Here is a 72089-nt window from a genome sequence, read left to right as displayed (position 1 = left end):
GATTCTAGAGGGACTCGTGTGAGATTACGCAGACAATGCCAGATGTAATCATCAGGAGTTCCACATCAAGATCGACGGTGTAGAATGGATGTATCTCTCCAAGAAGCTGTGTCTTATAGTATTGATGGTGCAATAAGAGAGTGCTTCATGAGAGCAAACAGTGCTATATATGTTCCCTTGAGTGAGTGAGTGAGCGAATAGAGAAGATAGATGGGGATGGGGAAGAAGAGACAAGAGAAAGAGAGGTCGGTGCCGAAGGGGTGTCTGGCGATAAAGGTGGGTCAGGAGGGAGAGAAGCAAGAGAGGTTTGTGGTGCCACTCATTTACTTCAACCACCCTCTCTTCATGCAGCTTCTCAAGCACGCCGAGGATGAGTACGGTTTTCACCACAACGGCGGCACCATCACCATCCCCTGCCATGTCCAACACTTCAGGCATGTTCAAGGCATCATTCATAGGGACTCTCTCTCCAACCACCGCAACTCTCCTCGCTGCTTTGGCTTCTCATGATGTAATTTACCAATTAGCGAGCTAGGTTTAACTTTTCTTTACTACTTTCTTAGTTTCAGTTCAAATTAGGAACCGTCAACAGTAAAAAGGGGCCCTTAGAAAATAACTTCTGGCTGTTTCTTTTTTTTTTTTTTTTTAAGTATCATCTGTAGAAAATATATATGCTTCTCTTCTTTTCCTTATTTTGGTGAAGAATTTGTGGCCATTTAATGGCATTGGAATAACAATAGGCGGGTTCACTCCTTTTTGCTGGGAAAGAAGGGAAAAATGGACGGTAAGTACGGACAAAAAAACAGTGTCGTTATTTTCATGCGAGTCTCCGATATTAATGGGTCTTATTCAGTTCTGTAATAACGTTTGTCATCAAATGAGAACATCGCAACAAACTGCATGCATAAGTCTCCTCCCATATCTAGCTCTGCCTCTGTAACTCAAGTTTCTAATGGCAATTAACCATAGGGATTCGGATCTCTCTCTCTCTCTCGACGACTTTTTTTTTTTTTTAAAAAACAATATTCATGCGGTACTAAAGCTGCAGATAATAGAATGGCCTTCCCCCGGTTCCCATCATCAAGCGCGACGAACTGGAGTATAGTAACACGCCAATAAATATGTTTGAAATGTACGTGTCCCTAACTAAACTGTATAATTTATTCGAAATTATGTAAAAAAGAAAAGACCAGCTATAGGTTACCCTCCACGAGTTTTTGCGGTAACTGAGGGAGTAGTTCCTGGGTACATTATACAATCATATATTCTTCTTCTCCTCATATTTGTGTCCTTGGAAGATTATATTTATTTATTTATATCAATGGTTATATAAGTCAACTAGGCTGCACAGAACACTAAAAAGAGGAATATAGAAATACAAATTTATATTTAACAGATAAGATATAGATATAGATATATATTTTTAAATTTTTTGTATAAAAAAATTAATTTTTTATAATTAATTTTTTTATACTTAATTTTTTTTTTTTTTTACAATTAGGAATGAGATTTGAACCATCATCTTTAAATGAGTATAGAAAGATTATGCCCTTTAAATTATAGTTAGTTGTTTTTTTAATACTTAATTTATCATCAAACAAGATATAAAAATAATTTGTCTCCTTTTTAAATTTTATTCATAGTGTTGTGTCGTAACCTGTTGTTGCAACCAAATAAATGTAGCACCAGTTCCAAGCGTAGGGGGTGAGCACGGATCGGTAAATGTAGCACCAGTTCCAAGCGTAGGGGGTGAGTACGGATCGGTTTGATTCAGGTTCAAGGTAAAATAAGAATCGAACCGATCAAAATGTAATTGATTCAGTTTGGTTTGAATTTGTATTTTTTTGTGTATGTAGCCGAATTAAACCAAACCAATTAAGAACGGATTGGTTTGGTTCGAATAATTGGGTATCCGATAACTTTGAAATTCATAATAAAATCAAATTTTTATCTTAAAAATTTGACAAATACAATAAACATATAACATTAATATAAATAATCTAAACATGTTAAACACCAAATACATTAAAAACTAAACTCATTAAAATTCAAATATATTAATAGTGAATAATCTCATTAAAAGCCACTAAAAATTATATATATATATATTATTTAATTAATATATGATCGAATTCACAGGTTGGTTCGAACCGATATCCAAACCAATCACTAACAAAGATCATTGATTTAATTCGAATTAGACTCAATAAACCGTTGATTCCAACACCAATTTAATTAGTTCGGTTCAAATTTAGACAGGTAATCGGATACCCGCTGCTCACCCTAAGCGCCTAGTCCTAGGAAAGAGACGTATATACATCTCTTCTTCGATATCTGGTTGGTTTAAGTAATTTACTTTGTTGACTTAAGTTTCAATATCTTTTTTTACAAAATAATTTTGTGACCACTTCAACACTGATAAACGTTGGGCCCATTATTGAGCATGTTAGGAATATAGTTGAGTTCATTCTCTGAGAAAAGCAGTAGTGATCGAAGTCTTGAGCAGGCTGCATGGTGGTCTGCAAAAGAGTCAAAGGAGAAATAATTTGATTTTACTTTTTGTTTTCACTAAGGAGCAATGAGTGGACTTATTGACGTTGACTGCAACACTAATAATGTATGTGAGGGAAGATATGGGGGCGCCTTTAATTAGAGTGCAGTAGAACAGAGCTATGATCTCCTCGTAGTGCATATTGGACGATAAAACTTGCTTGGAATTTGGAATTTGATAGATGAGAGTCGTTAGATGAAAATTTAGTCAAATTAGTCAAATCATCTAACCAAATCATCTAACCACTCCCAGCTATTAACTTCACGTGAAGTCGATTGCACTTAAATTTTCACCTTTGATCCTTTGATTTTTTGTACTGGCTGGAAACGTTCGGAAACAAATGAATAAGCGCTCTACGGGCTCAAACCCGTAGAAACATAGTATCTGCAAACTGCAAAATAGGGCGAGAGCAGAGAGCAGAATATTGACTCAACCTTTCCTCATACCATATCAGCTATCACACTCATTTATACACACTGTCCAGAAACAAAAAATGAAGAAAATAAATTCCTATAAACCTATAAGATCTTTTCTCCCTACCTTTATATGCCAAAGGTCTAAGGTCATCGGTGTCTTGGGTTTGACCGGAGAGTCACGCCATGTAAGAATTTTGTATATCCAAGTAAATTGAGCTTCCCATCAGTATTTCGTATCCAATCTTTGAGAATGCCATAAGCTGAAGGACCAAGATTCAACTCCTGAAGCCACAACATAGACAAGCATAAATGATAATAACCGAGGTAAAAGAAATAGAATAATATGACGAAAAGAAACTGCTACCACTTACTCTTGCTAACTCTTCAACTGATATCACACGGTTGCCTTCTCTCTCAAAATGCTCAAAAGCAGTATTGGCAATATCTTCCCACCTATCATGTGCCTCCAGTTGATAAGTGCTAATAGCAGCGGCACAAAATTCTTCGAAATCCATCTTCCTATGGGCAAGTGGTTCCATCTACATACAGTATTATTATGGGATTAGGGTAGCAGGAACACTCTTGCTGTTTGGGCAAAACGTTTAAAAATGAATAGCATGGCTTGGAACTTGTGTGCTCAATAATTCCAAAGCAACGGGAATAGCTCACCGCATGTATGATTTCGAGAACCCTTGACTCCCTCATGGCATCAGTGGCATGACGAGCAAGAGCCTGTATAAATTTCAAATTTAAAAACTTAATCATAACGACAGAAAAAGTCCTAAAGAAATGATGGAGGAATGCATGACCAATTGACCACGACCTTTCGAAGTACATGTTCATGTTGATATCTATGGAATAAATAAAAATATGCAGAAGCTAGCAAGATTACTGAATCATATGATCATCACACACACACAACACACAAATATAACTCCACATTATCAATCAAAACGAGACTCGCAGAGTTAATAGCAGTAGATAACCATTTTGAAATTGTCAAGGGAGACATGCCCATCTCTATTTGGTTCCAACAATCTGAATTGTACTCTAAGATAAACTAACTCATCCTCTGTCAAGGCTTTTGAAAGGGCCTGTATAAACAACGTGAAGGGGAAAAGAATTAGTTAGTATCCTGTGCAGGAAAGAATGCAATAAAATCTTCATTTTGATATTTATAAAATGAAATAAGCATGTGCTATATCTGTTTAGAAAGTAGTATAAATTATTAACAGCACATTGGAAAATATATATATATATATATATATATATATATATATATATATTCGGTAAAAAGTGCACATGAATTCACTGCAGACATGTTTTACTTTTCCATTTTCATTTTTAATTGAAAAAGTTAACAAAATTTTGTCAAGGTTATATAATAATAAAAACAACATTTCCTTTTCAATTTTATCTTTAAAAAATTTGCCAACTGAAACTGAACAAAAAGATTATCTAAGCATATGCTTATTCACGGGAGGAAATGAACAATACCTTCACTGCTGCACGCTTGAATGGAGTCGCATGAAGATATGACTTCACTAATTTATAAATTAATATATCTAATGGAATAGGACGACTGTCATCCCTTAACCAAGGGTGAGCTGCAGTTACAGAAGTGCTCATTGATTAGTTTCCTGAGTCGATTTGCAATGAACAGGTCTCTAGATCTACCATTATGAACGAATCAACTGAGATACAAAAATGCTATTCGTACACCAAAATTAGCCACTAAAATCAGCCACCAATGTATTTGTGTATAAATACATGTGTGGGTTTAATTTATTTTCAATATATATTTGTATTCTAATGTGTATTTTATACTGGTGTCTAACTTTGGTGTACATGTAGTATAGTCGATTGAGTTATCTTGTGGTAGTCTACCATAACATAAAATGCACTTCTATAATGTAGAAATACCAGAAAAACAAAAAGTTATCTAAAATTGTATCTTTTTTCCCACTTCCCGAGGAAGAATATAATTGGATGTGAAATTCCACAACCGTCAACATTGAAGTATATATTCAAATCGTAGTAATAATATCAAATTCTTATTCTTTACATACAAAAACATGCATATTTCTTTTGGTGCAATGTACCAAAAAATATCCTATTCCTGGTTTGCCAATTTCCACAAATTATAATCTCATGATAACAAGAAAGGAACATTACACAGCATCTAAAACCAACCATAAATGATCTAAAGTGTATCAAAACTTACTCAGTGCTTGGACAGCGGTCATTCTTTTCCTGTAATCCTTGTTTAAGAGCCTTTTGACAAAGTCCTTAGCCTCTGAAGACACAGTTGGCCAGGGCAGATCATCGAAGTTCGGATCAGCTCTGAGCACTGCACGAAAAATTCCAGATTCTGTTCGAGCCCAGAAAGGGCGACTTCCACATAGTAAGATGTAGGTGATAACACCAATACTCCATATATCTGCTTCTAGACTATATGACCTGTGAAGGACCTCAGGTGCAACATAATATGCACTCCCAACAATGTCATTCAACCGTTCATCTGTATATGAATATCAACATGTATGAAAGGAAAACTTAGGAGAATTGGCTTTGTATCAACATCTAAAGATGCATGAACGAAAGGCCGCAGTAGTCTTATAGATAATGACAACGTGGGACAATACTAAAGTTAAGAATCAATCTAATGATTACCTGGCCTGATGAAATCAGATAGACCAAAATCTATAAGCTTCATATCAGCATCTACGCTCCTTGAAGTGAAGAGAAAATTCTATAAAAGTTAAGGCAGACAAGTTATCAGCAACATTATTTAGTTTTATCCTTATATAACTGAGTCCAAGAAGACTCTAAAACTTGATGTTAACATTACAAATAATAGGAACAAATATTAAATGCACAAACCTCAGGCTTTAGGTCACGGTGGACAACACCTTGAAGATGACAAAAAGCAACTACACTTAGAATCTGCAAAACTATAACCTTTGCGTCCTCCTCTGTATATCTTCCCCCTCTAGAATACAGGATAACATTCCTCAATCAAATTAAAAGGTCATACCAAGTTGAAAACCGCAAATATCAAGGAAGGTCAACTTAGTACATGAGGCTCCTAAAGTTATGGATTGCAGTGTGGGGATTGTAAAAATAACCCATACCCCCACAAGTAAAGACTATTTTCACAACATGGACCTGTGACCACTAGGTCACAAGGCAGCAATCCTACCATTTTCCCAAGACTCAACCTCCTAGAAAATCAAAAGTTACAAAGATAATGAAACACTAACCTTGACAAAATCCGGTCAAGAAGCTCCCCACCTTCACACAATCTGATAAAAAAATGAAATAAAATCAATAAGCATCACAATATGGTGATGCAAATTTAGAAGATGCATGCTACTACATTATCATCTTTTACTAAGCCTACCATGTCCACCATCAAAATATTAGTTGAGTAGAAGCAGAAAAACCAGAAATTAACTACAGATATTGACAGTAAAATAATGGGTATAAGAGCACCAATTTCCTATCTATAGTTCAATCTAGCCCACTAATCAAGGATATGTACAAAGAAAACATAAGAAAGATTGTACAAGATATAATACATACTCCATAACTATGTACACGTTGTTGGCATCCTCGTAAGCATCATAAAATTTGACAAGATGCTTATGGCCAGATAGAGCTTTTAATAGCTTCACCTCTCTTCGAACATCTTCAATTGCTATTGCTGTGGTCATCTGCCATAAGTAACACGTTGATTCAACTAATTGTGGTCATAAGTCATAACTTTTATGACTGGATGAAGCAAAAATAGCATAGTTGCATAAAAATCCAAATTATTCAACCCAAATAACAAATGTATTTTGAGACATATTCTCTAAAGATATTTCAAAAGTATGGGACGGAAGTCTGTTGTTGTAAATTGCAAAAGCAACAAATGCAAGTCCAACAAGAACAGAAGTTTTAATAAATCTAAGTAACGACAACAGTTTCAATCGCAACAAGGAAAACAGCATAGCTTTCTTATCAAGGGATACACAATTAAAATTTTCAGAAAACCATTGTGGCAGGAAGTTCTAGACTTCATTCCATTCCATGTAACTTTATAACCAGTTCCTATAGTTCGATATCCAATAGGAACGAAAGGGGACAAAGACAATGCCTGGAATGTCATAGATTCCCGGCAATGGATCAACCAAAGACTGACCAAATTCAACCTGAATTGTCCAAATGCCATCATAAGAGTCCAAAGTAATCACAATCAACCATCCAAGACAAACAAAGAAACAAATAAATAATCAACTAGGACAAGAAGTAAGTAGAAGACTCAAAATAAGAGAAGATATAAAGAGAAGGATGATACATAAAAGGGGCAGGAATTGGAGTACCTTGGCCTTGGAAATGATTTTGACAGCAACAAGCTGGTCTTTGAGCTCACCCTTCTTCACCCTGGCGGAGCAGGTATGACCAAAATGCCCTCGCCCCACTTCGTTTCCCAGCTCATACTTAGCTCCAAAGTTCTTTCCATAACCGAAGCTCTTGTCAAGAGACTGCTCCGCCACCGCCTCCGCCTCCGCCCCTCGATCCTCCGGTATCGGCCCCTCCTTCGGCTTACCCTGCCCCAGCCTCTTCGCCAGCGACGCCCTTATGTGCTTCGCCGGAGACGGAGGAGGAAACGGCCGTCTAAAGAACCTCCTCGGCGTAGTCCCTCTGGCCGGCGACGGCGACACCCCGTCCCCCGGCAACGGGCTGGCGTTCACGCCGTGAGGGTACGGGCTTGGCCATGGGCTCGCATGCGAGGACGAGCGAGCCGGCGTGTTCTTCACCGACGGGAAGCCGTTGGTGGCGGCGGAGGAGGGGAGCGGCGAGCGAAATGCTTCCCCGGAGGCCTCAATTGAGGCGGCTGGGTCGACGTCATGGTGGTTACCGGCGGTGGGATTGGGCTTGCCGTAGCACTGGCCCATGGGAAGAGGGATGCAGCGGGTTGGGCCAAGTCAAAGGGCGGACATGGGCCGGTCCAGAAACGACGGCCCGGATCCGACTAGGCACCGGAGCGGAGAGATCTAACTGCGGGAAAACGATAAAATAAGAGAATTTGAGTCAGGTAGGGTTGTAGAGAGAGAAAGAGACAGAGAGTGAGACAAAGACAGAAACAGTGAAAAGCAAATACATGGTGTGCTGTTGAAGTGTGTGTGTGTTTATAGCAAAGAAACAAACAAAGCCGCTACACCGAGTCTCAGTGTGAAGAGAATTCAATTGCCCCCAGCTTCGCAGTGCAGATCTGCGCCTGATCAGGGCCGTTGCTATTTTGTCTTTTGCTAGTATTTAGCTAAGCTACCCTTTTGATTTGCCCTTTATGAACTCTGACACGTGGCGGCTTTGGGAACTGGGAAGGAAGGTAGATGTAGGGTACGGGATGATATTAAGAATGCGTCCGATTCCACGATGGCTGTCATTTCAATGGTAGGATTTCATTTGAGATAGCTATACTCCCTTTATTTGATGGCGCATAATAAAAGAAACCCGTCTTTCTTCATCTACCTGCTGCTGCTACGTACGGCCATTTCAATCCAACTCTCAGTAGTCACCGTCGGTACCAGTACGACTAACTTAAAATTCTCATCCAACTTTACGATAATCTCGGACACTCACAGGCCTCCAATTTCTTTAAGATTACTACCAACAAAACGAATTAAACTAAAGGAAATATGCTAGAAATTGAAATCCTTGATACACATGCATAACTAGAAAAGGAATTAAGGAAATATAATGGAATAGATTTATCCGCAAAATTTGACAAAAAAGGACATATATAAATACAGTGGGTGGGTATGGATGATGCCAATTGTATGCAACAATGAGGAGTAGTTGTTTTTTGTTAATGCCTTAATGGTCATTCACTCCCACGCTAGCTAACGCTATTCGTGGAATCTGAATATATGACCTCACTAACTTATGTACTAACTATTAAATCCTCCTACAAATCATAATGTTTCGTTGCTCAATATCTGACCTTGCAATAAAAGATTAAAAAAGGAAACAAAAAAAAATATCAACTGTTACTAAGTCCACATATAATATATATGAACGTTTGTGTCTATCTATCAGTTTCATAAATTGTGATTAAAAAAAGAACACGGTATATATGATTGTAGTATGATTGGGCAACTCGTTATGCTCAACATTTCCTTAGTGACATGCATGGTTATTTAACTGATTATGTAGTGTCATTTTCACCATTACTTGTTCTTAATTTTCTGTCATCAAATATATTGACTACTACTCTTATGCATTGCACCTAATAAATTCTATATTGTACTACTAGTGATATAATATACTACGGCTATACCCTTTCTAGCTAGTGAGTTAAGTAATGATAATCGTATAAAAAATACGCCACAAATTATTTTATTTTAAACATGTACGTATGCATGTACGTCATAGCTAGAATACTGTTTTATTAGTGAACCTACCTAAAAATAACCACCTTCATTACTTTTTCTGCATGTTAGGTCCGTCTAATATTTTCTGCATATCATTTTAATTAACCAGTTTGTTTATAAAGAGAAACGAAGAGAAAAGAGGGGGGGGGGGGGGGGATAATATGCATTGGTATAAATATTCTAATACATACTATCTGATCTACACATAAAAAAGGTCGTATGTCTATGTTATTATCAATATTAAACCAACTCCAATATGATTTTAAGAAAATAACTATTATGAATGATGTGTCAAAATTCTGTTCATTGTGACCAGAAAAACATATTGTTAAATTTTAATAGCTTACACTTTTAAAGATGAATTAATTATGATACGATGATATTATAACTTATTTTCTATTTGTTAGTTGAGTCATCAATAAGTGTTTAATTCGGTAAATTTACAAATGAAATATCCGGTTTTAAATCTAAAACTGTTATATTTAAAATTTTAAATTACTTGAAGATATGATTAATAAAATCAATATATTATTTTTAGATGATCTTCTTTTTCTTTTTCCCTAAATTTAGGGTTATTGGATTCCTCGGAAGAGAAACATATACATGATATGATGATAAGTTAAAGGAAATCACAGCAAAAATAATTACATCCAAAAACTTTTTTGAAACTTTTTCTCTGGCAATACCATTAAGGATTGTGAAGAGATCTAAAAAAATGGAACAAATACACCTGCATGATATTGTTTACTCTTTATAACCAAAATATAAACTCTTCTATCATGTATGAATTCGTTTATCATTAGCCAATGATTTCAATTTTATTTTTGGTAAAAGAAGGGGCCAGAGGCCCAAAAGAAACAAAAAAGTATTAAAAAAAAACACAAAGCGGGGAGAACAAAAAGGTATTTAACAACTAGTAGTTGGGCCTTTATCTCTAATATTTGACCAATTTATTTACCCTCAATTATAGCTAGGCCATGAATCATTTAAGCCTTCGTACGATGTTTTTGTCATAGCTAGTGTACACGAATAATAAATTATTACAAGATGTAAATTATTAAATTAAAATAGCAAAATTGATACAAGATGTAAATTATTACAAGATTGATTATTAAACTTTTATATTTTTTATTCTACCATTTTCTTTACAGATCTTCTTTTTTAAGATGATTATTTACATTAAAATATTTTTATATAAAAATAATAATTAAAATAATTAAATAATTTAATATATTTGATAAACTTATATAATATAATACATATTTTAATTAGAATAAATTGACAAATAAATTCCTAAAAAATTATACTTCAAACAAATTAATTTCTAAAAATAATATCAATAAAATCTTATAAAATAATAAATATGAATATATTATCTCTAAATTAATTCCTATAATTAGGATAAAAAATTTTAGTTTAAACTATCTTGTCAATATCTAATATCACAAAAAAATTTATTAATATTTTTTAAAAAAAAATTAATCTATTTAAAATATAAATTTTTAAAAAATTATTTATCATTTTATTTATATTATTTTCATATAAAAAATATCTTAGTTAACTTTCCTTAACAATAATAATCCTTCTTTTCCTTTTAGGCTTTTACTTTTGACTTTTTAATTTCAACGAAACCGAAAAGATGGGACAGCTTGGTTAACTGATCAATTTACATTAACTAAAAAGAAGGGGAAAAATCAACTTTTCCCGTAAACTGAGGGGGGATATTAGGATTAGAATTAGAATATAATAATTATTTTTTTTTTCACAAAAATTTTAAATATTGGTAAATTTATTTATGAAAAAAAATTACAATTATACTCATAAAATATAGATTTTGTATAATAAAATTATCTAAATATTAAAAAATCACTTAAAAATTTTAAATTATCTTTTTTTTTTCACCATTACTATCATCATTCTTTATCTTTGTCTCTAAATATTCAATATCAATCTATCCCCTTTCTAGTCACCAAAAAAAAAAATCTATCCCCTTTCTCAACAACCATCAGATCATTACTCTATCTCATTTTTGTCGGCGCTGCTAATCCCAACCGCCACTCACTACTCACGGACTATTCTGAAGTATCACTACCACATCACAACCTCCTTCTCTTTACCACCATCATTATTGCATTATCTCATCTTTCTTGAATCATCTCCAACGAGTTCATCCTTTGCCTCATCCTCAAGATGAAGAATTATCACCGCTTCGTCTCAGTCAGCCTCAGCTCCAGCATCGAGGCGTCAAGATCCGGGTATAGGTCGTAAATTCGGCAAGCGAGGGCTTCGACAAAGTAAGTGGCTACTTTGCGCATGGCTCTAACCTGAAATATCGTCAATAACTCGATCTGGTTTATAAGTGCCTCTGCAAGAAACAGGTTATTTTGGTGGACTGTCACCGTGCACGCTATGAGTGTGTGGACGAGTCAGATTCCATTCTCCTACAAGTCAACTAGGACAAGTAGCTGAGTCAAAGAAGACGAGGCGTTCTGGCGGGCGAGCGTTTCACGCGCTTGATAGAGAATCGGTGGTAGCGACAGCGGTAGTGTATATTGCCTTGGCTGCAATGGAATTGCGGTTGTAGTTGGAGGAGGAGCTGTCCTCAAAGGCCTTATCCACAGAAGTTGTAATGATGGAGAATTCAGTTTGGGGGAGGAAGGCGGCGGAAAAGGGGTGGTGCGATGACAACGGCGGTGGAGATGGGGAAACTAACCGAACTTGAGAGCCTCTTCGCCGTAGAGATCGTAAATCTGACGTTTATAAGAGTTGCTGAGAACATTTAGAGAGAGGGAGAGAGGATTATAATAATAGTGGTGGAGAGAAAAGTAAGAGTTAATAGTCAAAATCGTCTTTAAAAGATACCTCGATCTCCATTTTCATCCCCGAAAGATAAATTTAATCAAAATCGTTCTCGAAAGATGTAAAATTAATCACGTTAGTCCCTCCGTCTATTATGTCACTAACGACATTAAGTTTGCTGACGTGGTAGTTAGCTTGATAACCCAACCCAAAGCAGATCCGGATCATACCCGCTTCCAATCCAACCCAAACCCAAACCCAGCAAGAAACAGCGTTCCTTCTTCCCACATTCAACAGCGTCTTCATCTTCTACCTGAAACTCCGCCACACCGCCACCCTACAAGGTGTTCCATGTCGCCGTCAGTCCCTGTACGTTCCTCTACCACGATGCTGCCGGTCCTTACACGCAGTTCTTCTCTTTGTTCCAATCCCAAAATTCATTTTTTCCTCCTTTTTCCTCCCTTTCTATTGTTCTTTTTGCCACCAACACTGAAACCCTTCTTCTCTATAGATTCCTAATTTAGATGAACATACACACTTGCTACTATATACCCAGTTCTTGTTTTTGGGATTTCAAAGAACCCAGTTTCTCAAAGATTGAAACTTTGATATAATATATGGGGTCTTTGTTTTAAGTCTCCCAAGGGTGGTGACAGGGTGGTTGCCACCACAAATGGAACCAAAGAAAGCTATAAGAGCTACAAGACCACCGTACCTTCTGATTTGGCACCTGCGCCTCACACAAAGGAGGACATTAACAAGTAGAAACGTAGTTCTGAGAATGCTGTAGGGACTAGTATTGTTGGTAATTAAAATATTGGTTAGTTTTATGTTAAGCATTTGATTCCGATTGAGATGTTGGCATTTTGGAAATAGGTAGCTGCTGCTTTGCGGAACACCCTCCACTCAATGATGCAGAGATCGCAGTCGCTGCGCCCTCTAACTCCTGTCTGTTCTCTTCCTCAATTATCACTGCTGGCTTCTGGTGGAACGTGGTCTCTTCCTCCACTGCAACTTGCACCAATATGCTCTACTTGTGTCGGTCTTCTTCTGTGCTCTTCCATGGACACCGCCAAATTAGAACAAAGACCATTACTTAAATAACGGCATCGATGAAGAGGCAGCAGCTGTTGGAACTGGCATGGAGGCTGAGACGCGTAGAGGAGAAGAAAAGCTGTTGGATTGTTGGGTTGTGGCTCTAATTTAACGCCGTTAGTGATAGAATGGACGGAGGAATTAACATGATTAATTTTAAATCTTTCAAGGACGATTTTGATTAAATTTATCTTTCAGAAATGAAAATAGAAATTGGGGTATTTTTCAGGGACGATTTTGATTATTAACTCAGAAAAATAATTTAAGATCTTTAGGTGATTTTTTAGTATTTAAATAATTTTTTATACAGAATCCAAATTTTATGAGTACAATTACAATTTTTTTTCTTTTAATGAATAGATTTATCAGTTTTAAAATTTTTATAGGTAAAAAAAAAAAATAATTTAGTCTTAAAATATATGTTCCAGATAAAGCTACATGTTAGAAAGATTGCAAAAGGTCGTAAGGAATTGATATATATTCTATACAGGGACAGGGAAAAAAAAGAAAGAGAGAGAAAGCATCTATCTTGAGTTGGATATAGCAAGGTATACACGTCTTGTGAATTGTGATATTCAATACCTTAGAGCTCACACTTTATGTTCGTTAAGAAGTTCTATTCCCGTTGGTATAGTGGTTTAGTTAAATCAGGTAGGCACGTCACCTTCACCTATATATTTTCTTCATTCATTCTCATCATCACTCCCCATATAGATGGATATATATAGAACTTTGAAGAACGCGTCATGGAGTAGCTTAAAAGTAACTCATATAGCCAAATACTAGTAATATGTGCATGAAATTAGTAGTAGACATTGTTCAATGTTTTGAAGGCAACCACATGATAATGATTTAATAAATGGTGGTTGGTGTGTTAGGAAAGTGGATGACGATCCAACATAATTAATCAATCACCAATCATTCGAAGGGAATGTCTGAAGAGCCAGGCAACCTCCCATCTCCATATATATGTAGCCTATAATTGAATAACATAATTTTAATGAAGTGATGAAGAGGTGGAGTCAAATCTGTATAATCATATATAGTCATAACTCACGAGTATATGCTGCCAAATAATGCTCATATAGTTTGTACAAAAACATTCGCTTTATTTAGACATAGAAAATAGAAACTTATATAGGATAAAATTAAGACTTATGTCTTTTTCATTTTATGTCCATTACACTATACATATATACATATTCGTTATAAAACAAGTTACCACATAATCTATTCTTTTGCCCCCACAAATATTCTAGATTGCTTTTCCCATAGTAAACGCCACACACTTTGTGTCAAACTGTCAATGCAGTGTGCATATAGTATGCAACACCTATCTACCAACTTATTAGTTGTAATTACTTGAAACATCGTCATACTTCATTCAGTTCATTGTGAATGTGACTATTTCTTTACCTTGGTAGTTCAAAACTTGGGAATCGTTGTTTTGTAGCTTTCTAATCCTTGTATTCTTTATCTCTCTTTCACATTTAATATTCTTTTTACGGTAATACTTAAAAATTAATTACTTAAAATTATTTTAATTAACTTAACATCCATCATTTTATATACATATATAACATTTATAATTACACACTTATTATATATAATATTATTCAATCTTTTAACAATAATTAAAAAATATAAAATAAAATAATGTTAGACTTTTTCCTTTTTTATTATCTCTTAAATGTTTTTATGCCCACATACATAAGGTTGCATTTATTTATTATAAACATAGGACACTGAGACATAGATTTAAAGATACAAAATCATGATTGTCAGATAAAATATGAACAAAAATATTAAATTAGTATATTTTATATACATCTTAATAGAAAAGAGAGAGACACAACTTATTTTTTATTTTATTTTTTATTATTCTTATCAAATTTTATATTATATTTTTTTATCGTTATATTTTTCTTCTTAAATTTTTGTATAGAAAAAAGAGAGTAAATTAATCTTTTATAATTTGTTCTAGTTTATCGATCACCAAACAAATATAAAAACTCTAATTTTTGTGTCTTTGTCATTTATGTCTTATTTTCAATGCCTTGTCTTGTTCTTAAAACCGAACGCAGCCTAAGTGACTTTATACATTATTTTAAGAATAAAATATACTTTTAGTCTTAACGTTTTCAAAAAATTTTAAAACTATCCCTAAAATTTAAGTCGATTCAATTTTCATCTTCAATGTTTAAAATCAATTTCAATTTTATTCCTACCATTAATTTTTTGATAGTCAAACTATTGATCAATTATATATATATTTTTTTAATTTTACCTCTATTATCATCATCATCATCAATCCACTACTACCATCATCATTATCACTCGCCAACCTCTCATCTACTTTACTCCATCATAGAATTACACCTTTCATAGCAACTTCTCCCCCTTCCCCCCCCCCCCCCCCCCACCACCCCACCACCACCTCATACACACCACCCCGGTCACACGTCAAATCCACCTTCAAGAAACAATAACCTCCCACAACTCACAATTCAATCCAACCTCATCACTACTGTAACCCTTATTCTTTATCCCAACCTGCAATCCTCTTTCTCTTTCAACCACAACTCTTCTACTCTTAACTCCATTATCTGCAATCCTTTTCCAACCAATCATTTCAACAACAAAATACCACAAGCATTTTAATTAGATTATTATCTTTCAAAAAAAAAAAATAAAGAGAAAGAAAAGAGAAAGAGAGTGGCCTGGGAGGTTATAAGTGTGAGAAGAGGGTAGCTTTGTGATGGTGGTAAGGGTGGGGTGAGAAGGTTCAAATGGGGTTGGGGGTTTAGGTTGGGGCTGTAACATCCTATCAGCCTAAGTGTTATCTCTAATCATAAAATAAAGGATAATAATGTATCACGCCAGTTTTAAAACTCAAATTATACATATATATTTAAGGTAATATTATAACTAAAAGTCCGATGAAAGAATAAAAGATTAAAGATAGATAAAACAGAAATACAAAACACGAAGCATTCACACGCAGTAACTAAAGCATGTTGGTACAAATGAAAATAAAACAATATATATTTAAAATCTTATAAATAGTTTCAAGATACATAAGGTAGTTAAATATAAGAAAAATAAGTGATATATATATATATATATATATATATATATATATATATATATATATATATATATTCAAAAGGTAACTAGCCGTAATTCGCGAAGTTTCGGCTGATTAGAAAAACAAGATACAACAGAAATTTTGATAAAAATAGATATATTTCATCTCTCAAAGTTTAAGTTCCATCGATTTTTTAGTTATAATATTACCTTAGATATATATGTATAGTTTGAATTTTAGAACTGTCCTAATATGTTATTGTCCTTTGCTTTATTGCTATAGATAAGATTTAGGGTAATAGGATATTATAGGGGTTGTGAAAGAGAGAGAGAGTAAAAGAAAGAGGAGAAAGAAGACAAGATTATGAATTTGAGAAGAGGCCAAAAGTGACTTTGTGATAGTGGAAAAAATGAGGTGAGGGTTCAAATAGAATTGAGATTGTGAAGAGAGATAATGATAAAGAAAAAAAGTGAAGACGATGATGATGAGAATTAAGTGTAGAATTGAGAAAAAAATATTTGATTGATTATTGATGATTAAAAAATTAATAGTAGAGATAAAATTGAAACTTATCAAAAACGTTAAAAATAAAATTAAATCAAATTAAATGTTAGAAATATTTTTAAAGACATTGGAAAATATTAAAAATAAAAAAAAACATACTTTATCCCATAAATATCTTAAATTGTAGTTAAAGTCGCAAATGCCACATTTTATTTTGTTCCGCGCGTAAATATTTACTGAAACTTCCAACCGTAAAAAAACCATTTTGACATGGATTTAACAACTGACCATCAAGTCATCAACATACACGTGATATCTATTATTCTTTCAAAAAGAAAAGAAAAAAAAGTTCATGTCTACAGCTAGAAAGCTTACCAAATTAAAGTGCTATAATAAAACATTTCTAATTGATATAGCAATTTTGGTTCAGTAGTGACAATGATTCCCGCAGTTAGTCAATGAATTATTGCACAAAATAAAATTTAAATTTTCAATCCTTACTTAAACAGATGAATAAATTGATCATTCCACTTACCTAAGTTGGTTACTTACACTTGTAGTAATTTAGTTATAGTATAGCTAATAAACACTACTTGTCTAATAATTAATAATTAAGGTTATTTAAACATGCAATGTAACATACAGTTAATACGATGAAATTAAACATTGTTCAAGAGAAAATTAAAGTTGTAGTTTTGTCAACATTTAGTGAAGAAGAGGAAAGTCAAGGAATTGAGATGAGAAGATGATGTGGTAATAGCAAACAGTGCATGTGTATAGGTGGGGACCAAAAAGATACATAACATATATCACGAGAATGAAGACAGGTATGTGTGATGTGTGCATGGCAAATGGCAATGAAGTCGAGCCCCCACACTTGGTACCATCCCATCCACCCTACCCTAATATTTAATTTAAGGACACCAACGCCATCTCCATGTCCTACGGGTCGGGCCACCCCGCAAGATGCCAATTACTTTCATAACATTTACCTCCACAAATTCCTTTCTTTAATCTCTCAAACTCTTCTTCTAAAGCCTTTCCTTTTCACCTTCCAACAAGGAACGAACAAAATAACATGTACCCATGTGATCTCACCTCGCCAACACGGGGATTGGAATTGGAATTGGAATTGATACTACACCCTTATAGTAGCTCTAGAAAAGTAGAATATAATGAAAGGAATCCATTCTGCTTCACTTTCTATACACCTAATCATGTTCAAATAATTCACAACACTTTGTTACATTTATACTTTAAATCATTGTAATTGAAAGACAGCGCAGGTATACAATAATTCGTTATTCCAACTTTGATATATATGTTCCCTTCAACTTTTTCTATTGACACACCTTGTTTAAATATTTCCCCCCTGTTTCAGATTTGAGGATCTTTGATGAGCGGGACAAAGATATAGAATGCATATAAAACTGGCTATGATTGTTCCAAAATGATTTATCAGACAGTGAGACACTACTGAGTGTGTGTGGCAGTACACACAAGTACTTACTTATTTTTATTGCGTCTATATTTGACACTTTTTCTATTTGTCTGTGATGTCACGAGTCCCTTGAGTTCTTCTCTAAATTACTAGCTAGCTCACATTTTGTTGTATATATATATATATATATATATATATATATATATATAAAATTTGAATCGCGCTAGTGAGCCAATGAAGTATCTATACAATGTGTATAATGAACTATTTATTTGGTCCAATATGAATTAAAAAATGAATATCCAAAGTAAAATACTACTAATTTATCAAACACAATACACTCATATTATCCAGAATAACCATCCAGATACCAAGCATAATAAATATCTGATATCTTACTAAATCGAACATCCAATTGAAATACTTGAAACTGATCACACAAATTAACCCCATTACATGCATTGTACAGCACATGTATTGGCTCCATGTACTTCTTCATATGATTTACACAAATTCAAAAAAAAAAATATATATATATATATATATATATATATATAATTAAAATTAACGATTAGAATTACTAAAAAATCAATAATTTTAAAATACCTAAAATTCGTCTTATAAAATTTGAAAAATTTTAATTATCAATGATTTCTGTATTTTCTCTATGATAATACATGTTACTGTAGTGTGTCATGAATAGTGCAACGACCATGATAGATATAACATAATAATAATAATAATAATTATGAGAGAAAAATTGCACTTTCAATTATATTTTTTATATAGAAATAGAATATAATATTTAGTATTTTAACAAATTATTATTAATATCATTGTACATATTAAATTTTAGAAAAAGGCAAGTTAATAAAGGCATTAGCAATAATAACTACAAAGATTTAGAGAATCGACAATTTTTAGTTGACTAATATAGTAAATATTTTATATTTGATCAAATTACACAAATAAATCAGTATAATTTATTTCCAATTTTTTTTAAATAACGTATATATATAATAAATCTTATATGGTTTGTAGTTTTTCCTAAGAAGTAAGGCTATAATATACATAATAGATAATAGGAAGGAGGAGGAATACTAAGAAACAAAAAGAAGAGCAAGTTGTCTCCATCAGACATTACCAGCGCAACCACGAACCTTTGGAGTTTGGACTCAAAAAATTCCAATCTAAAAAAAAGCCTTCACCTTTAGTTTTTCCATCCCCACCAATTTTTAATTTTAATACTACTCTGTTTCTCTCTCTTTCTCTCTCTTACTCTGCATTGGTGATCCCTTTTAACACCGTTCCATTATTCCCTAAACTAACCATAATAATGACAAGGCTCTTTCGATCCAAATCTTGCAGACTCGTAGATTCCAAGCCTTCTCCGCCAACTCCCTTCTTCCGCAATGAACAAGAAGAAGAAGAAGAAGAAGAAGAAGAAGAAGAAGAATTGGAGAGTGATGATGATGAGGAGGAGAGCAGTCCTGTTTGTACGGCGTTCATGAATGGAGGAGGAGGGTCAAGTAGATGCCAATCGGAGAGCCATCAAAACCAGTTTGCAATAGTGGACATTCTGGTGGCTGCTCTCAAGAGGTCTCTGGTCACTTGCAGTGTGGAGACGGAAGAAGATCATGTTTCTTCCTTGGATATTAGCTGGCCAACGGAAGTCCGCCATGTTTCTCATGTCACCTTCGATAGGTTCAATGGCTTCCTCGGTTTGCCCTCTGAGCTTGAGCCTCATGTCCCCAAGAGGGTTCCTAGTGCCAGGTTTATTCATCTCTCTTTAATTCTTATGCTTCAATTATTAGCCACATGGTGCTTAATTGAATCATTGAATGATGATGATGCAGCGCAAAGGTGTTTGGTGTTTCTGCAAAGTCAATGCAGTGCTCTTATGATGAAAGAGGGAATAGTGTCCCAACCATTCTTCTCATGATGCAAAAGCGTCTTTACTCTGAAGGAGGCCTTCAAGTATGTTCCTTTAATTACTTAATTACTTAATTACTTGTTATTGTTAACATCATTTATTTAACTAACTTCATTAATTAGGCGGAAGGAATATTCCGAATCAATGCCGAGAACAGCCAAGAGAAGTTTGTTCGAGATCAGTTAAACAAAGGTCTGGTGCCACCTGGAATCGATGTTCATTGCTTATCTGGTTTGATCAAGGTATATTAGCTTAATTAATGAATCTGCTGCTCATATCTGTGATATTCATGATTGAGGAATGCTAGAGAATGTTGTTGGATTAGTAAACTAAAGGAATTGGATTGATGGCAAAAGGTTATGGCCAAAAATAATAAATTCTGATGATTCTCTAGCATTTCTCGTTATGATTAGATTATTAAATTAAAGGGAGTGTGGCTTACAGGCTTGGTTTAGAGAGCTTCCAAGTGGGGTGCTTGATTGTCTAACCCCAGAACAGGTGATGCGCTGCAATTCGGAAGAGGATTGCACTAATCTGGTGAAATTGCTTCCTCCAACAGAAGCTGCGCTTCTTGACTGGGCTATCAATCTCATGGCAGATGTTGTCCACCACCAACACTTGAACAAGATGAATGCACGCAACATTGCTATGGTATTTGCCCCCAACATGACACAGGTAAGTGTTTTTTTTGTTGACAACTAGAGAATTAAAGAAGGAAACAACAAGTACTAAAATTAATGGGCTATTGCCAAATCCAGCCTTTGACAGAATCTTGATATGCAGATGGTGGATCCTCTGACTGCATTGATCCATGCAGTGCAAGTCATGAATTTTCTCAAGACATTGATTCTCAAGACCCTTCAAGAGAGGGATAAATCTACTTCCAAAGAAGATGGTGACAGGGAGGGATCTCTTGAGCAAACTGAGGATGCTACTTGTGCCTCAACACCACCTTCAAAAAGCAAGTTCTCAAGGACTTCTACATTGGGGAGACTAGAATGGTGCATTGAGGAGAAGTTTTGGAGACCTGAGGAAGTAAATGGAAAAAGGGAATTTGAATGTGTTATAGATGGTAGCCCCTCTTCTAGTTCTAGATATGAGAATAGTTATAGCAGTAATAGTAGATCAAGTATGTATGAGAGTGAACATTGGGTGAGATTGAGAAAAGGGGTGAGGAAGTTATGCAGGCACCCTGTGTTTCAGTTGAGCAAGCCAACAAAGAAGAGTGCTAATAATAATGCTAATCTTGGAGTTGTAAATAGTAGCAGTAACAGGGAACAACGTGGTGAGGCTTGGGCCTAAGAATAATAGCATCTGCTTGCCCTACTTTTTATGGATTTTGTTGTGTTGTGTGCATTGTGCAAATGACATGACATACATCATGCATCTCAATTTGTGTGAGCTGAGATTACTGTATGTACTAATGTAATGTAACTGATGCCTGATCTCTTAGTAGAAGAGTGCAAGTTCATGACATGTTTAGAGTTTTACTTGCTGACATAAAATATATTTACTCAAAAACAAAACTTTAAGGACATATAATGACCATGTATAGATGAAAAATGAAGAGAAAATTATAAAACATGATAACACCTTTTGTTTTGTTCTTGTTTTTTCCCCTCCTCATTTTATTATGATGGACATCTTTTGATACCTAATTAAATATGTTGTGTTCAAATAAAGCAAATAGCCAAATTCTATTTAGCAAATCGCTTATGCATTTAATCCAAAATTTTGTAAAAATATTTGGATAAATATTTAGAAAGTATATAAAAAGTAGATAAAAATAAGAGTATCATTATTGTTTTAATTATTATAAAAAGTAGACAAAAATTATTATAGGAATTTACTCCATGAGTATCATTCTTCTTTTAATTAAGCAAGATCCTATTCCTTTTGGGAACATGATCCGAGGAAAGACTTGTTAAATCCAGGAAAAAAGAAGCAAGTGACAGTGTGCCATATAAAAAACCAAGTGACACACAGAGTTAGGATCACAAGAGAAACGCATACTAGAAAAATGGAGATAGAGGGAAATTTGGATGAAGTTTCTTGAGAGATTTCTAAAACGATTATATAACAAATGCGTGCTCTTGATTTGTTATTCATTTGTTTTTGTTGTTCACAGTAGTTTTTAACTTGATAGACTAAGAATTAATTTGTTATAAATTTAAGCTTTATATTTAAATATTTGTTACTGACTAATGAGTTACTAATTACGTTTACAAAATATTTATCAAAATGTGATTTCTAAAACCTTGGTGGCGGCGACCATAATGTTAATGTATAGATAAGACATTAACCGTTAATAATTCAACTAAAGAAAGCAGAATTAAAATCATCTAAAAATTTTAGGGAGAAAATGAAAATTTTAGACATATATGGCAGTAATAAATCAGTCCTCTAGTTACCAATTGTACGATAATATGTTTGAATTTAACTGTTCAATCAAAGAGTCTGATATGCGGACTAAAAATGATAAAATTTAAACATCCGATATTTACTTATGCGGACAAATGACTCATTACTCGATCAATCTAAATTGGTTATATTTGTCATTCCATTTAATTTAAAGATAGGTTTAATTACTCTGCAGGTTCTATATTTTTACCGAATTTTTAATTAGGTTTATATACTATTTTTTTTTTCAATTAAATCTCTGGACGTTAATTTTTTTTTAATTTAGTCTCTACTGTGACAAAATTGTTTGAGATAACAAAATATTCTGTTAAAAAATCGAATATTCTCATGATTGAGATAAAATAGCTAATTAAGTATACCTCTATTTTTTCAAAATACCAAAACAACCCTTGGCATTTTGTCCCAAAGTTAGAGAACTCTAATCAGCCCTAACTTGTTTTCTGAAGTTCCTATGCAGTGGCGGTTCTCCTCCGTCGGTCGGCGTCGTCGTCGTCCATGGCTTGTCTGCCATCATTTGATTTACCTTTTATTTTTCATGAACTTTTGTAACTATGGGTCTGTCAATATGATTGAAGTATGTCTTTCAATGGAGCAGGGACATATTACAACTAAGCAAGTGTGCGTTCCAAGAGAAGAAGATTGATATACACACTAAGCTGATGAGAAAATATGCAGATATTATAACGATCAACTCCAGCTTCCATGGTGGGGTGTGGTGTTAGCATGTGTTGTTGCTCTATCATTCACTTTTCCAATTGGAATCATTAGAGCTACAACAAATTAAATCAGGTATAAGAGCATTGCATTTATGATCATTTATGACAATTCCCTATGCTATCATAATGCTGAATTGACAAAATTTGTGGCACAAAATTGCACTTATGCTACAATTAGATGACAATATAACCTGCTAAATAATTGTATTTAAAATGGTTTAATTTGAAAACTTAAAGTTTTACCTTTGTAATATCAAATAGATAACAATTTTGTTTTGACTCCTGATGAAGGCTCCGGCTTTAAATGTTATCACAGAATACATAATTGGATACATCTATCGAGGATATCCCATTGCAAACATTTTGTTCAAGCTTGACCATTACATGAAAATCCCTCCTCGATTTCTATATTGATTTCTTGAATGTTCAAACTCTTTTTGTTCAACCTTGATATTGATGTTATCAAATTGGCACCTGCTGCATATCCACTTAATTGTTTGAGAATTTCTTGCATAAACACAAGTCTAAGAATTTATTCTCAAACATATTTGCATAAATGAAATAGGAAAAGTCTAGGGGCCAGTAATTTTATTGCATTTTGGCCAGTATGTAATCAGTAGAGAAATATGAACCATTGGATGAAATCTTATACCAATCTCACACCATTAAATCATCATTGATGACTAATTGATGGCTACCAATCACAAATGTTGCTGACCCCTAGCATTGCTCAATGAAATAAATGAAACCCACTTTCATTGTAAATTTGCCTTGATATGAATGACTTTTGTAATAGTTTCGTAGTTAAATGAAAAAATGTTGGATTATTATGAACATTGATGTAAATTTGAATTTTATTATCAAACATGTCCAGCAATTCATGTCCCTTTGGATTTTAAAGTTGTTTGACTATGATTGTCAATACAAAATTAAAATCTTATGATAAAAATTAAAAAAGAAAAAATAAATGTGCACTGATTATCATTATTATTTGTTGTAACCAAATATACATTCATTATTATTCTGTTTTAAGTTAATACAAAGCCGAAAGAAGGAATAACTCTTACAAAATTTTCTAGATAAAACGCATGAAATATTTTATCATTTTCATGCCTTGAGGAAAGGGAAGCATTGGTTCAGTGTTTCACACTTTCACTTGTTTCGTCGATTAACCAGCTCACCAAAACGACATTCTTTAGTTCCCGCAGAACAAAGAAGAAAGCTTCCTCTTTGAGATGGCAAATCCTCTGCCACACTCTTCTCCCTCGCACTTTTCATTCTAAGCCACATAATTTAACTCCTAATCACTACACTTCTGTTATGTATGTGTGTGAAAGACTCGGAGAAAGTAAAAGAAAGAAAACTGAGAAATCGATAAATCTCAGAAAAATGTGAATTTATTATAGATGGAAGACAAGAGTATATAAATAATTTCATAATTTATGAACGTTTTTTAGACGTTTAATGTTAAGAGAGATTAAATTAAAAAATATATATATAATAGAGATATCTCATGTTCTCAATTGTCCGGGAAGAACTGAAGGGATATTATATTTGTGAGACAGTAGGGAGTCCAGTACTGCTATGTAGACTGTAGTTGTCGTCTTTCTAAGTTTCTATCACGCTTAGGCCCGTTTTTTTTTTGGTCTAGCGCTTAGGCCCGTTAAACTACCAAATAAGTTCCAAACTCCTAACAAAGATATGAGAAATTTTTAATTTTTTGTTCTCGAAATATGAAAGTTTTGAAAAGAAAAATTATAATTTTTATTTTTTGGGTCAGTAAAAGCATGATGTTTTTGGTCAGGACCGTAGGCCACAAAAGACCCAGGCCCAAAAAACAGAATATTCTCACCCTACCCAATTCAATTCACCAACGTTTCTGCTCCTCAAAAAGAGAAAAGAAAGTTTGGAACGATAGAAAAGTTTGGGTCTGCAGAAGACAGGTTTCACCGGCTTCTGAAACATATCTCCATGTTTTTGGGTTTTTCCTCAGGGGAGGGTCAGGTAAAATAAGACGCCCAATTACGTAGGCCAGTTTTTAGGCCTATATAATCTCGCTTTCTTTCAGTTGTCGGACAGTGTACTCTTCTTCACCTATGTACCATTGTCCAAAGACTAAAACGACCAAAAAAAAATGAGGCAAGTGGTGCTGAGGCTTGTGTACTAGTGGCAAAGTTGAGTTTAATTCCAAAATGTCCTTGAATCAAAATACACCTTTTTTTTGGGTTGGTATGAAATACGCGTTTTTAGTTGTACGTAAATGGATTAGACTGAAAGAAGTCACAGATAATAGTAAATGTGCTTGAAGTATTTTTCATTTAACTCATTTACACGAATAAATTTTTAAAATGCCTCTAAGATTGACATTGTGTACCAAAATCATTCATGATATTTTAATTGCATCAATTATGTCTCTGAGATTAGAAAAATTGCACCATATTAATTCCTGACCCGTTTTTCATTAACGACGCGCTGACGTGGCTTGACATGGACTTTTGGTGACACGTGTCACCTCATGATTTGGTCACGTGTAACGGTATGATGATGTATTGGTAAGTGAAACGTAGCATACTGACGTAGATGGTTGTGCCATGTATCATAATGCTATTTTGCCATGTGTCAGATTATGCCACATGTCACAATATTATTTGTCTACGTGACATCCACTATGTCATCATTACATATACATCGAATTGGTTCCTTATTTTGCATCAAATAACTTATTTTAGTCTCTAAAATTGAATATCGTACACTAAATTAGTCTTTTCATCGGTTTGTTCTTTTTTTTTTAAATTTAAAATTTTTAATATCTTTAAATACCCTAATTTTAATTATATAGTGTTTATATAGAAATTTTTTTATGAAGATTAAAGTTGACTGAATAGCTAGTTTTTTTTAAAGGAATGTACATTACACGTTATATCTTTATTTATTTTTTTATTATGAAAAGACAAATCTTCACTATTTTTTTTTAAATCTTTATCATAACATGATCCATTTATATGGATATGTACATCAATTGACAGGCCATATCATTTTGGATTTGTAGAATTAACAAAAGACATGGTGAAATAACTAACATAAATCATATTTGTATATTTTAGGGACTAAATAAAGATATCGAATCTTTTAAAGATCAACATATGTAGTAATATTTTAAGAAATATTTCGAGCATTAATCTTTATGTTTTTTACTTAAAAAAAAAGAGAGAGAGAAAAAAGATTGTGATGAGAACAGAAGAAAAGAGAGGGGAGAAAAAGTACACGTGGACGTACACCTAGACACCTACTGATTATTGAAGTGTCTAAGCTTTGTGCTTTATTACAGTGCATTAAGTTTTAACTATAGATTTAATTTGGGAATCAAAGTATACCTGTTTCTTGTTATGAAACGTAACAAGCAGAGAATCTAAAAATTGATGCAGCTGAGATATTAAAGGAATTAAAACAAAATTAGGGGCAGCACTAAAAATTGATGCAGCTGACATATTAAAGGAATTAAAACAAAATTAGGGGCAGCACAGAATTAATTAAACGATTCGTAGGGTATAGTGAGATGGATGGATATAAGAAAGAAAATTGACATTAGGTGGTAGGGGTGAGCATAAGTCGGTTTGATTCGGGTTTAAAGTGAAATTAAAATCGAACTGATCAAAATATAATTGGTTTGGTTTGGTTCGAATTTGTATTTTTTTGTGTATTTATTCGAATTAAACCAAATCGATTAAGAACGGATTGGTTCGGTTCGAGTAATTGAATACCGGATGACTTTGAAATTCATAAAAAAACTAAATTTTTATCTTAAAAATTTAATAAGTACAATAAATACGTAACATTAATATAAATAATCTAAACATGTTAAACACTAAAGGCATTAAAAACTAAATTCATTAAAATCCAAACATATTAATAGTGAATAATCTCACTAAAAGTCATATATATTTTTTTATTTTTTATTTAATTAATATGTGATTGGATTTACACATTGGTTTGAATTTCGCAGTCCCAAAACCGATACCCGAACCAATCACTAACAAATACCGTTAGTTTGATTCTGGTTGGACCTAATTACCCATTAATTATAGAACCAATTTAATTAGTTCGATTCGAATTCAGACAGATAATCGGGTACTCGATATCCGTGTCCACCCATATTAGGTAGTAGAAGTAAGAAATGTCTCAAAATCTGAAAGGGTAGATTAAATTTCAGCGAATTGAATACACAGAAGACAAAGATGATATTCGGGACCATTGTTGCATAATTATTGATGACATCTTGTGGATGGGAAATGAAAGGGAAAGGAAAGGGTCTCAAATTAAGGAGCAGAGGAGATATTATTATTTGCAATTGTAGTTAAAAGAAGTGAATATATAAATGCTCTATGGTTTTGTTGCATTTGTTAGGTATATAAATAAACTAGCAGTGGTCCCCACTCCCCACAGGGCAGAACCTTATTACACATCACATGCAAATGCAAGAGAGCTATCTCTCTATATCTCAATATGTAGCATGCATTAATAACAAAACTTTTCTAATTCATTGAGTCACTATAACAATTAACAATATAACATGTTGCTCTACATTTTGTCTCAACCTGACAACCCTCTTTTAGACACGATTACATGTTACATTATGTTGCCTTCCCCCTCCCTCCTCCCATGCGCACCCACTTTCCTCTTTACTTCCCATAAAAAAAAGACATATATACTCCCTTCTTCTCTTTCTTTTTTCCCCATATATAAATAATAATCATTTTAATTTGTATAACATTAATTAAGAGATTAATTTGTTAAGATGCTTAAGGCTCTAAGACAAGCTAAGACTCAAACCCTAATCTAAAGCACTCTGTCTGTGGCCTCTGTATGCGTTTTTCAATCTCAAAGTGTTAGTGTTGCAAGTGTGAGGAGTGTTGAAGTTAGTCCCACATAAAAGAAAATAAAAAAGAATGAGAAATTTATAAGATGAGAGACTTATTTACTCAATACCTTAAGGTTTTGAGTTGGATGTGGTGTCTTCTCATTTTATGTTCTCTCGTTTGATTCCTCCCCGAAATCTCTCCAGTTGTCGAGAGCTCTTCACGATTGGCCCAACACAAAGAAGAATCTAGGAGATTAAGTAATTTTTATCTTAGCTGCAGCCAGTTAGTGCGATTCGGATTAAAAGGTAGATTTGAAATTCAATCCAGTCTTTGATTAGATTGATTTGGACATGAACACACTAGCAAAAATAGGTGGAAGATGATATAGTTGCTGCTTATAACGAATGATGTGATTTGGAAGGCATGAACACACTGACTGATGTATAAGGTTTCATTTTGAAGTCTTTCCGTTGGCATCCGGTAACATCAAATCCATGTCTGGCATGGTAGAGGTACATATATCTACATGCTCTTGCAGCCTGTGGGGTTAATAGTTTATGGGATTCAATAAGTACGGACACTGATGTGCATTGTTATTAGATAGTTGATCAATGACACAGATAATTAACTTTCAATTCCGTTAGCTGAACAATGAAAAATGCGAACAACATGATCAATGGACTACATTTTATTAGGCTCGCTAACCATCTAATTTCGCTTTCATCTTAAATCCATAATTTTTACTTAATTTCACTTTGACCTAATTATACCTCCTTTTAACCCAAATTTTCTTTTCACCGCAGTCAACCATCTGTCACCTACCCCAGGCCAACACGCAGTTTTTTTGTCGGCGAGAAACCTCCTAAACACCAATGTCTCTCACCATAGCCAACCCTGAATGTAGGTGAGTCGTTTTGTATTAAAAACAAACATCCTATTTGTATAAAAAATAAACATTCGCATGTGCGATGAAAGACGAAGTTGGGCTACTTACAACGGCGCGATAGAGGTGCGACAAGACTAGACTGCCTATAGCAACGAGGCTAGATTGCGTACAGTAATTGGGAAGGTGCGACGAAACACAGATGCATATAGCGGTTGCAGATACACGAAAAAGTCAGAATGCATGTATTGATTCGCAAGAGACGGCGGGAATCGTGGGGAGCAGAAGCAGGGGTGGTGCAGGTATGGGAGAAGGATTTGTGATTATTGAAAATCAAATTCAAAACAAAAATTATATATAGTTAATTCAAAAATTAATTTTTAAAATTAAAATTAATTTTTTTAACCTATATTGAAAAAGAAGCATGTAAAGTGATTCTATATTTGTGATGATCAGCCATAAATGATATAGCGATAAGTTTAGAATTGAACAATGCATTATGCATGGGGGGACATCCATCCATCTTATTACGGCTGCATGAGGCCAAAACCGTACCTCTCTTTGTTTTCAAATAATTTTGTCTTTTACCAAACGAAATAAATATCTGAGCAATTAGGTTGCCACTTTATTATGAGGACAAATTGCATAAATTGAATTTTTGGTATAATAAAATTTTGATTGGTGTTTTGCAATTATCATTATTATTTTATTATTTTATTAAATGATAGAAGAGAGCATAATAATATTTTGTAATTTTTTATAATTTAAATATTTTATATTTTGTAATAAAATTAATATTTTAATATAAAATTTTTAATATTGTAAAAATTTTATTAGATTATAATTAATCTTACAAAATAAAAAATATTTTGTATACATTTATATATTTTTTATTTAAAAATAAAAGTCTACACTTGTCATTTTAAATTATATTTTAAATTTTGTTTTTGAATTTTAGTAGGAAATATAGCTTTTAAAAATATAACTCTTTTTTTTTTACATGTAAATTATTACATCCTATAGAGATTTATATAAAATGATAGTTACTTTTTACATAAACTTCTACATCTTAATATAGTAATTTATGTATAAATTTTAAAATTTCTACATTTCTATTGTGATTTATATAGAGTAAGTACAAAAACAAAATATAACCATTTTTTAAAATATTGCAATTAGGTAAAATTAATTCATTCTTTATTTATTTATATTATTTGCCCCAAAAAATTTATTAAATGATCAACAGTATAAATATTTTTTATTATCAGTGTATAACAAATAAAGGAATATAATAATATATCCATATTAATGCATCATGTTATCTATATTCATTCTCAAATCTCAAATGAAAAAAATATTCTCTCTAATAAAACTAGTATATTAAAGTAATGCTAAATGTTAGATTTATAATTAAAATTCAAATATTAATTCATATAAGTGAAACAAAAAATTATGTATGCCAACGGCTGCCTAAAATGTATTGCTAAAGGAGAATACTAGGGGAATAATGATTATCTTGAACAATATAAACAACCACCAATCAAATACAAGTATATTACACCCTAATTTAATGCTATTCATTAAATTTACTCTTTTAACCCTATTAATTCACATTGTTCACACATTGTTCTAGAATGTTATTAATTACCTATACTTTTCCATTAAAATATAAGCACTTTTGTTTTGTGACTCCAATATAAGCACTTGAAGTTGCAATAAGAAAATATTAAAAACACTATATATATATATATATATATATATATATATATATTGTGAAAATAATGAAATTAATAATTATTACTCACTATAAAAACATTCAATGACTATATATATATGCGACTAAATAACTATATAGGTAATAATAAGGAGACAATATCTAAAGTTATTTATATAATATATCTATAATTTTATATATATAATATTTGTAATTGTATATTTATTATATCTAAAATTATATAATTATTTTAATAATAATTAATAAATATTAAATAAGATAAATTTAAGTTGTTTGAGTCTATTTTTTTATTATTCTCAACTACTAAATATTATTTTAACTATATATGCACGATGATAGCTCAGTATAATAAAAGTCACAAATCACAATGTTACAATTTTAGAATAATGGTAATAATAACATGAAATTGTATATTATGAAGCACAATTGCAAAGTTACAATTTCAATTTTTTTTATATTAAAAAAAGTAATATACATTACATAATTTTTAATTAACTCGTTCTTTTCACAAACCTTTCACCATATAAAATATGTTACCTCGTATATTAAAAGCTAAATTTTTTAGAAAGAAATGAATTGGAAGAGGAGGGTACGAAGAAGAAGCCAACCAACATTCGATAATCTAAATATCAACGCTACCCGTCACAATCAATTTATTATAGTTGTGAGGAATTTAGTAGCACTGAATTAATTTCCTGAATTGTGTGTCTATCGATGCATCGATTTTGATTGCTTGAAGTTAATTAGAGCAAGGTTGTGACTCTTTTTACCGCGAATATGTATCTATCTATATACAATTAAATATAGGGTTTAATTAATTGTTATAATTCTCTTAATTAAAATTTTAGTTGAGTTTTTATAATTTAAAAATTTTGAAGCAATATTTTATAAGAGTTTTTATAAGAATTCAAATTTTTTATTATAAATTATAAACTTTAAATTTTAAATTTTAAATGCTATATTTTAAAATTTAACCCCTTAAATCATAAACTGAAAGTAGAATTAAAAATAATTGATTTCACACAATATCTCTTAATATGATAAGATAAGGATTAATCCGTTGTGAATTTGAGATTCATTTAAAAACTTATCGTTGACCAATAAATTATTGTATGTATAAAACATATTCGAATTTTCAATATTTACTTAAATAATGATAAGTGAATTAATTACTCGCCCATTAACTAATATTTCATAAAAATTACTTCTCTATGTATTTTACATTATATTTCATAAAAAATAATTAGTAATTTAGTATTCTATCACATCTTCAACACAGCGTGCATGGGAACTATGACTAAGAAGCAAAGAATGTTATCTTAATTGAATTTATTATTAAGAAGGGATGCATTGATATTCTCTGTGTACTATGTAAGAAGGAGATAGAGTCGGTGGAGCATTTGTTTTTTTTCTGTGAGCTCACATGGCAGGTGTGGTGCAGGTGGGTGTGGTCTTTTGGGGAGGTTTGGTCTATGCCTGAAACTGTAAGGAAAATGTTTGAGAGGTGGACTGGTCGACATAAGCGGAAACAAGAGCAGAAGAAATGGTTGCCGGGATTCTTTGCAGTTATTTGGAACATATGGGTAGAACGCAATGCTAGGATTTTTCAGCATTAGGAAACAGTGGTGGACTTTGTACTAAGTAAGACATTACAGAACTACAACGAATGAACTGAGAGTGTATCTTTTGGTGGTTGATGGCGTTGCGGGAAGCTATAGGGATTTTATGTTTTTATGAAATTCTTGTTGTTTCTTTTGTTGCTCCACATTAGTGTGTTGAGCTTATTTTGTTTCAAAAAAAAGAAGGGATGCATTGAGTTATATTTGTACCAGCATGGGGATAATTAAGTAGCTAAAACCAAAAACAATAATGCTCTATATCCAAGTAATTTAAAATAAGTCTAACTAAATTATTATAATCTTTTCTACATTTATCCATTACATAACTGACTTAGTTTTTAAACATAAACAATTTTTTACTTTTAACGTAAACGACAAATCATCTTCTTTTTCTTTTAAATTTACACACGCAGGTTCTCCTCCTCTTCCTCTTTCTCATCCCTCGATGTTGTATCTTTTTTTCTTCTTCTTTTTTTTTGTTAGTTTTTTTTCATTATCGTCGTCACCAATAACACCAACATTTTACAAACATTTTTATTGATTCTAATTTTCTCTTATGTCATCATTAAATAATTTTCATTCGTTTTTTAGTTTATTTCGGTTCATGTGTATGCTAATTGAAGTTCACTTAATGCTGCTGATAAGTATTGACTAAATTTTTTGGTAAAGAAGAATGAAATTATTAATTGTCACTTTATTCAATTGCATTAGATTCCACTCTATTCCATTCAATTAGTTCAGTTTTGAACAAACAGTAAAAAATTCTCAATCATCAACATATCGAATTCATTTCTGAATCCAAATAAACGTCAAATAAACTAAGAAATGAACTAAAATTACTTTAGAAATAAAAAATTTGGTCAATACTTATCAACAGCATTAGGTGAATCTCAATTAACACACAAATGAACCAAAATTAGTTCAATTTTGAATAAGCAGTGAAAAAGACTCAATCATCAACAAAAACACATGCAATTTATTTTTGTATCCAAATGAACCGTATTTACTTAAGGAATAAAAAATTTAGTCAATACTTATAAGCAGCATCAAGTGAACCTCGGTTAATTCACAAAGAATCAAAATTAGTTCAATTTTGAACAAGCAGTCAAAAAGAATCAATCGTCAATAAAAACACATCGAATTAATTTTTGGATTCAATTGAACCGCAATTAAAAGGAGAAAATGAAAAAACACAGCAACAATAGCATTAATAAAAGAATGACGATTGAGAGAAAACACGCGAAGAAGAAGGAAGAACGCGAAGAAGAAAGAACGCGAAAATGAAGACGAAAAGAATATGTGTTGGATTATTAAAACGCGCATGTGTATACACTGGTGTAATAAAAGTGGTTTTTGTTGAGTTTAGACCAATTTGATTAGACTTGGTTGTCAAAACACTTGAATGTGTAGCTGGACTAAAACCAAAAACCTAGTTAGATCCAATTTCTTCGATGTCAAGGTTAGTTCTGATATGATGAATTAGTAATTAAGCAGAAAAAACCTTCCTGTACTTTGCATTTATATTTTATTTATCACCTATATTATGTACATACTAAAAATTAGTTATTAAATAAATCATCAATTTTATATAATATATATTAGAACATAAATTATATTTTTTTCTAAAGATAGTAGGTTATATTTCATTAATTATTGAAAAATGAAATACAAAGATGTCCAAAAGTAGGATAGCATAATAAAAGGTGAAGATTTTCCAAAACAATACACTGAAGGTATTCATCAAACAGTACATGGTCGAAAAATGAAGAAAAATCTTAAAGAAGAATTAATGATAAATCAAATTAAATGAAACTAAGAGATTGCCTCATGGAGATGAGGATCTAAACTGGGAGCTCTTTGGATTTTACGGAGTAACTTGACAGAGCTTTCTAGAATGGCAAACGGCATTGAAGTAGAACCTTCAAAAATTAACTGGTTGCGAGCTTTTCAGGAGTTCCAGCAAATGATGGCAAGCAATAAGGATTACGGTCAGCATTCTTCAACGGGTTAAGTATCTCTGTTGATGCAGTTCATCATGTCCAAAAGTCGTTAGTGCTCTGAGGGGAAGACAGTCACAAAAATAACTTTGAGACCATACTTCTTTGATTCTAGAGCAATCGATCAAACAATGAGTGATTGTTTTTGTTGTTTCATGATAGCAGGGGCATATTGGCGATATAGATGGGATGCGGTGGTGAATCTGAACAAGCATCGGAAGCCGACCATGGAGAGCTTTCCAGATAAATAACTTAATTTTGTGAGGCAAGTTTAACTTTCATATATCAATCCATAGTTTTTTTCTGCTACATATAATTAGGGCAAAGCTTTAGAGGTGGATGGTGAAATAAATAACCAATTTTGTAACCTGAAGCTATATCATATTGCTTGGATTTATTCAAATCCCATTGTAATTTGTCCCTATTTTGCTGAATTTTAACTGAAAAAATCCTGTCTACAACGTCTTGAAAAAATAATTCTTAAATGAGATTCTGATTCCAATTCCTGTTTTCAGTAATTAGGTCTTTAACTCTTGGAACTAACTCAGAAATAGCCTGTCTATTTCGCATGTAAAAAATTATTAAAGGATACGGAGGAGGCAGCCAAGGATCCTCAAATGTTCGGATATTCTCTCCAGTACCCACAACCCAATTAAAATCTTTTTCAATTTTTGCAGTTATAGCATTACCATTACTAAAGTATTTACCTCTTAGGATTTTGGATAATAGGGAAGTAGGCTGTGTTACGAGTCGCCAAAACTGTTTGCCTAAAAGTGCCAGATTTTGGATTCTAAGATCTTTAAATCCAAGGCCTCATTCTCTTCGTGGGAGAGTTATAGTGTCCCAGCTAATCCAAACCTTCCGTCTTTCAGAACCTTTTTATCCCTACTAGAACTGAAAAAGTGGAGAGTAAATTTCTGAAATTAAACCATCATGCAACTTGAAGCAAGACAATGTATAAATAGAAATAGCTTCTCCCACTGCTTTAAGCAATACTTGTCTGCCACTCGACAATAAAAGATTGCACTTTAACCCTTGGATTCTTTTCTGAACCTGCTCTTTAATCATACTAAAAAAAGTCTTTTTCTATTTAGAGACTGTAGAAGGCAAACCAAGGTATCTATCTTGTGCCCCAATATGATTAATACTCACAGAGTTAGCCAGTAGTATACGAGTAGTGAGGGAGTGTTGTAGCTAAAGAACACAGCAGATTTATTAAGATTTACCCTCTAGCCACTGATGCTTTCATAAGAATTCAATAAATGTAGTATGTTTGAACATGCTTTAGAATTAGCCTTACAGAATAAGATAGAATCATCAGCAATGAGGAGGTGGTTGACCTTGGGACATCACTTATGTATCTGAAGACCCTGAATTAGTCTATTTTGTTCTGCCTTATGTAACAAGAAGGAGAGACCTTCTGCATATAGAAAGGAAAAATATAGGGAGATAGAGGATCTCCTTGTCGAATACCTCTATTTGGTTTGAAGAAACCATAGGATTGTGTCCTTTCACATTGACGGAATAAGAAATAGTTGTCACTAATTCTCGAATCCACATGATCCACCGGAAGTCAAAACCAAACTTCTCCAATATAAACCAAAGAAAGTGCCATTCCACCCTATTATATGCCTTACTCATATCTAATTTTAGCGACATTTCATTTTCAAGTAATGCATACACTCATGAGCAATTAGAATATTATTAGAGATTAATCTGCCTTTAATAAAAACTCTGCGTAGGGCTAATTAGTCTATTCATCATATTCTGAAGTCTATGTACAAGTACTTTAGATATAATCTTGTAAAAGACTGAGGATAGGCTTATTAGTCTTACCTGAGTCATATCTTTAGCATAAAAAATCTTGGGAATAAGACAGCTCTGAGTGTGGTTAAAATCCTTCAAAATTCTGCCTCTTGAAAAGAAGCTCTTAACTACTCGAAACACATCACCACTAAGTATGTTCCAGAAGCTTTGAAAAAATTTTGCTGTCATACCATCATCTCCTGGAGCACTTTGAGGATGAATGCTAAATGTTGCACGTTTAACTTCTTCCATAGTAATTGGTCTTTGAAGCCTACGGTTCATGTGGGCTGTAATCCTAGGTTCAAAATTAGTAAACAGAGGTTCAGGTTTCTCATGACAAGTGGAGGAGAAGATGTCTTTGAAATAAGATTCAGCCACAAAAGCAATACCAACATTTGAAGTAGCCACTTCACCATCACTGCCAGTTAGTTGCCAAATTTTATTTCTTCGGGTTTGATTTCTAAATTTCTGATGGAAGAAAGCTATATTCTGATCACCGTATTTGAGCCATTTGACTCTAGACTTATCTTTCCAATGATATTTCTCATTTTGCAATGTTTTTTCAAGTTTGTCCTCTATTTGTGAAATGATGTTGCCTCCATGAATTTCTGCTAAACGAAGTTCCTCTAATTTAGACTGTAGTAAATCAATCTCCACTTTCGAATTAGATCTGTATTCTTGCTGCCATCTGACAATCTTATGCTGACGACGCTTTATTTTTTGACATAGGATATACATGGTTGAACCATCAATCTGTTCGTGTCAGATCTCTCTAACAATCTGCCTTATTTCATTATTGGAACACCATCTTTCTTGTAATTTGAATCACCGTTTAGATCCTAATTCTATCAGTCTAAGAGAAGAGGAGAGTAATCTGATCCTAATTCTGACAGTCTAAGAACCGATACATTGGATAGAGTTGCTGCCAATCAACTCCTACCAGAAATTGGTCCAGTCTTTCCTGTATCAACTCATCACCACTCTGCCTATTCGACCAAGTGAATGGTCTTTCGACCATACCAATATCAATAACGAAATTATCATCAATAAAACTGTTAAAAGTTTCAATAGAAGAAGGAGAATTAATACCCCCACCTGATTTCTCCAATTGATTAGAAATGGCAATAAAATCACCCATTAACACAACCTTACCATCAAACTATTGGGTGATTGAAGTTAATTCAGCAAATTGAGACATTTTATGTTGATCATTTGAACTGAGATAAATACCTAAAACACCATAGGGATCATTATAACCAGCTGTCAAAATTGATGCTGCAATGAAGAATCTACCATACTGTAAAATCTGAAAAGTGCAACCATCCCTCCATGCCATTGCCAAACCCCCAGATAATCCATCCAGATCCACAATAAACCATTCCTTGAAACTACAAGATCTTAGCTTTTCTTCAACTTGTCGAGATTGATTTTTTGTTTCACAAATAAAACCAACCTCGGGGGAGTAAGATTTGCAAATTTCTTTAAGATTGTGGATTGTCAGGAGTCTCCCCAAACTCCGATAGTTTCACGAGAGAAATTTCATGTTTCTTTGGGTACCACTTGAAGGCTTTAGGCTGGCATCCTCCACCATCATAGCATCAGAGACAATATCATTAAGATAAATTTTCTTTGAAATATCTTCAGTAACGTTACCTCCACTCCTCCTTTTGAAACCTATCACAGACTTTCTGACAAGTTGTTTCAGGTTTAATTTTTTATTCTCCTTTCTAAGCTCGGACATAATGTTGTTATTGTGTTGGACATTATTCATTGGATAGGATATCTCCAATAAAGCATTAGAAGAAGAATTAGTATCAGTAGCTATACTAGTGTTTTCTGATTCACCCTCATTTTCTACTATAGAACCCGAATTGGTAGTAATTTTTTCATTATTCTATTTTTTCTGATCATCTTGCACACTCAATTTTGAGAAACTATCAAAAAGTCAAGCAGGTGGAGATTTTTTCTTCGGTTGAGCTAGAACAGAACCATCCCAAGGTTGATTAGGATTGAAGGAAGCTCTCTTTTCAGTTAAACGCCTACCGACTTGATCTGCCTTAAGCCATTCACCAACTCTATCTTTCTTGATATTGTTTTGGATAGAATCATTAATAAAAAATTGGCAGTTCTTAGGTTCATACCCCAATTTTGCACAATAAGTACATAACACACCTATACGTTCATAGCGTACTCCAATTTTCAGCACTTTCTGATTAGGATCAAGCAATTTTAGTGTATCCCTCACTCTTTCATCACCATTCAGTTTCACTTTAGCCTTCACTATGTGTGTATCTTTGCCTCTAATTTCAAACAGAGCAACATCTTTAATTTGACCAAGTCTCCCACCCAATTTTCGGCCAACCTCAAGCGTTTTATATTGTTCAGGCAATCTCCAAACTTGTGCCCATACAGAAAAAGAAGAGATGTGATTATCCTCCATGTTTAATGACTGCTTCCATTTATGAACGTGAAGAACAAACTCTTGAATAACCAAAGCGAACCCCTCTCAATTCGAGTCACATCAGAGTCATTCTCAAAGAAAAATTGAAACTAATTCCTGGATTTTTTGGCTACTCTGAATCCTTCTGGTTTATTCCATATTGCATAGAGGACTCCTTCCATGGTACTTACGAAAAAGATCCGATCTGAGAAAATTTTTCCAGACAAACTCTGTGTACAAACTTGAATTCCTTCAGAAACATCTTCATCAGCTTAAACGATCAAATCATCCTCCTAATCACTGTCAATTATATGGGAATTTTGAGTGTCTGAGTTGTTGCTCATGGTGTAGAAAAAATCAGAATTGGTATTTGATAATTTTGGAGATAAAATATCTAGAATGAGTGAATTAGAAAACGGAGCGAATTAAAAGAGAAATCTAGCATAGGAATGAATTGGGAGAGGAAACAAAAATTAGGGAACCAAATGGGGACGAATTAGAAACAGAAAAGAAATAAAGAGAAGAAAGTAGAAGAAGATGAAAAAGACTTTGATAAAGAAAAGACAAAAAAAGGTAAAACCATGAAGACGGCGCAGTGAAACCCTAGAAGAGCGTAGACAAACTCAAAGGGCACTATATAATTTGAAGGTCTCCTTAAACCCTTCAAACCATAACATAAATTATACATTAAAATTATATAAAATAACACATGTATTTATATACAAATATATAAATATAATAATTAATTATATATCTAATTTTTTATATATATGTAATATTTTTGTTAATTTATTTATACGTTTAAAATTAAATGTTATTAGGCTGTGATTTTCATTTATTTTACATTTCTAATTATTTAGTCTTTTCTATTTTTATATCAATTTAGATATTAAAAAGGTGTTTTCTCTTTTGTAAAAGCATTAATTAATTAATTGTCTTTTTTTTTTTGAAATTTCTTTGTCACTCTAGAAGCACAACTAATATAGACAAATAACGCAAGATCTAAAAATGCATAGCTCTTTAATACGAAAAACACACCCAAATGCACTCATTGAAAACGCTTAAAATAAAGCATATAAAGGCGATCTTCTACCTCACTATCAAATCATTGTTGTGATTGAGAAAAATTGTTATGAAATTTAAGAACATTTATTCATTGATAACAACATAACATGCCAATAATAGCTAGCATAAAGCCATAAAAATATATATCTTCTATGACAAAATGCCTTCGATGCCTCAACACCACTAGCAGCCATCATATTAAAAAGGTTTAATTATGACGTTGATTAATATAATTTCACTAAATTTATTAATTAAGTTTTTATATTTTTTAATTTTATAATAATTTTTTATTATAAAAAATATAAAAGTTAACTGAATATTTTTTTACAAATTAAAGATATTCACAATTACAAATCTAATTAAATTTTTTATAACATAGTTTTTGAAAGAAATATTCTATTAATTTTAATATTTTTTATATAAAAGAATTTAATTACAAAATTAAAAGCAGTATAAGAATTTAATTATAAAAAAATATAAAAATTTAATTATAAATTTAATAAAATTTTAAAGATCAATAAAATAATTAAACTTATTAAAAATGTATAAATATATAAACTTATCAAACTCTAAAGTTACTTTACTTTACATTATTAAGTACCTTTGAAATATATAAATACATAATATTAAAGTATATAATTTTAGATGTTACATATATAAAATTATCGATATTAAATTAAATAAAATAACTTTAAATTATTATCTCCTTAGCATTAGATAAAAAAAAAATATGTTTATATATTTTATAAAATTTAAAGTCCTGATAATTATGGACATTGAAGGGTTGCTCCGTTTTAGCTCTAGATCTGAATTTTGGACAATTTGTCCATCTCAAGATGTTATATCTTAATTTCCTTCAGCCAATTATAACACGTGACATGACATAATTTCCTTCAGCCAATTACAACACGTGACCCTCTCTCTCTCTCTCTCTCTCTCTCTCTCTCTCTCTCTCTCTCTCTCTCTCTCTCTCTCTCTCTCTCTCTCTCTCTCTCTCTCTCTTAATTATCGTATATATTAAATAAATTATCTAATATTTTTTAACTATCAACTCTTCATACCAAAATAAGGCACCTGAATTTTCACTTTTATTGATATATGGTTGTAAATTTGTAATTGATTGTGGTTACGTGAAGTAGTGGAGCAAATTGAAGCACAAAAGATAGAAGGTTTGATTCCGACGTATAACGCCATGAAAGTGGTATCCGGACTCGGGTTGTTAATTCCAATCGTAGTCGTACTCTGATACGAAAAAGGACAAGGCAGTTAATGCCACATAGTAATAGCGGGAGAAGTAAATACTTGATTTAACTCCTTAATTATTGTATGTATCCCACATTTACTACTATATGTACATGGCATGAACATAATTGTAAACATGGCTATTTCATTGATTCATGTAAGACAGTGATACCCTACAATGCAAAATTAATATATAACTTGGTATGTCACTCGCTCACATACACATACACATACACATACACATGCACATGCACATACACATACACATACTCAAGCGCCTCGCTTTCTTTTCACGTGCTTGTGGTGGCCAATAGTGACACCCAATTGCCGCCATTGACATGGATGAAACCTACCCTTTGATGATCTACCCTACTTCACTCTCCCTCTACCTCTTCCCTTCTTATAATCTTCTCTCCACTCTCAACCAGCCACCTTCATTTTAATTTTTCTCGCATTCTGTTCCAAACATTCTAAACACTTGTTGCGGATTAGTTGTAAGAAGCCATCAAATCAAATCAAATTATGGAGGACATGATAATCTCTCCCTCCTCGTCATCTTCTCTGGTGTCTATCCCACAAGAAAACACACCAACCCTTCAGCAAAAGCTTCACTTCCTACTCCAAAACCAGTTACCAGAATGGTGGGTCTATGGCATCTTCTGGCACACAACCAACGACGACAATGGCAATCTCTTTCTCTCCTGGGGAGACGGCCATTTCCAAGGCGCCAAAGACGCCTCCTCCCCGAGACTTATTCCTCATTACCCCATTTCAGTGACGGACAGATGCAGAAAGTTCAACAACAACAGCAACAATAACAATGACGGAGAATGGTTCTACATGATGTCTTTGACACGCACCTTTCCTATGGGCGAAGCTTTGTATTCTTCCCTACCCGGAAAGGCCTTTGGTTCGGGGTCTCCCATCTGGCTCAACGGGGACCTTCAATTCTGCGACTGTGACAGAGCTAAAGAAGCTTACATGCATGGCATCCGAACTCTCGTACACATTCCAACCACCGATGGCGTTCTTGAAATGGGTTCCTACGATCTCATCACTGAAAACTGGGCTCTACTTCAACAAACCAAGTCCCTCTTTGGATCGCAACACCAGCAACTCAATCCTATACAGTTCTTCGACGACCAGAACATCTCCTTCGCTGACATTGGCATTATCGCCGGCGTTCAAGAAGAAGACAACTCACACGAAGAAGATGCCGTCAGAAAGAGAAAGGAAACGGAAGCACTCAACAACAAGAAAAAGAATAAGGATCACTCGTCAATGGGGAAGTTCAGATCATCGCGTCAATCGTCCTTCGTGGATTCGGAGCATTCAGACTCGGACTGTGGTGCACCAATGGCGGCAGCGGAGAAGAGGTTGCCGAAGAAGAGAGGGAGGAAACCAGGGATAGGGCGTGAAACCCCGCTGAACCACGTGGAGGCAGAGCGGCAGCGGAGGGAGAAGCTCAACCACCGGTTCTATGCTCTGAGGGCGGTGGTTCCAAACGTGTCAAGGATGGACAAGGCTTCTTTGCTTTCCGACGCGGTGTCTTACATAAACGAGCTGAAGGCAAAGATCGAAGAGTTAGAGACTCAGGTTCAAAAGGAGTCATCGATGAACAACAATAATAAGAAGGTGAAGGTTGAAACTGGCGACAGCATGGACAACCAGAGCACCACCACAACCTCCTCCGTGGACCAAAACAATAACGAGAATGAGGCGGCAGAGGTGCAGGTGGAGGTGGAGGTGGAGGTGAAGATGATAGGAGAAGAGGCGGCGATGGTGAGGGTTCAGTCGGAGAGTGGGACCCACCCTGGTGCGAAACTGCTGAATGCATTGCGGGAATTGGAGTTTCAAGTGCAGCATGGAAGCATGTGGTGCGTCAACGAGAGCAGCATCATGCTCCAACACGTTCTTGTGAAGCTTCCAGAAGGGATCACGATGAGAACTGAACAAGCGCTTAAATCTTCCATTCTAAGCAGATTATTGGATCATCATAATCAATAAGCAAACAAGGAAGTATCATCACAATATTCAGAACTCATCGATCACGTCTACCTACTTCTCTGCTTCGTTTTGTCTTATGTTTTGTTGCCTTTTCTGTTGCGGCCTTGGCCCTAGCTGGCCCTCGTCTTCTTCATGATTATGCTCATTATTATTTAGTTTTGTCTCTACCTACCTACCTACCTACTTGTACGTCTAAATTGTAATAACGATCTTTCTAGCTACTAGACATCTTCAATGTTTATCCTTCTTCTTTTAGGTGTGGTTCATTTTGAATATCAAATGCTTGGATTTTATTTCTTTCACTTAATTACGTAATTATGATGGGAGTGTGTTTAAAAAGTTGAAAAAATTTAAATTATACAAATTTAACTGCCCGATTTGCGTTAAAAAAATTGAAAAAACTCATAGTACATAAATCAGAATCGCATGGTCCGACTTGTGGTTGGATAAATATAAATTTTGGAAGCTAGAAAACGAACCTTCTGTTTATTGTTTTCAATTTTTTTACTGATGAAAAATTCGCATGTTTTGAGTTCTGTTCTATTGACACTATATTACTGTGAATCATCTATATTCTCCATATCCGAGTCCAACACCACTTTTGTTTCCATATTCAAATTAAAGAAGTGTATAAACTGGAACCAAGCCCTAGGATCGTCATGCAAATTATACATGTGTACTGAACACGTGACTAATACTCTTGAGAGAACTGGCTGACTTATTAAATGTATGACAGAAAATTAAAGTTATACTAATGGCAAAAGAAACTTAAGCAACAAGCTTTTAAAGACAAATTCAATTCAATGTCTGAAAAATGAGATAAGATTGTTCAATTTGATATTGCGGCTTTCTATAATAAATAACTATTCAATATTCATTAAATGAATACTTAAATAATACTCCACTTTTTTTTACACCTCAATTTTAAGAATTTATTGATTGATGAGTTGAGATCGCATGAGTACCCTCTGTATTGCTTCGCTTGCCATGAGTGTTTTGTAAATGACCATATTCTTTCTTGTCTCTATTATTCCAGTGTTTATGGTCTGCCATGTTATGTAGTGTTGTTATTATATGCAGTGTTTGCTTATTTTCTTCCAGATACATAAGAGAGACTCAAACATAAAGAAACAGTATTTTTTTATTATGTTCGGTGATAATGCACAAGAAACATTGGTGGAAACTCAGGTGCAGTCGACTTCACGTAGAGTTGAAGTTGATAGTTGAAAGCTGTTAGATAAAAATTTAGTCAAATCAGTCAAATCATCTAACAATTTTCATCTATCAATTTTACGTGAAGTCGACTGCACCTGAGTTTCTACCAGAAACATTAGTCTAAAATCAAATTATTTTTAACAATTGTATTTCAATAATCAATTCAAAAGTTATTTTTAAAAGAAAAAAAATTTGAAAAAGGGATTAAAAAGGAAAAGAAATGAAGGTGAGAGGGAAAAAGTGAAGGTTGAGCCAGCGGAGGTGGATGCAGCGAAGTTGAGGCAGTGCGGATATGAAAAACACGACGGGCAATGGAGATGCAAGGAGGCGAGATGACGACGACAACAACAGAGAGAGAGAGAGATTAGGGTTATGTTAAGGAATAAAGTTGGAATTTTTTAAAATAATTAAGAGACAAAAATAAAAACATCTGTCTCATAATAATGTCACAGCTTTGAAAAAAAACGCTGAAAACGTGAAAACATTTATGTGTATATTTATATACTTTTATATTTATTAAAATTTTGTAACAACAAATAAATAATGAACCCGCGTGACTGTGTATATATTTTTAACGTAAATAAAGACTAATCAAATATTAATATAGGTAGTAAATTATTATTCTGTCTTTTTAAAAAATTATTTGTATTAAATATATAAAAAAATTATTTTTATAAATTATATTTTAAATTATTTTGTTTTTTTTAATCATTCGTATTAAGTTGTATAAAAATTAATTATCAAATTAATTATTTATATAAATTATATTAAAATATAAAATATATTTTAAAAATATATTAATACGTCTAAATACACCTAAATATCTTATAATTAATTAGGTGTTAACCCTTTACACGCACATAGCATTTTTTTTAACAACTCACCAATTTTATATGTTCTATTCTGTCCTTCTTGGGATTGAATTTTGGATTCTGCCCCAAAAAGATCAAAACTATTGTATGTTCTTTCATCAGCTTTGATTTTTTTTTTTTTTAAATTCCATACATTTTAAGTTTTTAACACTTATAAAAAAACCTAGATTGTAGATAAAAATTTTGCACATTTCACAAAATTTGAATATATTAATTAAATAGTATTATCTAAATAATCAAGGAAATTAATTGTTTGGACTCTTAAAAAGAAACTAAAAGACAAATTTTTTAAGAGGAATTAGAGAAACGTTACATTTATAATGAAAAACAAAACTAAGGATCCAATATATGAAAAGGTATAGTATTTAATATCAAGTACAACTTTCAAAATTAAATTACAGTTTTATGTATTTATTAAGAAGTTAAAAGAATGAATTCTTTTAAATAAAATTTTTTTTTTATTATTTTTCTCTTAAAATAAGTATTTTTAAAATTAAAAATCTAAATATAAAATAATTTATTTATAAATTACGTTTAATATAAATATTTATTGTTTAAGTTATTTTTTTAAAAGTAACTTAATTAAATTGTTTTTCCAAACTAATATAGTTTGGAAAAACAATTTAATTAAGCTACTTTTAAAAAAATACTTAAGCAATAAATGACTATATTAAAAGTAACTTATAAATAAGTTATTTTGTGTTTAAGTTTTTAGTTTTAAAAGTGTTTATTTTATAAAAATGTGATAAAAAGTAGTAGTATTATAAGAAAAGTCATTTTTTAACTTTTTTATAAGCTCCTAAATAGTTTCTTATAAAGCTTCAATTTGTTTTAAAAATTGCACCAAATATTAATACTACTACTTTTCATAAGTCAAAAGATCAAAAAAATTACTTTTGAAACTTCTCAAACGTTTCAAATAATGAAATTGAATTCCAAATAAAAATTTTTTTTTTAAAAGAAATAGAATTTTTTTTCACATTAAATAATTTACATACAAGCTCTATAGATTGAACTAGGGATTTAAAATGGGCTAAATCACCCACTTAAACGGACGGTTTTTGTTTCTAAATTTATATCTTTTTAAATTTTAAATTATTAAAAAAAATAACGAATGAAGTGACCTAGCCTACGACTAAATGGACAAAACATTTACATTTTTTTTTGTATTTTCTAAAAAAAATATACCTTTTATTGAGGTTGGTGATTCGATTTAGAATTTATGTTCTTATTTATTCTGTCCCTATTATTTATGGATAATTTAAATATGATTGTTTGGAATATTAAGGGTGCTTCTAATAAGTTAACCCAGGTGCATTGTAAGGAACTTGTTAAAAAATTTAGACCTGTTTTTTTATTGTGGTTGAAACTCACTTCCCTTTCAGTATTTAAAATTATTTTGGAAAAAGTTGGGGTATCACTCTGTTGGTATAGTGGAAGCAGAGGGGCATAAGGGGAGTATTTGGTTTCTATCCTCTATGAAGGGTGTTTGTTATAAGTTCATTGATGCTTTTGATCAGGGTGTTACTATTGAGATTCAATCTGATAATTTAGTTTGGAGGTGTAGTGGTATTTATGGTAGTCCTCAATTTAATAAAAGGGTTCTCCTTTAGGATTATCTTGTTGCACAATCCATTGTATTTCAAGGACCTTGGATTGTTCTCGGTGATTTAATGAAGTCAAATTTTCTCATCAAATAGCAGACATGTTTGCTACTTCATTAGGAGATAATGGTTTGTTTGATCTGAAGACTATTGGGAGGTGATTTTCTTGGTACAGGAGGGTGAAAAAATATGTTGACGTGGCAAAAAAGCTTGACTAAGTCTGTATAAATAGTAGTTGGTTATCTATCTTTCCAGAGGCTTATGCAGAAGTTTTAAATAGGCTTCAGTCTGGTCATTGTCCTATTCTAGTGCGTTGTAAAGGTCGTCCTCAGCCTAAAGGGAATCGACCTTTTCATTTTGTTGCTGTTTGGGCTACTCATCCGGGGTATAGGGATATTGTGAATCAGTCATGGTGGTCTGATAATAGAGGGATTCATGGCAAGCTTTTGAAAGTACAGAAGAATTCACTAGAGTTTAACTTAAAGGTATTTGGTAACATTTTTGTTAAAAAATGTGAATTAGAGCCGCAGATTAATTATTTACAAAAGCGTTTGGAAGTAGTGGATAGCATTTATTTGCGTCAGAAAGAGCAACAGTTGCTTGATGATTATAATAATACTATAGTGCAAGAAGACCTCCTATGATTCCAAAAGTCCAGAGAGCAGTGGATAAGGTTCGGGAATAGGAATACAAGATTCTTTCATATTCAAACTCTTGTGCGAAGGAAGCATAATAAAATTCATGGCCTTTTTCTCAAGGATGGAGTGTGGAAAACTGATCCAGAGGTTCTGAGTCAAGAAGCAGGTCTTTCTATAAAAGCTTATTCTGTCATTTGGATGATGTTGATTTGTGTTGCCTTGGTGATGTGCCTCTTCCTTCTCTGAATGAGGAAGCTTGCAATAATCTTACGACACCAGTTACTATGGAGGAAGTCAGAACAGCTGTTTTTCACATGAACTCCTTTAAAGCTCCGAGTCCTAATGGGTTTCAAGCTTTCTTCTTCAAAGAATATTGGGGGATCATTGGTCTTGATGTTTGAAAGATGGTTAAGCAGGCATTCTCTGGTGCTACTCTTGATCCGGGAATGATGGAGACTTTGCTGGTTCTTATTTCAAAGGTTGAATCACCATTATCTATGAAAGATTTCAAGCCAATTAGTCTCTGCAATGTAGTTTACAATATCACCACGAAAGTCATTGTTAATAGTCTCCGTCCTCATCTTGCGGAGATTGTTGGCCCGCTTTAAGGAGGATTTATTCCGGGACGAGGAGCTCCTGACAACATCATTATTGCTCAAGAAGTCCTCCACTTTATGAAGAAGACTAAATCAAAGAAAGGCACACTAGCCTTTAAGATTGATCAAGAGAAAGCTTATGACAGAGTTAACTGGAGGTTTTTAGCTCATACCCTTAAGAGATTTGGTTTTCCTATTCCTACAATTAATTTGATTATGAATTGTGCCACTGCTTCCTCCTTATCTATTCTTTGGAATGGGAATCGTCTGAATGGCTTTACTCCTAGCCGGGGTCTTAGACAAGGAGACCATATGTCACCCTATCTTTTTGTATTGTGCATGGAGCGATTGGCATATTTTATTAGCCATCAGGTTGATTTGGGCTTGTGGGAGTCGGTTGCTGTTTCTAGATAGGGACCAAGAATATCCCACTTAATATTTGTGGATGACTTGCTTCTATTCTGTAAAACTACAAAGAGACAAGTGCAAAATGTGATGTTGGTTTTAGAGACTTTTTGCAAAGCATCTGGGATGAAGATTAATATGAAGAAGTTTAAAGCGCTTTGCTCTAAGAAAGTCTCTGCAACTAGGAAAGAGGTTTTCACTGGGGTATCCTCTATCAGATTTTTTTAGGACTTGGGCAAGTATCTTGGGGTTACCCTTACCCATTCTAGGGTGACCCGTTCAGCTTTCAATGGTGTCCTGGATAAGATTCGAAATAGACTAGCAAGTTAGAAAGGGAGTTTACTCAATCGGTCTAGTAGACTCTACTTGGTTAATTCTGTTGCAGCCGCTATTCCCACGTACCAGATGCAAGTCTCTATTTTTCCCAAAGGAGTCATTAGTAAATTAGAGTCTATGATGAGAAATTTTCTTTGGAAAAGAAAAGTTGATAGAAGAGGATTGAATCTTGTTATTTGGAAGGTATTGGTTACTCCAAAAAAATATGGAGGCTTGGGGATTAGAGATCCTTATTGTGTGAATATTGTTCTTCTTGGGAAGCTAATTTGGACTTTTTTCCAGCAGCCAAACAAGTTATGAGTCCAATTGTTGGATGCTAAATACCGATCATCTCTATATAACTATTTTAGTTGTCCTAAGAATAAGAGCTCTCCCATTTTGAGGAGTCTTTACAAGGCTTGGGAAGTGTTGGAAGGATGGATTTGCTTGGTATATTAGGGATTTGAACCAGAATTTTTGGTTTTCTAGCTGGAGGAGAGAAGGACGATTATCTAACGAGATGGATTATGTTCACATTTCTGATTCAAATCTCCGGATACAGGATATTTGGTTGGTTGGTAGGTGGCATTTGGATACTCTTTATTCTCCTTTATCTCAAAATCTGAAAGGTAATATTCTCTCTTACAATCCAGATGTGCAAGCAGGTCCGGAAGTGGGTTGGTATTGGTTTGGGTCTGCGGCCAAAGTCTATGACTCGCGCAATGGTTACTTGTAGTTGTGTAAGAAGCTTTTTGGTTGGGAGGAGCATGAGAATTGGCTTTGGCTTTGGCGTCAGCTTGTTCCAGAAAAGTACAAATTTTTGGCTTGGTTGTGTCTTAAGGAGGCTTTTTCTACTGCAAGTTTTTTTCTTTAGAAGAGGGATGTTGTCATCGGATAGGTGCCCCTTTTTAACCAGGAATCGGTTTTATATTGTATTCGCGATTGCCTGGAAGCTCAGCTTGTATGTCATAGGTTGGATATTTCTTGTCATCCTTTGAATTTGAAGAACTGGTTCTTGTATCATAGCAGAGAGCATCCGTTCAAGTTCTTTTCGGGACTTTGGTGGATATGGCGAGTAAGGAATAATGACACCTTTAATCCTTATGAAACTTGGCATCCGGAAAATGTGATTTGTGTGGCATTAACTTCAGAAAAGTATCTTAGGAATATTTTTGAATTACAACATATGTCCCTTCCCTCTACTCTAAATGGTTTTTGGAATCCCCAATCCATTGGTACTTTTAAGATTAATTGTTATGCTAATTATCTTGGTTCGGGTGATAGTGTTGGTTTTGCTTGTGTTATTAGAGATTGTAATGAGAATTGGCAAATGGGGTGTTTGGGAATGATTGAGAGTAATAGTATTCTTCAAGGGGAATTGTTTGCTATTTGGAGAGGATATCTCTTAATTTGGGATGTGAGTCAATGAGATGTTATTTGTGAGACAGATTGTGTGGAAGCATTTAATCTTGTTACTACTCATCAAGATGGTTTTGGGTTTATTGATCTATTGGTGCTCAAAATAAGAGATATCATGCATTGGAATTGGCGTGTTGACTTTTTTTGATTATGAGAGATGCAAACATGGTGGCAGATACTATGACAAAGACGGCGATAAAGTTACAACTTTCTCATATAGAGCTTTCTTCACCTTGGGAGGAGTTTAAGAGTAGTCTTAAAAATGATTGTCCCTCTATTTAAGCAGATCCTTTGTTTTGTTTTTCTTTATTTAGTTTATTTCAGTCACAAAAAAAAATATTGATTTTTTAAGATACTGACAAAAATAATTTTTACTTTTAATGATGACAAAAGTCTTTAAAATAATTTTAAATGCGATAAAAATATTTAATGTTAAATATATATCTTTAAAAAGTACTTTAGAAATTTGATTTTAGTGTGATTTTTTATAACTATGATTAAAAAAATTTAGACATTTTTATCCCAAAAAAATGATTTTATATTAAATAGCTTTTGTTGGCGATGTTTTTATCAATTATCAAGAATACATTTAAAAAATAAAAAACTCTAGAAATCAAATTTCTATGTTTGTCGTGGTGTATAATGTTTTAAGGGCATTTCTGTCATTATAAAAAGTGAAGATTATTTTTATGTTTCTAAAATTCAGGTATGATTTTGATAATTTATCCTTTTAAATATTTCTCTTGATTCGACTTGAGTCACAATTTTCTTTTTTACCAAAAGTGGAATTTCTTGTCAAAATAATTTTTTAAAGCTTAAAACTGGATTTTTTTTATCATTATTTAAAAGAAATTAACAAATAAATGAATCAACCCATTTAATCCGTCAGATTGGCAACAAATGGTCCAGACTTAAAAATTGAAGGTTGTGAACAAATAAAAAACAAACGAGTTAGCTCCGCTTAACCCATAGGCATCGGCAGGCCAAACCTAAACGAGTCAGACTATCCCAGTCCTTGTTAGAAGGTTTGTTAGGTCCTACATCTTGTTGCTCTTTTTTTGTCTTTGCTTTACTTCTTTATGCTAGTTAACTAATGGTACGTTAAGAATTCACATGAAGCCTTGGGTCTTGTAGCCCAATCCAATAAAAGTATAGAACATCTTTTCATTCTCTTTTTGTATTGTTCAGACCAAAAAAACAAAAAAAAATTATATTTGATCTCCAATTATGCAAAATGGTGGTAGATATCTTGATTTCGATTCAAAGAAAAGAATACTTGATCTAAAGTATATTTGTCTGAGAATATAAATTTGGGTGAAAATTTTCAAAAATAAATTTAATATATAAAATTTCATATGAGATGTTGTTTCAAGGTGATTTACCAAAAGCAAGTAATAAATGGTTGGTGAAAATAGTTTAAGAAAATAGTTAAGGTTTTAGAGATGTTAAATTTTTGGATTAATAGTTCTTATCATTCACTTTAATCATCCAAAGGTTCAATTCATGGCAAATTCTAATTGATTAAACTTTAATTCCTTAGCAATTTAATCTCTTCTAACCAAACTAACCGTCAATTCATTGGTCACTTAATTTAAATTAGAAGTTTTAACTCTAATCCTAGTTTACGAGTCACACAAGCCCTAGGTACCCAAAGATAAGATGATTATATGTCACGTGTCATGTTAAGTTCAGGTAATTAGAGAATTATGTGAAATTGATTTCAAGCTGTTATTCAAGTGATTTAACTTTTCTAAGATTCAACAAGAATTCAATTAGAAAAAGAGTTATCTTCTAATATACTCTAATTCTTACGATGAAGAATGAAACAATTCCTTGAAAATAAACCAGTGCATTACTTAAAAGAAGAATGACAATAGTATTAATCCATTTAAATAACAGAGCTCCTAATCTTAACAATGGAGGTTTGATTGTTCATGGTGCAAAAGAAACCTTAGCAGAAAAAGTGTAAAAATGCGGAGAAGAGAAGAAGAAGAAGAACTATGCCAAGATATCCGACTAACTGACATAAGGTGGGCTCCAATAACCTGAACAGTCAAACAAAGCCAACTCGAAAATCACTATGAATAAAAGTGATATACTTGCAGAAAGCGCCTAGCACTTATATAACCTTTAAAAGATGATTTATATAGACCATAAATTGATCTGCCAAGATGACTACTCAGGTTTACCCATAAGCCCCTCCTAACCCCTTTTGCTTGAAATAGCGAAAAAAAAAATCTCAAAGAAGGAGGTTGTTCTAATATCTCAATCAAAATTTCGAAGGCCCTAACAAAACCTCAAGAGTTTGGATGTAACTATGTCGGAGCACAGTTCAACAAAAACAACACACCACATTGAAAGTTAGAAAAAAGAAGCCTAACACCAAGTTCTGTAAGCAAACAACAATAGAAATAAAAATAAGGCCAATTGCGCAACTTTTCACATACGCGATCACTCTCCCCACATGGCAACACTTCTATCTTAATCTGACTCCCCTCTCTGACCCACACGCCTGAATCAAGCACATTCACGGACTCAGCATCGTCAAACCGGAAAACCTAACTCTTCACACTATCGTCCACCCAACATCAAGGATCACTCTCATCTACTTTAACTTTTTTTCTTACCCATCTTTCCCGCACAAAGTCAAATACAAGAGAACCAAAGAAGAAGGCAAAACGAACAAGCGAAACTGACCTTTTTTACTCATTTGCAGAGAATGGGGGATTAAACTCTTTTCCTTCAAAACTTCAACACAAAATTAACATCAGAAAAAGAACAAATTTTAAGACAACAGTGGGTTACTAAACAGTGCATGCCCCCATCTCCCTATGTTTTTAATCCAAACCGTTCATAAAAAATTATTCAAGAAGTTATTTGATCAAACGCATAGAGATGCATCGAGTATCGCGCCGCATGTCATATCCAGTAAGTCATAAAGGGACACGTGGAACTTAGTGCTATGTTCATGCATAAAAATATACAAAATAGATTTTTCAGATTCACCAAAGGAACCAGTTCAAGCTTGGGGGCTGAGGACCTCCAACACGCGCCACATCAAATGGCCGAGGTATGCAAATAAAAGCCCAACCTATTTTCTTCCCTTTACCTAAAGGTTTGAGGGCTATGATACGTACGTCATACCTCGGCCACAAACTGCTATAAACTCGGACGCAAAAGCCACGACTCACGTAACAAACCAAATTGAGATAACAATAGAATCACAAACTGATACGGCAAGAAAGGCGAAACCTATCGAGAATATCGACAGAGTTCGAGTCAAGCATAACGGGCTCTAACTCTTTATAAGGAGCAAGGTTGCGAGAACCGAATCGGTTAATAAATTGGTAAGGTTATTAGGTTACTAGTTCGACCAGGTTCAACCAGTTTATTAAATATTAAATAAAATTATTAAAAAACCTATATATAGTTTCAAATATATAAATTCAACCTATAATCTTTCATCAATGGAGCTGAGATGCTCGAGTTTCATGCTTTCTAAGACCAAAAGAAATAACTTAATAAGAGTTTTTGGCAGAAACCCTCAAAAAAATTGGCTAGTTTTGTGCGGTTCACCGGTTAACCGCCGGTTTGATTGGTTTTTTGCCAGGCAATTTATGAGACTAACCAAATTGGATTTGGATCCTCTAAAGTTTGAATTTCACTTTAGAGAGTAAAGTTTGATTTTTTACCCTTGAATAGTTTTTCTTTCATATTTATTTTTGGTCCCACCTATGAAATCAATGGTGAGAGATCACACTTTATTCACTAAAGTAAAATTCAAACTTTAGAGAATCCAAATCCAACCGAATTGGGCTAGATGCCTGATGACCAGTTCTCAATTAATCCGATTGAGCTGACTGGTCTAATTTAGTTTCAGAACTATGATAAAAAAAAAAAGAAATAACCTAAAAAGAATAACTCCAAAAAAATCATACATTCACACCTTCTTATTTATTTATTTTATTTACTTATTTACTTGTAATTTACTTTTTTATTAAAATTATTCCACTAATTTGAATGTCCAAATACATTTTGCAAGTATTTCTACTCGCTGTATTCTACTTAAAATCGACAAATAATTTTTCTAACAGATCAATCCACTACTCTAAGAAGGTGCTCTAACTCGGTGGAACCTTCAAGGACGGACCATTCCATCTCAAATTGGAATTGGAATTGAAATATGTAAGTTCGCTCAACAACATCCGATCCGACCCCGCATTCGATCCATCGCCATAAAGTGGGTGCTTCGCTGTTTCTTACTTTATTTGCAAAGCCCGTTGAGAAGCATAACCGGAAGTCCTATTACCCAAATTCCAAAATCTGAATTGGAAATTGGGATCGCAGCACCCTGGCTTCCGATATCTGGAAACGGCTGTTCCCGGCACGGAGCAGAACAGCAACAGCAGTAAGGTTTCCAATCCCGAAGATCATTACCTCAATTGCTCGTCGAATGGATCACATCAACTTCTTCAAGCTCTGCTCTGCTCTCCGCGTTCTCGGTTACTTCATGATCCTCCTCTTCGCCGCCATCGTCGCCCTCTCCTACTACGCCGTTGTTATCATCGCCTGGGGCCCTCTCTTGTTCCACTCCCATTCCCCGCTCGCCTTTCTCATTCTCTTCCTTTTTCACATCCTTGTCAGTTCTCTCTCTCTCAAAGATTTAACCTTTTTTCTCTTGTTCAATCTTCAATGCTAGTAGTTGTTGCTTGCTTGCAGCTTATACTGTTGACATGGTCCTACTTCATGGTGGTTCTGAATGACCCTGGTTCTGTCCCCCATAATTGGAGGCCTTTGCCCCTCTCTCGGCACCACGATTTAGAAGCTGTCACTACTCCTATATCACTCTATTCTCAAGTTGCACCCGAGTCCGAGGCTGCAGCTGAGGCTTCTTCTTCCTCTTCTTCCACTGGCTATTGTACTCGATGCCAGAATGCCAAGCCACCTCGTTGCCATCACTGCTCTGTTTGTATGTCTCTTCCAATATTTTCTAGAGCAGCATGAATCATTTTATATGCACAAGCATGCTTCACCTTGATGTATTTTGCAGGCCAAAGATGCGTTCTTAAGATGGATCATCATTGTATTTGGGTGGTGAATTGCGTTGGAGCACGTAACTACAAGTATTTTCTGCTCTTCTTGGTAATTCCATGTCTCCATAGTTGCTACTTTCTTTGTGCTCTACATATTCTTGACAAGGTTTTGGGATTCTTCCTCTGCATATCGCTTGGAAGGTTTTGACATTTTTTATTACGTGATAACACTGAACTTGTCAATTACATATCGGTTGCATCTGCATCAATTCATTCAATGAAATTATTGTTGGCCCACATTTCTGGTAGTTAGTTGATAAAACTGAATTAATCAATTCAATGAAATAATTAGAGAAACATCTATCCCTCTTGAGTCTTGTCGATTTGCAGTTGCTGCTCTATCATTAAGAAGATCTAGTGAAGTGCTAAAATTTAAGTTTTCCATTTAATAATCCGTTGCTTCTGTATCAAATTATCGAATGGAATATGTGCTTTAACTGCTTTCTCAACATGAATGGGAAAAGTGTTGCTACCTTGTTAGAATGAACAGAAAACACATGCCTAGTACTTTTATTCTAAAGGAAAGCAAAAATATCAAATTATTGAAGTGCATACTGTTAGAAGAAAACAGGAGGGGTCAGGTGGTGGAGTTGGAAAAGGGATGAATGTCATACTACTCTTTCTGGTATTTGTTTTGCCTAATTTATTTCTCTGTCCCCCACCTATTAATAGCTATATACATTTCTTGAGACAACACTGGATTGCTTAGCTCTGGTCCCCAGTTTGATCAGATTCTTCAGTGGAGCTAGAAATCATTCATTGTCTCCTGGGGGATTTGCTGTAATCTTTTTGGCTTCTAGTAAGTATAAATGTTATACTTATATTAGTCAAGTTAATCTGGGTAGCTTTTATTGAATCCTCATAGCTATTAATGTTTCTTACAGGCTGTATGCCTTGATGCAGTTCTTAATTTGGCCTTTGCACTGAGTCTTCTCTGTTTCGTAGTCATGCATATATCTCTTCTCTTAAGCAACACAACTTCGGTAGAGGTAAATTGTTAATCATTTATGAATAAATATTATTTTCTCTTTAACCTTTTTGAAATGGTATGCAATAATGCTATTGGTCAGACATACATTAGAGTTTTGTTAATTCTGAAACCCAGCATGATTCTGTTCACTGAACATGGGAAATATCAAATATGTCAGGCTCTATCAAGCTGTGACAACAGATGATGATATTCATTAATTCAGCTTTGATTGTTGAACATGGTTGTGTACCTCTAAGGCTCTAACTATGATAAAGGCCTGGTACACTGAGTAGTCACCGGATAATTTTGAGAATAACTAAGGTACTTTTATCTAAAGTGGCTGTTTGGTAAATGATGTTTCAGGTTTATGAAAAGAAAAAAGCAGTCAGGTGGAGGTATGACTTGGGAAGGAAGAAGAATTTTGAGCAGGTAACATTAAATATCAAGTAGTAAACATCACAAAATAATTGGAAATTGTGGAAGTTGATGTTAAATATCTGATTCATGAAGTGCTTTGTTTGGATGAGGAGCGAAAAGGAGAAGAAAGAAAATGGAAGAAATGAAAATAGAAAGAATAGGAAATGAGAGGAAAGGAAGTAAAAGTTGCGTAAATTGCTCCTTTTAACGAACAAAGCATTGTTTGATTAGTTTCAATAATCTGATGATTTATTGATTTAACAATGTAACATGAAATGCCGTAATATGTTATTAGTAAATTTGAGTCACCCTTATCAGATGTTTTCATATGTTCTACCCCTTGTTTTCCAAGGTTTTCGGCACAAACAAGGCGCTATGGTTGTTGCCATTGTTTTCAAAAGAGGATTTAGACAACATACCTGCACTAAGGGGGATTGAGTTTCCAACACGTCCGGATCTTGATGTATGAGGCATGGTGACTTGAGCTTTTGTAGTTGAATAAGCGATGCCATCGTCTGCTTTTTCCATTAACTTTCAGCATGGACATGAAAATATTGCCATTTTTCTTTGAATGTAGCTGTCTAGATGTATATATGTAATCTTGCATTTGATTATTCTTATAAGCAGTTTAGCAACCTGACATCTAAAGGTAATACAATGTACATTTACCTTCGAAATTCAGTCCTAGTGTACTTCTTGACCTGTCTATTATTGCATCATTTTATAAGAGATATTGTCGTACGTTGCTAGTGTTCTATGTGGAATTGGTTGAGCTTGAATCATAGTGCGTTATTCGGATTTACATCTTTTGGTATAATACTATATATACATTGTTTTTGTTTTTTATATAAATATTGAAACAGGAAAAGAAAAGAAAAAATCAGACAGACAATTATAGCCACTTACTAATTGAAGGCATATCATGATAAATTGATAATAATGAAAGTTGGGGAAATTATCTGCGCTCAGCCGCCCACTTTTTCATGATAACTATACCGAAGTACTCTTGGATATAAAAAATAGTGTGTATATATTTATAGCGCAAAGTAAATTGAGTTGGTGGTGCGACTCCTTAAAGACAAATAATGTATGGACATGCAATTTTATTCGATTGTCTTCCTTGTGGGGTAAAATCTCTTCCAACCGTATTAACATGCTCAGGCTAGATTATGGACGTTCGTGTTCTCCACTTTGCTGTATGGTTTTGAGTGACAGAAGTTGCTCTATTATTTAAAAGAATTCAATTAGAGAGTTAATTTTTAAATTTTTTTCCTTTTAAATTTTAAATTCTAAACTTCAAAAACTTTTTAAATAAGTAAAAGAAATTTACAATTAAAAATTAACTATTCTTTTTTGTTTTCTACAATATCCTCTATTTCGACAGTCAAAAACTAATCCATTGTGAATCTGACTTTCGTGATCCATGACTACTGCATACACAAGGCAGAATTTGAACCCAAGTTAGTTATAAAAAATCAACTAATGTTAACTAATTAAAAATCTATTTCCTATGCTTATTCTTATTTAAAATGGCTACACAAACACAATGCGTTGTGGAGTTGATTGAGTCAACCGCAACGTCCACTTTGTTGTCCTACTGATCATGGATTATTATTATTCCTATTGCTGAAAAGGATTATTCAATCACGTGATTTGTTCAATTTTAGACCCATATTTCAACTCTATTTAGTTAGGTCTAAACTTTCAAAACATAGACACACAACATGCTTATATTATTTGAAACTAAAGCAGAGTATTAAGGGGACGGTTGGAGTTGGAGAAATACTTAAATCTTGAAAGCTGCATTCATTTACAAAGACTTAGCAAGCAGCAATCACCATACGTGGCTAATCAATTCCAATTGGATTGCAGGATCTGGGGAGGGGAACATCTGTGAATATGACTTACCCCTACCCTACCCTTGCACCCCTTCTTAAGCTTCCACGTCATATATCCCATTTTTCTACATCTTATAAAATTGAAGAATTTGGCCCAGATAACAACTACCCCTGTCATGTTCTAACATATCTAATATATTTAATTACAAACCAAAAAAAAAAAACAAAAACAAAAACAAAAAATGCTGAGAATTGATGGAAGCGTATGTGCTTCGTTAATTGAGAAGAACCATCAAAGATATTACAGAAAAAACTGGCAGATGCTAAGGAACTTCCCTTAATTCAAAAGAACTTAAGAATCAAGCTAATCTCTTTGGAACTGGATGATGAAAGGAGGACGTTGCATCCACTGGATCGGTTTTGGCAGTGCAAAAGTCGGGAAGTATAAGACAGAGACAGCAAATGATTGGTGTGAGGAAGAGAACGAAGCCAAAGGGAACCATCCATAGCTGCTTATTTTTTGGGTGGTATTTGTATAGCCACCAACCAAGAACAAAACCTCCTGCTACGCTTATCACCAAACACAGTAATGAAACAACCAAGTATGCCCTCCTGATTCTTCTCTTCTCTCCATTTTCCTCTCCTTCATTTGATCCCATCTAGCCCTGAAGTTCAAAGTTCGCATTTTTTTATGATTGGAGACACTACACACCAACTAACAATAATATCAGCATAAGAAAATATGAAAGCAAGAAAAGAAAACTTGCCTGGCCTCCTGTGGAATATGACGAGAAGGAGAGAGGTTTATGGGTACGATAGATGGGGATGTGAAAGAAGAAGAGGGGACAAGAGCGGCAACTAAGACATTGGTGCAGGGAAGCTAAGAGGGCAAGAGGACCATGATGTGGGATTCTGTTTCTGCTTTTCAGGGTTATATCCAAGGAAGTTCTTACTTCATTTTCGGACATACTATATACTATAGGCTACTTTCCTTTTTAATAATCAAAGTTGTTAGTAATAGTCGTATAATAGATTAAGAATGCTAGAGGACAGTCAAATTTATTGTTTTAACAATAATTAATGAGCGATGTTTAAAAATATAAATTAAAAATATATTTGACTAAACTATTTGATTAATTATTAAAAATAATAAATTCTGTTAATTCTTATATTTTTTCATATATATATATGCAGAAAATGATTATGGCAATTTCGATGGGAGCTTATCTGAGGTAGATGTAGGTTGCAATCGGTACATCACACACATATAGATAGATGGATAACCAATTATTTTAACTAACAATTAAATTAGATAATATATTTTTATTATTATTTTTTGAAAGAAAGAACTCAATACTTGAAGTGAAACAAGCAACCTATAATTACAAAACATAAAATATAAACAAAAATAATTTTTATGTCATTTTTAATATAACCATCAACAACAGAAATTAACTCCCACATCATTTTCTAGTATAATAAAATGATCGAACAACATAATTAATCACGTCTGTTATCTTGTTTTAAAAAATGATATCATTTTTATGTAATCAAATATTCTATATAATTGAGAAGAACTCAATTAACTAATACTTGTGCAACTCTTTTGTCAAAGACATACTCCACTAACTCTTAAAATGATCTTTTAAGGAATCTGGAATAGTCCATTTCCATTCAAACTCCTTGATCTATGCACACTACACCTGCCAAGAGTACTCACAAGTAACAAAACGGTGTTGTACAGTTTCAATATATTTCTTACACAAAACACACAAATTATCATTCCATTCAATGATTCCGAATCTATTTAGCCGCTCCTTTGTATTGACCCGGCCTACTAATACAATAAGGTGAACAACTCAACTCTAGGCGAAACTAATCCTTTCCAAATTTCTTATGTGAATCTGTAGCTCAGAATATCATCGGTCATAGTCTCTTCCTGCAAAATCTGAACAAATGAGTTAGTAGAATAAATGCCTTTCTTGTCACATTTTCAACCACTCTATCTTGTACTTTTGCCATCAATCTAACAGATTGCAAAATATGAAGCAGCTAATCCAAGGTATCTACCTCCCAATGTCAGAGTTTCCTCTTTCATTAAAAGTTCCAAATCCACTCTATCCCATTCCAAAACCCATAATCTCCAATTAATGATCCTTTTTGGTTTAAAATCAAGAATTTCGAAAAGGAGTCTTTTAGCTTTCCAACTAGGAGCCAAGTATCCTCCTAAAATCTAGTGAATCTACCATCCCCTACCTCCATAACAAGGTCATCAATCATCTTCTGTCGGACCTGTTAGTCCTTTATTTGCAGTTGACATAGCTCTCTTCATGGGCCTCTTTTCACTGGTAGTGTCTGAGTTGACAGTAATTGATCAAGGTTAAAGCTATTACATGAGCACACAATTTTCTTCCATAACGGACAGTCTTCCTTTGAGAAATGCCACCGCCATTTAAACATTAGAGCAGTATTACAAACCACCATATCTCCCACCCCCAACTCTTCTAGCTTTTTCGAAGCCTGGACCATCTCTCATTTAACAGGAGCCAGACCAGGTTGTCCATCTTCCTTCCCCCAAAAGAATCTCTTCTGTAATGAGATTATTCTTCGTGCAACTGCATTTGACATCTTATATAAGCTCAAGTAATAAATAGGTAGGCTGTTTATTATTACCTTTATGAGTACTAGCTTTTCGGCCTTACTAACGATCTTTGATTTTCACAAGCTACGTTTTTCTTCCACCTTATCTATGACTGACTTCCAAGTTTTTACTAGCCGGGAATTTGCTCCGAGACTAATACCAAGATATCTCATCGGTAGAGATGTCTGCTGGTATATGAGAAGAAGTCACATCCGACTCACCCACTTCAGACTGCAATTCACTGGGATCAAATTAGACTTGTCAAAATTAATACTCAACCCAGACATCATTTCAAAGCACCTCAAAAATCTCTGATAATTTCTCACTGTATCCTCCTCCGGCGGACAGAACAATATAGTGTCATCGACAAATTATAAATGTGATAATTTTATATTATCCCTACCGACTAAAAGTAGAGAGATTCGCCTATTCCTTACCGCCTCTCCGATCATCCTGTTAAGCATATCCACCACTAGAACAAACAAAAATGGCGATAATGGATCACCTTGACAAAGCCCCCTCTCCATCTTGAATGGTTTCGATGGTAACCCATTAATCAGAATAGAGATAGATGCCGATCTAATACACTCTCTGATCCATGCCCTCCATGTACTACCGAATCCCATCTTCTCTAATACAGTATCAACAAAGCACCATTTAACTCTATCATATGTGTTTTGAAAATCCAGTTTGATTATCATTGACGCCTTCTTCTTCAGTTTCAACTATTGCATAATTTCACATGCAATTGAAGCTCCATCACGTATCTTCTTTTCCTTCACAAAGTTACTCTGTAATTTTTTAACTAAAAATGGTATTGCACTCCTCATTCTTCTTGTCAACAATTTAGATATAACTTTATAGACATATCCAACCATACTTATAGGTTTGAGATCTTTTATCTCCTTAGCCCCAATAAATTTTAGAGCCAACGCCACCCACGTGGTATTAGATTATGTTGGTAGCCTTGTCGTCTCAAAAAAGTTTATCACAACTGCAGTGAAATTCGTTCCAATCTCATGCCAATATTTTTTATGAAATTCATGTTGTATCCATCATTTCCTGGAGTCTTAGTTGATTCATAGTCCCAAACTGTCTCTTTCACTTCCTCCACTGATGGCATCACTTCAAGGACTTCAACTTTCTCCCTTTCTAACCGATTAACTAAACCATCTCTAAAGCTCAAACTTGGAGAAGCTTTCTAATGGTACAAATATTTATAAAAATCTTTAGTTGAAACTTTTATTCTTGCATGATTCTTCACTAGTCTTTCATTAATCACCAATGATTCAATCCAGCTATTCCTTATTTTTGGCAAAGCAATATTATGAAAATACCTTGTGTTCCTATCCATCTTTTCAGCATGCTGAGATTTAGACATTTGCTTCTAGTGAATATCCTGCTTAACATACCACTTCTTATAGCACCTCACTGACGCCCTTCTCCTTGCCTCTATTATACCATCATAAAGTTCACTGCTAACCATATTATTCATCTTCTTTATCTCTTTCTCAAACTGTTTTATCTTCTCAGTTATATCCCTAAAATGTTGTTTATGTCATCTATCCAGTGCTATTGACAACGCTTTCATCTTGTCTAAAAACTATCTATTTCTTAATTTTCTCTACTCTTTCTTCACCATTCTCAAGAACCCTTCGTTTATTACTTTGTTCCTTGATTGTTGGTTCAATAAGGCTGCATTTGCAAAATAAATTAAATCTGAGACACAAAAATTAAGATATTGAAATTAAATTAAATTTTTGTATTATATTTAATTTAAGTGTGTATAATTGAGTTATGTCTTATATCTGTTTGGTTCAAGATAAATATAAAAATGAAATAAGAATATTTATTAAAATATATTTAGTTATTAATAAAAATATTATTAAAATTTCAGTTTTTATCATTAGAAATTTCAGTCCGTGTATCCTTAGTTCTTCACTTTTTGAAAATACTGAAGAAATCGAAATTTCGAAACTTAAATTTTAGTTTTAATCTCTCGCCACCAAATACACTATTAAATCTCAGTCTCTCAATTGCAAATTTAGTCTTTAAAAGTTAGTTTCCTAGTGTTTTTTTTAAAAAAAAAACTGTTATCTTTGGATTAAAAATAAATAATAATTGTGTTTTAAGTAAAATTATAAAGACAAATTCTGTGGTATCTATTAAAAAAATTTATTTTTATATTTTTTAATTTAAATATTAATTTTAATTTTTTTTTAGTAAATTAGACAAATATATATAGACACCATAGTATCCACCAATTATAAATTTCCAAAGAATCTATACGACACCTTATAAAATTACAAGATCCAAATACTCTTATGCACGTCGTGTGTAGTTTAGAAAATGGCAACATTACTCATTAATCATTTTTAGAAAAAAAGAAAAAAGTAAAAAACTTGAAAATGAATCTTATACCATTTATTAGATCAAGTAGAGTGGTACTTTCATATAAAGAAATGGTATAAAAAAATGAAATAAAATAAAAATAAGAAATAGTAATTTAAAGTTACTTTAGACAATATAATTTATTAAATTTAAATTAATATAACTTGATATAAATTAGTTTTCATATTATGATCAAGTAATAAAAAATAAAATTATTTATATCTAGTTATTAAAATATTTTTAAAAATATATTTTAGCATTATATTAAAATAATTTAAATTAGACTAACATGTGCTCTAAAAAAATACATATATATTAAGATTTTTTTTTTAAATATAAACTTTCATTAATAGAAAAAAAAAAGTACAGCTATCCATTACTACTAGGACCAGATGAAAAAAAATAGAGTCATAATCCAAACAAAGTCTTCAGGAAGTGAAGGTATAAGGGATAGCGTTTCTTAAATAAGAAAGAGATTAGAGAACAATATTATCAAAGTTGGGTATGAAGAGAGTTTGAAAGTTGTAACATTTCATCGTGGAGCTTGCGAACTGAAGAGAAAATTTCAGCAAGAAATCTCTGTTTGTACTCAAAAATCCATGAATTTCGTTCCTTCTACAAGAACCAGAGAAAATTAGCAAGAAATTGGGAATGAGTCTATTGGGTGGGGTTGGATTTGAGGACTTCCATTGATAATATCCACCATTGGGTAAAAGTACCAAAAGGGGAGGTTGCTAGCAGGTATGCTAGTGGACTTTGATTTCACACTTCTTTAGCATATTTGCATGTCATAAAGCAGTTGAGCACTGTTTCCTCTTCTTCTGAGCAGCACGGGCAGATTGCAGATGTTGATGGGAAGCAATGGTGAAGGAGGTGGCAGACTGGGAGACGTTGGTGAATGCTCTTTCATAGGAAAATCTTGATTTTGTGAGGGAGAGCCAGTTTCCACAGGACAATCCGTACATCCCTCTGTCTCATCAATTGGAAAAAAATCTCAATTGGATCGTGATTGAATTGGTATGCCCCGATTAGCCAGATGCAGTGTCATACTTTCCACCCTTGTTCAATACCCACTGAAGTTCATCGGCTCCAGTTTCAATTTTCAAAGTCAATATTTTGTTAGCAATATCTGCAGGAAAACTTTCATGGATCAATGTCTGATTCCATTGTTATTCTCTGTGAACATATCTTTAACCCAGAAAATAAGTTGTCTCTGGTTTAGGTGTTGCAGGCCGTGCATGATAGTGAACAGATACGGAAGAGGTAGTCAAGGATCTTTATAGATACGCAGCAGGAGGCCGAGTCAATCTGCCAAGTTATCCCTTCTTCAACTACAAAGTACCCCTCTAAAAGGCTTCTCCAACCTATGAAGGTGAGCTTTGTATCTCTGCCTTTAGTGCATCATAAGAGAATTAGGTTGTGTTAGGATCTTCCAAAATTGCTTTCCCAGTAAGGCTAGATTTTGTGCTTTAAGGCCTTTAAAATCCAGACCTCCTTCCCGCTTCGGTCTTGTCATCATATTCTAACTTATCCAAGCCATACATCTTTGACTCTCTTTTTGTCCCCACCAAAATTATGTGAGAATGCTGTGAATATTTAAGATTAGGCTATCTGAAAGTATGAAGCAGGATAAAGTATAAATTAAAATGGCTTCTCCCACCGCTTTTAGTAGGACTGATCTTCCCTCTGTCGAGAGGAGGCTGCGCTTCCACCCTTAAACCTTGTTACGGACTTTTTAAGATTATTGCTAATAATATTTTAGAATTTTTTAATAAATATAAAACAAATATATTAAAAACTCAAAAATTTTATATATTTTCTATAATAGGTTAATTTGTAACATGTAGTTTTACAAACAGTTCAATTTTTTTTTTTTTGTGTTTTGGGATTAACAAATCATGGGGCTTTTAGGCCTTCCCAATTTATACATGTTGTTGGGAAACCCAATAAAATTAGAACGTACTGGGAAGACCAAAACAAGTTGGATATCAAGTCTCTGTCCAATATATACACATATATCCCTTTCCAGAACCTTAAAAAAAAAAAAAAACACGCATATCCCTACATAAAAATTACAAAACGAACACAAAAATAAATAAAAAGAGAAATGCATATATCCTCAGCTTGCGGCAGAAATCGATATATCATGCAGGAGAGATTGGACCCAAGAGCTTTAGGATTTAAAATTAAAATTGTTTTATAATTGGCAATTCATATCATCACTTTATTTTTTTATATAATCAATTTATGATAGTTACTTTATAATTTGATATTTTAATTGAAAAATACGCTGACAATATAAATTTTTATATAATAAAAGTAACAAAAAAATAAAATTATTATGTATACTATTTAATAATTAGATAAATTTACCAAATCATAAAAAAATGTTTATAAACCATTTTTCCAAAATTGTAAACTTTAAATTATAATTTATTTTAAATTTTTACCATATATGTTTGATTATAAGAAGGTTAAAATTATTTTAATAGTTTCTATAATTTTATCAAATTTTTAATTAGATTATTTTTAAAAAGTTGTAATTAGATATATATTAGATTAAAAAATCTGAGTAACTGTTCACTTTAAAAAAATACTATAACATTAGAACTTTTGCTTCTAGAGAATGTTATAATTTATCCTACAACAATGTAAAACGAATAATTTAAGAATAATTCTTTTTTCTTTTAACAAAAAATAATGAGTAATAATTTATTAAAATTATTTTATCTAATGCAAAGAGTTAATTACAAAGTTTAAAAGATAAAAATTAACTGAAAATTTTTGTAAAACGATCGAGTAATTAAATTCTATCAGAAACAACTTTTCCTTTATTTTTTTATGATATGTTTACTTGAATTGATTGTTTGGATAAAATTTTTGAGATAGAAATATAAAAATAGGAATTCAAAAAAACATAAAATAAATGAATTTTATCATCTCTCAAATTAAAAAAAAATTGTATCTCAATTTCTATATTTATAACTAAATAAATTTATATATCCATTATTATTAATGTATTTTGTAAAATAAAAATAAAATAAAATATTTAAATAAAGCTTTAAGAAGGTTGTTTGGGAAATTTTTCTTGTCGTGTGCAATGTGATTTGTTATAGGGTGTTTGTTATGATGTTAAAAATAGTGTCTAATTGTTTTAAAACTAAAAAATTAATATTTAATTTAAAATTTACTTAATAAATTTTAAATATTTAAAATTTATTATATAAATAAATTAAATAAAAATTAGGCACAAAATGATATGACCATTTTAGCATCGTTTTCATGGGAGATGTGCTCTGGCAAGTTTAAGAGCATACTTATCAAATTTTAAAATCATTTATGGACTATTTTATTAATAATAAAAGTAAGATATTATTTTGTTAGCGTTAGAATATTTTTGGTACTGATTTGATATTTATCGCAAAGATAAATTATAAATGTGACACTACAAAATTTACATAATTAAAAAAATAATTCCGGAATATATAAATTTTTGTTTTTTACATTATTTTTTAAATAATTATTTAAATATCTTAAAAGTTTAAATTCAATACACAAATAATTTACTAAATATAAAAATTATTTATCATTTATAAAAAGAATATTTTTTTTTTACTTTTAAAATATTTATAAAATTTATTTGTCAATTATATATATAATTTTGAAATATCATTCTATTATTGATTTATTTCTGCCCTTTAATTTGCACAGTTTACTATCTACCACGGGGCCTCTCTTCCATTTGTAATATTTCCGTGGCCGCCATTCAATTCCATATATTCCATAATATTCTCATAACACATCATTACAAGACGTTTAAGTATAACTTGTTCAAGACTTAATCACACGTGAAAGTGTATGAAAATATGAATTTGAATTTAACTTTTTTTTTTATATATTTTGTTGAGAATGCGGTGCGACAGAGAACATATTTGCTGTAGCCTGTAGGCGGTCAATGGACAAGCAAGCAATGAGTGAAAAAGAAGATGCAGATTTTACATTCTGTTGACCAATTAAGGTATGGATATAAAATTAAAGAATGCATTATTATTCTTCAAGTCCGTGGTCAACAGCATACAAAATGTGAATGAGGTAGTTGAGCTACATGCCACATATATGTAAACCATGATGCATACATGATGCCTGAATGAATGCCATTCCTTATGTAACTTGATTCTAAACCTCTAAAAATGACCAACATCAACATATTATATGCCACACAATAGATAAATAATTAAAAAATATATATAGATAAATAATAAAAATACTAAACAATATAAACAATAGATATATCGGATGTTTATTTTACTAAATGTACAGATAATTATTTTAATATAAAAATTTAAATAAATAATTTAAAAATATAATATATTTTTATTTAATTAATAATTATTCATATTATTTTAAAAAATTATTGATTATCCCTTAAAAAAGGTCATAAGCGAGCACATAAACATGGTATTGTTGGCTATTATTATTAGGATTCTCGAGGAATATAATCATAAAATACAATAAATCTGTACCATTGGGTTATGCCGTTTTAATTTGTTGGCCTAAATCATTTATTTCTCCACCAACCTAATAAGTAGAAGATACTAGGATTTTTTTAAATAAATATTTTAATTATTTTATTTATTAAAATAAATATTTTAGACTTTAAATTTATGGTTTTAGGCCTTCTTATATATTTTGTTTACAATAAACAAAATATTTATACATGTATCTCGTTTACTCGAAATAGATAACAATTTTATTTAGCTATATCTCATTTACAAACAATATATATATTTTTTAAAAAAATACACATATATATTACAAGATACATTAATAATTATCTTATTTATATAATAAATAAGATATATGTATTATTATAAAAAAATTATAATTAAAATAATTCAAATTTTAAATACTTAAAAAGAGATATAAAAATTTTATTTAAATTTATTTTTAAATTTGTAACGAATACAAAGAATATTTTTCTTCTAATCCTTTTAATTTGTCATCTTTTTTATCACTTATTTAAATTTTTCATTTATGTTTTTCTTCATGATTCTTATCATTTAGATTTGAAACCGCCCACTATTCGATTACAGTAACTGCACGTTAAAAAAAATTAAAATATTAGATTAATGTAGAGACTCTTTGTCTCTTTTAGGTAACTGTTTTAAATTTTCGTATTCTCTTCTACTCTTGTTTTTCGCTCTTTCAAATCTTTTTCAGGGAATAGTGGATGATTTTAAATTTAATTAAATAATAAAAATAATTTAAAAAAAATAATGGTAGGATTTAAAATTTTGAATGGATGATAAAGAAGGAAGGTTGGTTGCTTAAATATTATAGAGAAGAAGGAGAGTTAGTTGACGCAAAACGTGATAAATTGAAAAAACATGAAAAACTACACATAGTGAGAGAGGATTTTGACCCAAATAAAACCAACACAATTTTTTATAACTGTTGCTATATTTGAAGTTTTTTTTTAATTTAACACGCAACTAAAACATTTGCTAATATTTTATTCGATTTAAATAGTAACAAAATTTATTAATTTTTATTTATTAAATTTATTCAAATTAAATTATTAATATTTTTATATTTATAAATATTCATAATAAATCGTTTATGTGCAAAGGAGATAAGTAATAGGATGTAAAAGCATAAATTGTATCCAAATTGGTAATAAAATAAAATATTTATTTTAAAAAAATTCATGCATACTATGTCTCAACCATATACATATCACATACAGATGAACCTGAGTTCAATCCAATTGCACATAACAAAAAAAGTCAAGTACGTAATTTCTTCTTATTTCCACCATCCACCACCAAACTAACTCACCTTTCTGAAGGTGCATCAGTAATTAGAGTGATTTAGATCAGCTACTTACAACTCGTTTTAGTGACATGACTCTGCTGCCTAAATTAATTATTACATAACTGCATCGGGGTTGGATGGCCACTATACTACTATACGTCTATACATAGGGTTCATACTTTTAATATCTCTTATCCATTTTGTGAATGATATTTCCCATTTTTTGTTATTATTTTAAATTTTAAATGATATACGTCGAATAATACATATGGAAAAGGAGAAAATCTCACATCTCCAATCTTTGTATTAATTGTCTATTCATTCTTACCACGTTATATAGGTATATATTATTAACACCATAAATTATAAAAAATCTTCATACAATAGTGTGGTTTTCCAGAAGTAGTTGAGCGACATCCATCCCTTTTTGAACTACTTTTATCAAAGTTAAATCATCGTTGTTTAATAAGCTAAATTATGTAATCTGATCGAATAGTAATAATTAGTAGCTTTGTTGCGGATGATATAAATTAATGAATATCTTCAATTCCTCATTCAGCACCATATGGTCAAATCCATCCTTATTTATTATACAGCGTGAATGCGTGTAGGCCTTGCTTGATTCCCACTTTCGGATATTATTATCAGTTGCTACAAACGCAATTTCTGCGTATACATAAATATATTGGTGGTTGATTTTAATGCATAAATAATATTTTTAATTTTGAATTATGTTAGTATACACTAAAATCAGCTATTAAAATCAGCTACAATATAAAATATATATAAAATATAAATACACATTAAAAATAAATTAAAATACACATATATTTATATACAAATACATTAATAACTGATTTTAGTGACTGATTTTAGTATATAAATAATATTTTTAACTTTTTTATATTTAAAAAAATTATTATTAGTTTTATTTTTGCATTGCATGATTGTAAAAATATAAATTATAAAATTTTCCCAATAAATATCAGCGAAAACAGGTAAGCATTTTTATACTGTAGCAAGCGAAAATGGGCTTCAATTTTCGGATTTGATGCCTGTGAAAATGGAAGTATTAGCATTCACAAAACTTGCTTATAAATACCTGAGCAACATAGCAAATTTAACATACATCTCTAATTCTCTATTTCGCATTCTTCATTTTTTTTTCTCTTAAATTTATCACAAAAGAGCTACTGAATGTATTAATGTTGTCGTTTATCTGAATACAATAATTAGATGTAACGATAATAGTGCATCTTTTGAATACAATAATATCACTGATTAAACTAAAAAGTTTAATCCTGGTGAACATGAATTTATTAGGAAAAAAACATATAAAAAAAATATAATATCAATTTTTATTTGTCGATAAAATCAAAGCGTGCGTTATAAATTGTTTTGGCTTAAAGATGACAAAGCCCCCTCTCCATCTTGAATGGTTTCGATGGTAACCCATTAATCAGAATAGAGATAGATGCCGATCTAATACACTCTCTGATCCATGCCCTCCATGTACTACCGAATCCCATCTTCTCTAATACAGTATCAACAAAGCACCATTTAACTCTATCATATGTGTTTTGAAAATCCAGTTTGATTATCATTGACGCCTTCTTCTTCAGTTTCAACTATTGCATAATTTCACATGCAATTGAAGCTCCATCACGTATCTTCTTTTCCTTCACAAAGTTACTCTGTAATTTTTTAACTAAAAATGGTATTGCACTCCTCATTCTTCTTGTCAACAATTTAGATATAACTTTATAGACATATCCAACCATACTTATAGGTTTGAGATCTTTTATCTCCTTAGCCCCAATAAATTTTAGAGCCAACGCCACCCACGTGGTATTAGATTATGTTGGTAGCCTTGTCGTCTCAAAAAAGTTTATCACAACTGCAGTGAAATTCGTTCCAATCTCATGCCAATATTTTTTATGAAATTCATGTTGTATCCATCATTTCCTGGAGTCTTAGTTGATTCATAGTCCCAAACTGTCTCTTTCACTTCCTCCACTGATGGCATCACTTCAAGGACTTCAACTTTCTCCCTTTCTAACCGATTAACTAAACCATCTCTAAAGCTCAAACTTGGAGAAGCTTTCTAATGGTACAAATATTTATAAAAATCTTTAGTTGAAACTTTTATTCTTGCATGATTCTTCACTAGTCTTTCATTAATCACCAATGATTCAATCCAGCTATTCCTTATTTTTGGCAAAGCAATATTATGAAAATACCTTGTGTTCCTATCCATCTTTTCAGCATGCTGAGATTTAGACATTTGCTTCTAGTGAATATCCTGCTTAACATACCACTTCTTATAGCACCTCACTGACGCCCTTCTCCTTGCCTCTATTATACCATCATAAAGTTCACTGCTAACCATATTATTCATCTTCTTTATCTCTTTCTCAAACTGTTTTATCTTCTCAGTTATATCCCTAAAATGTTGTTTATGTCATCTATCCAGTGCTATTGACAACGCTTTCATCTTGTCTAAAAACTATCTATTTCTTAATTTTCTCTACTCTTTCTTCACCATTCTCAAGAACCCTTCGTTTATTACTTTGTTCCTTGATTGTTGGTTCAATAAGGCTGCATTTGCAAAATAAATTAAATCTGAGACACAAAAATTAAGATATTGAAATTAAATTAAATTTTTGTATTATATTTAATTTAAGTGTGTATAATTGAGTTATGTCTTATATCTGTTTGGTTCAAGATAAATATAAAAATGAAATAAGAATATTTATTAAAATATATTTAGTTATTAATAAAAATATTATTAAAATTTCAGTTTTTATCATTAGAAATTTCAG

The 72089-nt window shown here is 32.6% G+C and overlaps 5 protein-coding genes and 1 long non-coding RNA gene across 10 annotated transcripts; 3 read left to right on the top strand and 3 right to left on the bottom strand.

Annotated features, from left to right (window-relative positions):
- Nucleotides 1-2158: 2158 nt before the first annotated feature.
- On the bottom strand, nt 2159-9126 carry LOC112695270 (CDPK-related kinase 3). 5 transcript variants are annotated; one of them, XM_072197882.1, is made up of 13 exons: nt 8117-9126; nt 7335-8013; nt 6553-6683; nt 6231-6272; nt 5851-5959; nt 5641-5719; nt 5192-5488; nt 4465-4574; nt 3954-4061; nt 3637-3699; nt 3339-3506; nt 3092-3249; nt 2159-2519 (listed from the first exon to the last, which is right to left on the bottom strand). In XM_072197882.1, exons 2-12 carry the CDS (start codon nt 7908-7910, stop codon nt 3115-3117), a joined length of 1818 nt encoding a protein of 605 aa, XP_072053983.1. In that variant the 5' UTR covers nt 7911-8013; nt 8117-9126; the 3' UTR covers nt 2159-2519; nt 3092-3114. The 5 variants fall into 5 exon arrangements, with proteins under 5 accessions (XP_072053983.1, XP_072053984.1, XP_025603323.1 ...); XM_072197883.1 differs by lacking the exon at nt 2159-2519 and adding an exon at nt 2827-2942; XM_025747538.3 differs by lacking the exon at nt 2159-2519 and having other exon boundaries at nt 2827-3249.
- Nucleotides 9127-19346: 10220 nt separating this feature from the next.
- On the top strand, nt 19347-21725 carry LOC112695269 (rho GTPase-activating protein 3). The gene is made up of 5 exons (XM_025747536.3): nt 19347-20089; nt 20173-20293; nt 20372-20491; nt 20694-20924; nt 21033-21725. Exons 1-5 carry the CDS (start codon nt 19653-19655, stop codon nt 21549-21551), a joined length of 1428 nt encoding a protein of 475 aa, XP_025603321.1. The 5' UTR covers nt 19347-19652; the 3' UTR covers nt 21552-21725.
- A 16505-nt stretch (nt 21726-38230) lies between these two features.
- LOC140173547 (uncharacterized) lies at nt 38231-38725 on the bottom strand. Its single transcript, XM_072197845.1, has one exon. The coding sequence runs from the start codon at nt 38723-38725 to the stop codon at nt 38231-38233; it is 495 nt and encodes a 164-aa protein (XP_072053946.1).
- Nucleotides 38726-41286: 2561 nt separating this feature from the next.
- Nucleotides 41287-43257, top strand: LOC112695268 (transcription factor bHLH14). Its single transcript, XM_025747535.3, has one exon. The coding sequence runs from the start codon at nt 41555-41557 to the stop codon at nt 43037-43039; it is 1485 nt and encodes a 494-aa protein (XP_025603320.1). The 5' UTR covers nt 41287-41554; the 3' UTR covers nt 43040-43257.
- A 10909-nt stretch (nt 43258-54166) lies between these two features.
- LOC112695267 (probable protein S-acyltransferase 12) lies at nt 54167-57324 on the top strand. The gene is made up of 7 exons (XM_025747534.3): nt 54167-54742; nt 54823-55072; nt 55154-55245; nt 55869-55995; nt 56100-56185; nt 56530-56595; nt 56936-57324. The coding sequence occupies exons 1-7, from the start codon at nt 54557-54559 to the stop codon at nt 57050-57052; spliced, it is 924 nt and encodes a 307-aa protein (XP_025603319.1). The 5' UTR covers nt 54167-54556; the 3' UTR covers nt 57053-57324.
- Nucleotides 57325-58357: 1033 nt separating this feature from the next.
- LOC140173555 (uncharacterized) lies at nt 58358-59659 on the bottom strand. Its single transcript, XR_011862787.1, has 2 exons — nt 59189-59659; nt 58358-59086 (listed from the first exon to the last, which is right to left on the bottom strand). It is a non-coding gene; the product is annotated as an uncharacterized lncRNA (long non-coding RNA).
- Between the last annotated feature and the right edge of the window lie 12430 nt (nt 59660-72089).

The sequence above is a fragment of the Arachis hypogaea genome, chromosome 6 (assembly GCF_003086295.3).
Source record: "Arachis hypogaea cultivar Tifrunner chromosome 6, arahy.Tifrunner.gnm2.J5K5, whole genome shotgun sequence".
NCBI lineage: Eukaryota > Viridiplantae > Streptophyta > Magnoliopsida > Fabales > Fabaceae > Arachis > Arachis hypogaea.
The sequence above is the reverse complement of the archived record's forward strand: the minus strand, read 5'-3'. Positions and strand labels throughout refer to the sequence as shown.

Bases quoted from the DNA above. Each gene is read 5' to 3' on its own strand.
- LOC112695270 (XM_072197882.1), bottom strand. From the start codon at position 7,910: ATGGGCCAGTGCTACGGCAAGCCCAATCCCACCGCCGGTAACCACCAT. The intron at 6,273-6,552 runs GTATGTATTATA...TTTTTTTATCAG, and splicing joins AACGTGTACATAGTTATGGA to ATTGTGTGAAGGTGGGGAGC. The intron at 3,250-3,338 runs GTAAGTGGTAGC...TTGTGGCTTCAG, and splicing joins CAGTTGAAGAGTTAGCAAGA to GAGTTGAATCTTGGTCCTTC.
- LOC112695269 (XM_025747536.3), top strand. From the start codon at position 19,653: ATGACAAGGCTCTTTCGATCCAAATCTTGCAGACTCGTAGATTCCAAG. The intron at 20,090-20,172 runs GTTTATTCATCT...ATGATGATGCAG, and splicing joins AAGAGGGTTCCTAGTGCCAG to CGCAAAGGTGTTTGGTGTTT. The intron at 20,925-21,032 runs GTAAGTGTTTTT...CTTGATATGCAG, and splicing joins TTGCCCCCAACATGACACAG to ATGGTGGATCCTCTGACTGC.
- LOC140173547 (XM_072197845.1), bottom strand. From the start codon at position 38,725: ATGGAGGATAATCACATCTCTTCTTTTTCTGTATGGGCACAAGTTTGG.
- LOC112695268 (XM_025747535.3), top strand. From the start codon at position 41,555: ATGGAGGACATGATAATCTCTCCCTCCTCGTCATCTTCTCTGGTGTCT.
- LOC112695267 (XM_025747534.3), top strand. From the start codon at position 54,557: ATGGATCACATCAACTTCTTCAAGCTCTGCTCTGCTCTCCGCGTTCTC. The intron at 55,073-55,153 runs GTATGTCTCTTC...TGTATTTTGCAG, and splicing joins TTGCCATCACTGCTCTGTTT to GCCAAAGATGCGTTCTTAAG. The intron at 56,596-56,935 runs GTAACATTAAAT...TTGTTTTCCAAG, and splicing joins GGAAGAAGAATTTTGAGCAG to GTTTTCGGCACAAACAAGGC.